The following is a 72,089-nucleotide window of genomic DNA, read 5'->3' on the forward strand; positions in this document are numbered from 1 at the left end:
ACTGTCGTAGCCGCACTGCATACCTTTGGCATCTACATTGCATTGTGGCCACAAAATACGATGCATGATTGTAGTGGACACAAAGGATGAAATAAAACACATACAATGTAATAGAAATTGAATAAGTCACCGCACAAATTGCATTAAATGAAATGTTTAGGAGATGTAACATAATATATAATAACTTTAAGATCCGTTTTACGTTAATAAGATTGTGTTGAACAGGATGCGTGACAACACGGTCTAAATATTGCAAAGAGGAAGTGAAATTTACACCGATTTTGGTTTCATGCGAATTGTTCAAAGTTTTAAAACATTCATACCTGCACGTATTCCTGTGTTAAATTCTCAGATGGTATTTAAATATAACAATGAGTGTAACAGAGAAATGAAACCCCCAGCTACAGGACATGTCTCGTGGTACAAAGACCTTGCAAGCTAGTTACATCCGGGTATGGTTTATGAACATGTATTCAACCAAACGAAAGGATAGGTAGATGTATTCCAGATTTTCAAATGATGTGTAGATAACGTGTGAAGTTGTTGGGGGTCTGGCGTTTACGGGGGTTAACTTATCAAAACAAAGTTATCTTAAATGTTGTTACTTTCCCGAAAGGAACCCTTGAAAGCTAATAAAAATGTAAAAACTCGAGTCTTCTTAATCAAAACATTAATTGCACCCACCTCATTCCATAATCAGAAATAAGCGAAAGAAAGCAAATGATTAAAACTGTTTAATGATTAAAAGTTTTAATTTCTGTAAACTGCTTTCTAAATAATGACAGTTTGTATAGGACATTTAGGAATTCCAACAGTTCACTGATCAATATCACTATTTATTTGATTTATTTGATTTTACTTAAGTGAGGTAAGACAGTATTGAATAAAAGACATTTCGAGATTTAAGGTCCCTAAGCAGCCTAATGGACACACATCTTGTCGTACTTTTAATTTTCTTGTGATAAATTTAACAAAAAAAGTAGATTTGTATCATTTTATGAGTTAATACAACATAGTTAACATTGATATCATGACCTTGGTTTATGAACACATGCGGTTTTTATCTTTGGTGTACAAACCCCAGCACACTGGATATCCCTTCACATTGAGTTATAATTATGGTTGATTCGTGTTTGGCAACACAACCTTTTGTCAGTGACACAACAGCACAAAAATTACGGCACATACCAAGATATGGTATCGTTCATGATAAGAATTTGCTTCTCCACATAAAAAATCGTCAAATATCTATATAAAACATCTATATAAAATATCCATATGTATAAAATCTACATAAAATATCTATATTAATAAAATATCTATATAAAATATCTATATAAAACGCCTTTACTTATTGCGTCACGGTGAACGTTGAGGGATTATTGTAGGAAAGTAACATCAAAATGTCTCCATTTACAACAAACAGTATTGCAGCGCCCTGGTCGATAATGTCACCACTTCAGGTGGCAATATTTGTGATTAAGTACGCGAAGAGGCATCGCAGACACCTGTTTATATCCAGGCTCACTTTCAGCGAATCACGACTTCCTGTTTGTTAGCACAATACGACTTCCTGCTGTCAGTAAAACACGACATCACCATGAATTCCTGTTTTTTTAATAAAAACATTACTTTTTATTTGGCAACACAAAACTGTTTTACTGTTAGTCAATACAACAAGTCTTCGTACCAGTCAATACTACATTGTACTATTATATCATGTTTATAATGAAGATGATAATAGAGATTTCATCACAAGATTATAATATTGTGAGGAGATCACGAACACTAATCACCATGGAGATGGTCATGATTGTAGTGTTGACACCACCAACACTAATTACCATGCAGATGGTCCTGATTGTAGTGTTGACACCACAAACACTAAACACCATGGAGATGGTCCTGATTGTAGTGTTGCCACCACCAACCCTAATTACCATGGAGATGGTCCTGATTGTAGAGTTGACACCACCAACACTAATTACCATGGTGATGGTCCTGATTGTAGTGTTGACACCACAAACACTAAACACCATGGAGATGGTCCTGATTGTAGTGTTGCCACCACCAACCCTAATTACCATGGAGATGGTCCTGATTGTCGTGTTGACACCACCAACACTAATTACCATGCAGATGGTCCTGATTGTAGTGTTGACACCACCAACCCTAATTACCATGGAGATGGTCCTGATTGTAGTGTTAACACCACCAACACTAATTACCATGGAGATCGTCCTGATTGTAGTGTTGACACCACCAACTCTAATTACCATGGAGATGGTCATGATTGTCGTGTTGACACCACCAACACTAATCACCATGGAGATGGTCATTGTGAGGAGATCACGAACACTAATCACCATGGAGATGGTCATGATTGTCGTGTTGACACCACCAACACTAATCACCATGGAGATTGACCTGATTGTAGAGTTGACACCACCAACACTAATTACCATGGAAATGGTCCTGATTGTAGTGTTGACACCACCAACCCTAATCACCATGGAGATGGTCCTGATTGTATTGTTGACACCACCAACACTAATTACCATGCAGATGGTCCTGATTGTAGTGTTGACACCACCAACACTAAACACCATGGAGATGGTCATGATTGTAGTGTTGAAACCACCAACACTAATTACCATGGAGATGGTCCTGATTGTCGTGTTGACACCACCAACACTAATTACCATGGTGATGGTCCTGATTGTAGTGTTGACACCACAAACACTAAACACCATGGAGATGGTCCTGATTGGAGTGTTGACACCACCAACACTAATTACCATGGTGATGGTCCTGATTGTAGTGTTGACACCACAAACACTAAACACCATGGAGATGGTCCTGATTGTAGTGTTGACTCCACCAACACTAATCACCATGGAGATGGTCATTGTGAGGAGATCACGAACACTAATCACCATGGAGATGGTCATGATTGTCGTGTTGACACCACCAACACTAATTACCATGGAAATGGTCCTGATTGTAGTGTTGACACCACCAACCCTAATTACCATGGAGATGGTCCTGATTGTGGTGTTGACACCACCAACACTAATTACCATGGAGATCGTCCTGATTGTAGTGTTGACACCACCAACTCTAATTACCATGGAGATGGTCATGATTGTAGTGTTGACCCCACCAACACTAATCACCATGGAGATGGTCATTGTGAGGAGATCACGAACACTAATCACCATGGAGATGGTCATGATTGTCGTGTTGACACCACCAACACTAATTACCATGGAGATGCTCCTGGTTGTAGTGTTGACACCACCAACACTAATCGCCATGGAGATGGTCCTGATTGTAGTGTTGACACCACCAACACTAATCACCATGGAGATTGACCTGATTGTAGTGTTGACACCACCAACACTAATTGCCATGGAGAATGTCTTGATTGTGGTGTTTTACAACACCCACACTTATCACCGTGGAGACTCTATGAGTTGTTGTAATCTCAAGCACTTGCACCAGCGAGACACTTCTGATCGGTGTTATGAAACCACGAAAATTCGTCACCACGGAGACAGTTGTGGGTACACTTCTGATCGTTGTGATGACACCACGAAAAAACTTTACCATGGGGACTGAAATGATCGCTGAAAAGACACAACCCGCTTAGATTTTAACTTGGAACTGTACACATTTATCATTCCATTATCAAAACCCACCCACAGGTGACCGTTGCTGTACAGAGCCAGTGACCAGGGCGTGGCCTGTTCACTGACCAGCACCCTTAGTAACTGACACGACTTGTCAAGCAGCTGGATCTCTTTCGTATAATGTTCCGCTATAATGATATTGTCGAATGGGTCGAATCTGACGTCCGTGATAAAGAACTTTTCCGTGATTTTTGGCAAATTTTGATTTACCAGAATGACCTTGTTGTGATCTATGTACCTAAGAATTAAGGTCATGTGACTATCCAGCAACACTAGATGACTCATGGACGGTGAAGTATAATTAATGACAGCCACCGTCCTGCACACTTTATTCAAACATATCCTGGAGGGTAAAAAGAACAGATCATCACCGTCCCTGTCTAACTGAGCACGAGCCATCTCCTGGCAGGTGGCGCCACTGTACTTGACGACAACGGATGTACTTCCTAGTTCTATAGACCACGATGTCTTGTCTGTTAGCGTGACAAACATCTCGTCGGTGAAGCCGCTACAGATGTAGGAAGGACAGAGAGGTGCCGTGCTGAAGAAGGTCCTTACCTGGAAGTTTTGCAATACTTGCTTGATGCACATTTCGTCACGGCAGCATACCAATAATTGGCTATCCAACATTGTCATCCCCAGGACAAGTGTGTCCAACTGAATCGTACGCTTGACCCGACCTCTCCGATTTACCAGTACGATTTCATTTTCTCTGTTGAAGGACGATAACCAGCACCGCTCTTCAGTTATGGGACAGGCAATAATCACAGGCGAGTCGATGGAGAACGTCTGTTTGAGTTTTAACCTGGCGGACGGATCCTGTTGTGGAAATGAGGGTCTACGTAGCGTAGGCAATGTACTACATTGTGGAAAATTGGGATTTGTACGGCGTAGGTCAACTGGTTTTTGTGGAGTACGATACACGACGGGCCTCTCCTCGAACAGGCAACTAGGTAGATCGCTATTGGCCTTATTGCCATTCAGCTTGTCCGTGGTTCTCCCTTCATGGATTTCTTTGCTTTTTCTTTCCATTATTGGGAATTCCTTGCTCGGAAAGAGTTCACGAGTTTTCGGTTTAGGACGAAGTACCGCCGGCTCAACGTCGATATCAGCAGAGGCGTTTGAGGAGTTTTTGAATGAGTGCAAGGTATCTGCAGTCTCTTTAACATTTGTATCGAACTCTTTGAAATTTACTGAATCAAAATAGTTCTGTTTGAAACTTTCCCCTCTCTCAATGCCCTTTCCTAACGATACTGTATCGCTTTCTTCATCATAGGAATTAAATTGTTCTTCACTTACGATATCGATAGGAGAAAGCATGTTCTCTTCAACAGGTGTTGACGAAGACGGTTCAGTATTTGGTAAAGTTTCCTGATCCACGTTTGTATTTCTATCTTGATTACCTTGTTCGGCGACCTCTTGGTGATCATTAAGGAATACTGTTAGGCTCTCTAAAGAAGACGATATTGGCGTTTGAACACATGTAGACAATTCACCCTCTGTTGTCGTTTCTGCAGGAATAAAAACTTCTTCTTCATTTGGTAGAATATCGTACTTCTTTTCGTCCAAGCGATGTTGCGTATTGTCACCAAGATCGGATGCTAGTGTAGACACACTTGACGGTATCGACTCATCACATGTAGATTCAGATTGAGAAAATTCATCCGAGAAGTGAAGGAAGTTGTCAAAGTGCTTCATGTTTTGACACGGAAGGTTGCCGTCGGGTAACTGTGTCACAGTGTTACCATCGGCTTCATCAGCATCATCACAAATTTCAGTCTCAAGAAAAGGCAAAAATGGTAAATTTGGGGCATGTTCCAAATTTTCTGAAGTGACAGAGAAATAATCTGCTTCTTCATTCTTTGTCGAATCAGGACAAACAATGTCTTGATTCTCGTTGGTAACCAAATGAACATTCTCGTTGTCTTCATCTTTAGAACATTTCGAGATATTTTCATGCTTAGACACAGGCTGTGTAACTTGATTTGACAAACATATCTCTTCCAGATCTTCCAGAACAAATGTACCATCCTCATTGAAAAATGAGGGATACGACAATTTCACATTCTCCACTACTTCCTTTCCAAACAACAGTTTGATGTCGTCCTCCGTTGAATCCTCTGTCAGAGTTGTTCTCTCTATCACAGGAAATGTTCCTCGAACAATATCAGGACGATCAATAAATCGTCCATGTGCAATTATATCCGTGGCGTTTTCACATGCCAACAGCTTGGTTACCTCGCTATCAAAGTCACTTGCAGATAAAAGAGAAGCTTGAATGTTCTTCTGTTCAGCGTCAATCTGATCCAAAACTTCAGCAGATCTTTGTGTATTTATTTGAAGAAGGTTTCCTGCCATCAAATCAACTTGACGTTTTATGCTTTCCCGTCTTCTAATGATAGTCTGCAGTCGCGACTCGGATAAATCACGTTCTTTCTGAATTATCAAGGAATACGTAACTAAATCAGATTCTAAATGTCTGCGCAATAATGCATTTGTGTCCAGCTCCTGCCTCAAGTTCTTCATAACGCATTTGGATGCGGAGTCGAATGTGAGCAGTTGGTGTCCCCGATGAGAGTCACCCTCAATACACCTGTCACACACGAACATGTACGTACAGGAAATACACGCCATCACGCACGAACGTCCATCGTGGACTGGACAGATCGAGTCCGACATGACAGGAGACAGTTTAAAAATAGTAATGTCGCCAGATATTTTGACAGTTCACTGCGAGTACATGCCAGTACCAACGTAAGTATTAACTTCAGACCACTTAGATCACTGTCTGTATGCAATAAGCGTTTATAACATCGTCGCGGACAATTCTAATGAAACATTATCCGTATATCTATACTAATAACAATGACAATATTTACCATCGATGTCCTTGTCTAGAAAATGGCGGGAAAGCAATTAAAACTTCCAATATCTGTAAATCACAACACGGGCTGGTATTTAATCGTTGTACCAGACGTTTAACCCCACATAAACCTCCAACCGGGATGTTATCAGCAGTAGAGAATGTTCCAGTCGGAGGATTGTCCGGTAGATATTGAGTGTTTTCGCTACAGTAAAGTTAATCATCAACTGTTAACTCGTACTTCCGGGTTCTCCATGTGTCTATAGATAAACAACAATTCACACGACCCACTTCGTATAGCGGGACACACATGTTTAGGAATACCCTATGTACACGTAAGCCCTGCGTGTTGCACAAAATATGTATGTAGTCAGCCGTTTCGAGCCCGTCTTACCTGTAAAAAACTAACCTATACTATTTCAATGACAATCTTGTTTGTTTCGGGTGATATTGCATACAGCAGGGTTTTTGCTTTGTCCAAGTTACACAAGACGGATAAACAAAGTTATTCTTTGATCTGTTTTTTTCTATTTAAAGTTTGTAATAGAAGTACACATTGAGGGGCACGTTTTACGCGGTGACGCTGATACCGAGCTTTAACAATATCGACAGGTATGTACAGCTTTCTGGTTTGTAGACGACAGAGGTGGCCGTACAGGTACACCTACGTTAGGGCGATATGGGTCTTAATATTAGCCTTGAGTGGATTTCTATAAAACATGCATGGCTTAAAGATTCAATCTTTATGAGATGTAGATAGGTATTACTTTTTTAAATGTTACATTCGCCCCAGTGCAGACGAGCAATCTAAATACACCCCTCGGATACCTGTACACCACGTAAGCTGCAGATATGTAAAACGTTACATTGACAACAAATGAGTCATAATGTTGTAAGAAAGTATCTGTTACGCATACTAATAAGGGAAAAAAATAGATGAATGTTGAGATAATTTGAATTTAAAGACGCGGTGAAGCTAAACGTTTAAGAGCATACGTAAAAACTCGTCAATCGGGTATGAAATGTGTGTAGGCAGTGGAGTAGGATAAGTACAGGTGATCATTAGTCAGAAGGTAATCACTATTCGAGTACGACACAATATCGTCTGAAAGAAATGACCTGGAACCACTTTCAGTAAAAATATTTTAAAATGACGTCTTTCACAACAGAGTTATTGACAAAAAATGCCTTGTTCAGGTTATGTATAAGCTATTCAGCGTCGACGAGAATATGGGAGAGCTATAACCAATTTGTGTTCTTTTATAAGCAATTTTCAGGAGCTGAAATTACATTGAGAGAAACAATTGAAGTAGTTTCGAAAGAGTATTCACATTTTGTATTATATATATAAATAACAAAAAGATCAAATGAACACAAAACAAAAATATGTGGAAGATTTATTTTTTAATATGAAACAAGTACCGATTGGGGAAAAAATGACTGCGAATAAGATACTTATCACAAAATAGAAAACAATTAAAATAGCATCTGTTGTAAATCACACTTACGACTCAGACCGGAAGTAACCCGACAATGTTGTACAATGTAGAGTAGGTTACTTGGTCCTGGTATCACAATTCGTCAGACCGGAAGTAACCCGACAGTGTTGTACAATTTAGAGTAGGGTACTTGGTCCTGGTATCACAATTCGGCAGACCGGAAGTAACCCGACAATGTTGTACAATGTAGAGTAGGGTCCTTGGTCCTGGTATCACAATTCGTCAGACCGGGAGTAACCCGACAATGTTGACCAATGTAGAATAGGTTACTTGGTCCTGGTATCACAATTCTTCAGACCGGAAGTAACCCGACAATGTTGACCAATGTATAGTAGGGTACTTGGTCCTGGTATCACAATCCGCCAGACCGGAAGTAACCCGACAATGTTGTACTATGTAGAGTAGGGTACTTGGTCCTGGTATCCCAATTCGTCAGACCGGAAGTAACCCGATAATGTTGTACAATGTAGAGTAGGGTACGTGGTCCTGGTATCACAATTCTTCAGACCGGAGTAACCCGACAATGTTGACCAATGTAGAGCAGGGTACTTGGTCCTGGTATCACAATTCTTCAGACCGGAGTAACCCGACAATGTTGACCAATGTATAGTAGGGTACTTGGTCCTGGTATCACAATACGTCAGACCGGAAGTAACCCGACAATGGTGTACAATGTAGAGTAGGGTGCTTGGTCCTGGTATAACAATTCTTCAGACCGGAAGTAACCCGACAATGTTGTCCAATGTAGAGTAGGGTACTTGGTCCTTGTATCACAATACGTCAGACCGGAAGTAACCCGACAATGTTGAACAATGTAGAGTAGGGTACTTGGTCCTGGGATCACAATTCGTCAGACCGGAAGTAACCCGAAAATGTTGTACAATGTAGAGTAGGGTACGTGGTCCTGGTATCACAATTCTTCAGACCGGAAGTAACCCGACAATGTTGACCAATGTAGAGTAGGGTACTTGGTCCTGGTATCACAATTCGTCAGCCAAAGATTAATTCATTAAAGCAATGCTTTCCCTAAGGGAAAATTTAAATTGCAGAAAATTGATAGTGCTTTGTGAAACCACAGCGAGTGTCTTTCAGAAATTCTGAAATTTCTCAATCAATGCACATTTATGATGAGGAAATACTCATTACACGTTATAGGTACCTCAGGCTATCAGGTATGAAACAAGCGTTGATATAACCTATCTTATACAACCTCTGGCTCAATCAGACGCTTGTTTCGTTATCCGTGTCCAATTGACTCTCATTTACACCTGAACTCTATAGTTAATGTCATGGTATAAACTATGTTTAAAAAATATCAACAACAAATGAACAGGCTCTAGATTCCTGGAGCAACTCTTAAACTTAAGTTGTATTCCAAAGGAAGATAATATTAGAGTAAAGTAAAATCTAAGAGTAGGTTTTGGTTTGGTTTTATTTTGTTTAATGTCCTATTAACCACGGGGACCTGATAATTTTTTACAGCTACATTTGGACCTAAACTAAGGTGTTCAGAGTAATTTTATATGTTTTAGGGGTTTTGATCGACTTTCGGTAAAAATGACACCCAATGATGATATATACGAGAAGGGCGGAAAGCTCTCGATGTCGAAAAGTCTCCACGTAACTTTCTTGCATCAAAAACAACAGTATTTCTAGTTGAAGTATGAATCAATGCTATATACCATTGGAGAGATGGGATTATTTTTTAACTCCTATATAAAATACGTGAAATGTATTTTCTTCTGCGGACATCGTCTCTCTTTCCTCCAAAAACAATCCTAAAACATGTAAAATTACTCTGAACACCTTACTTTAGGTCAAAATATAGCTGTTACAAATGCTCAGGTCCCTGTGCTATTCACAGCTAAGGACTAGGACGTGCCTCTATGTATGTGGGTATGTGGGTAGGTGGTATGTTGGGAGGGGGGGGGGGGGGGGCTCCTTGCGATAGTACAGATATGATGCCGATTTTTGAGTACTTCCTCACTGAAATACTATGCCGAAGGCACCATTTACAGTATTCCTCTCGGTCCCATTATACTGACGCAGGAAAACCAGCTGTTGTGCTTGTCCTAAATGCTGTACGTTGAGTAAAGAATAACCACTACCATTTTGAACGACTCCGGTATGTCCAGGCCTGGGGATGTGCCCCTTGCCTTCCAGACTTTTCGAATTTCCAATAACCAGGCCAAATGTGAGGCATTCCCAAGGGGGCGCTAGGAAATAAAACGCTGTTTTGTCATGGTAACTCTTCTTCAATTCTGCAGTGAGCTCCCACATTAGTTGCCTCCTACAACATGTAGTCAGTAACAGCAGGCATATGTTCTTTGAGTAGGGGGCTATCCTTATTTTCAAGTAATATTTTCCTATGGGAAAAAGATAAGGAACCCGAACAAGTTAAATAAAATCGTTCGTAAAATAGGGACAGGGTGGTGTAACCGTGTGGTCTATATTTAAAAAATCTACCGTAATGATATTTGAAATCTAATGAACATGCGTAGAAGTAATTGAACTGTTTGGGTTATGTCCCTTTTAACACCACTCTGTCAATTTAGCCACTGATCATGACCATATCTCCTGTACATACCCTTCGAGTACCGAAAATGGAATGACCCCAACATAAAATGGAATTAAATGGAATACTATATCGGCGTAACAATTAATAAACATATGTCATGAAGTTCATTATAACCTGGCAAAAACATTCATTTCACTCTCATTGTCTCACACACATCCTTGATATCCAGGGGTTACGCTCACTTTCTTCTCCACACATCCTCGATATCCAGGGGTTACGCTCACTTTCCTCTCCACACATCCTCGATATCCGGGGGTTACGCTCACTTTCCTCTCCACACCCCTGGAATATGTCATAGCAAAATTGAAGGCTCGGTGCATGTGTGCCACCTTCTTGATGAGATAAGAAGACTAGTTCGATCCTTTGATGTACATCACAAGAATATCGCGGTCACATAACGGCACACATTGACAGGCTTTGAAGTCGGGCGTCTCTCCTTTTAAGATTATCAGCCTAGTGATTGGTCATGGTTTTTTTTACCTGAGACCAATCAAACAGCTATGTTCGTGCCTTTAATTTTGCTATGACATATCCCAGGGTTGAAGAGAGCGAAAGTGACCCCTGGATATCGAGGATGCCTCACATACAGCACACGCTAACATGTCAATCACAGCTTCAAAATGACAATGATATATACATTATTATATAAAGTGAGAGAAGGAAATGTAAAAAACTGAATATCAACAAATGAGGAGAAAAACGGACCTTGGTTAGAGGAAAATGTAATCTTCCTACCGTAGCTCCATAAGACAGTGGGAATCTGACTCGATTGTAAATACTTTGTGTAGTAAAAAACTATTTATATTCATAATGAAAATCTCAGAAAAGCACAAACAATAATAACCATTTAACCTTTAGAGTATTTCGAAAAAGAAACATACTTTTGAAAATTTGAACAATGAAGTCGTAAATGACTAAATAAGCCAGCCCTTATCAGTTCTGGATTGAAAATACTCCAATCAACAATCAAGACATTCAATAGTTCGATAATATAAAACGATCACTTCTCAATCAACCTAGCGTTTCTCTTTCATAGATCCCTAGGATAAAGTCGAGCACGCATCACGTTACCCGGTATCCTTACACGATATGGCATTGTTACACATCGTGGGGTGATCACATGGTATACAATATCACGTTACTCGGTATCCTTACACGATATGTCACTGTTACACATCGTGGGGTGATCACATGGTATACAGCATCACGTTACCCGGTATCCTTACACGATATGTCACTGTTACACATCGTGGGGTGATCACATGGTATACAGCATCACGTTACTCGGTATCCTTACACTATATGTCACTGTTACACATCGTGGGGTGATCACATGGTATACAGCATCACGTTACTCGGTATCCTTACACGATATGTCACTGGTTCCACATCGTGAGGTGATCACATGGTATACAGCATCACGTTACTCGGTATCCTTACACGATATGTCACTGTTACATATCGTGAGGTGAACACATTGAATAAAATATCACATTTAATTGTATGGAATCAAATAAACTTCGTCCACACTTGGTTACTTACTTCGTGCTTCAGGTCTTGTTTCTGTTTGTTTTAAGATTTCCTGGAGTTATACCTTGTGAAATGTGTGACTGTTATTCAACCCTGGATGTCATTAGCACATCATCAGGATTCTCTTTCTAGCCTATGAGCATCGGTTACCACACAAAATGTGTCGCTCCATAATACTATTTCACATATAGTAAGTGTATTAATTTGACGCAACCTAGAATGTATAGAATGTGTACAGGGTTACTGGTTTTGTTGTTTTCATGTGTGTTAATAGATTATATTCTGTTTTTCACGCCATTGGTTTTGAAGTACAATGTGTGTTAATAGATGATTTTCCATGTTTTAGGTTATTAGTTTTGAAGCACAATGTGTGTTAATAGAGTATATTCTGTTTTTCACGCCATTGGTTTTTAAGTACAATGTGTGTTAAAAGATGATTTTCCATGGTTTACGTTATTAGTTGTGTGTAAATAGATGGTTTTCCATGTTTGACGCTATTAGTTTTGATGTTCAATGTGTGTAAATAGATGATTTTCCATGTTTTACGTTATTAGTTTTGATGTACAATGTGTGTAAATAGATGGTTTTCCATGTTTGACGTTATTAGTTTTGATGTACAATGTGTGTTAATAGATGATTTTCCATGTTTTACGTTATTAGTTTTGATGTACAATGTGTGTAAATAGATGATTTTCCATGTTTTACGTTATTAGTTTTGAAGTACAATGTGTGTAAATAGATGATTTTCCATGTTTTACGTTATTAGTTTTGAAGTACAATGTTTATTCATAGATGATTTTCCATGTTTTACGTTATTAGTTTAGATGTACAATGTGTGTAAATAGATGATTTTCCATGTTTTACGTTATTAGTTTTGAATTACACTGTGTGTTTATAGATGATTTTCCATGTTTTACGTTATTAGTTTAGATGTACAATGTGTGTAAATAGATGATTTTCCATGTTTTACGTTATTAGCTTTGATGTACAATGTGTGTTTATAGATGATTTTCCATGTTTTACGTTATTAGCTTTGATGTACAATGTGTGTTTATAGATGATTTTCCATGTTTTACGTTATTAGCTTTGATGTACAATGTGTGTTTATAGATGATTTTCCATGTTTTACGTTATTAGTTTAGATGTACAATGTGTGTAAATAGATGATTTTCCATGTTTTACGGTATTAGTTTTGAAGTACAATGTTTATTCATAGATGATTATCCATGTTTTACGTTATTAGTTTAGATGTACAATGTGTGTAAATAGATGATTTTCCATGTTTTACGGTATTAGTTTTGAAGTACAATGTTTATTCATAGATGATTATCCATGTTTTACGTTATTAGTTTAGATGTACAATGTGTGTAAATAGATGATTTTCCATGTTTTACGGTATTAGTTTTGAAGTACAATGTTTATTCATAGATGATTTTCCGTGTTTTACGTTATTAGTTTAGATGTACAATGTGTGTAAATAGATGATTTTCCATGTTTTACGTTATTAGCTTTGATGTACAATGTGTGTTTATAGATGATTTTCCATGTTTTACGTTATTAGCTTTGATGTACAATGTGTGTTTATAGATGATTTTCCATGTTTTACGTTATTAGTTTTGATGTACAATGTGTGTTAATAGATGAGTTTCCATGTTTTACGTTATTAGTTTTGATGTACAATGTGTGTTTATAGATGATTTTCCATGTTTTACGTTATTAGTTTAGATGTACAATGTGTGTAAATAGATGATTTTCCATGTTTTACGTTATTAGCTTTGATGTACAATGTGTGTTTATAGATGATTTTCCATGTTTTACGTTATTAGTTTTGAATTACACTGTGTGTTTATAGATGATTTTCCATGTTTTACGTTATTAGCTTTGATGTACAATGTGTGTTTATAGATGATTTTCCATGTTTTACGTTATTAGCTTTGATGTACAATGTGTGTTTATAGATGATTTTCCATGTTTTACGTTATTAGTTTAGATGTACAATGTGTGTAAATAGATGATTTTCCATGTTTTACGGTATTAGTTTTGAAGTACAATGTTTATTCATAGATGATTTTCCGTGTTTTACGTTATTAGTTTAGATGTACAATGTGTGTAAATAGATGATTTTCCATGTTTTACGTTATTAGCTTTGATGTACAATGTGTGTTTATAGATGATTTTCCATGTTTTACGTTATTAGCTTTGATGTACAATGTGTGTTTATAGATGATTTTCCATGTTTTACGTTATTAGCTTTGATGTACAATGTGTGTTTATAGATGATTTTCCATGTTTTACGTTATTAGCTTTGATGTACAATGTGTGTTTATAGATGATTTTCCATGTTTTACGTTATTAGTTTTGAAGTACAATGTGTGTTAATAGATGATTTTTACATGTTTTATGTTATTAGTTTTGATGTACAATTTGTGTAAATAAATGATATTCTGTTTTTAACGTCATTGTTTCTGTTGTACCATGTGTGTAAATATATGATATTCTGTTTTTCACGTCATTGATTTTGTTGTACTATGTATGCAAATATATGATATTCTGTATTTCTATGTTGTTGTACTACGTTTGTATAATTATATTCAATAACGTATGACATTCTGTATTTCTATGTTGTTGTACTACGTTTGTATGTATTCAATAACGTATGACATTCTGTATTTCTATGTTTCTGTACTATGTTTGTATATATTCAATAACGTATGACATTCTGTATTTCTGTTGTTGTACTACGTTTGTATATATTCAATATCGTATGACATTCTGTATTTCTATGTGTTGTATTACGTTTGTATATATTCAATAACGTATGACATTCTGTATTTCTATGTTGTTGTACTACGTTTGTATATATTCAATAACGTATGACATTCTGTATTTCTATGTTGTTGTACTACGTTTGTATATATTCAATAACGTATGATATTCTGTATTTCTATGTTGTTGTACTACGTTTGTATATATTCAAAAACGTATGACATTCTGTATTTCTATGTTGTTGTACTACGTTTGTATATATTCAATAACGTATGACATTCTTTATTTCTATGTTGCTGTACTACGTTTGTATATATTCAATAACGTATGATATTCTGTGTTTCTATGTTGTTGTGCTACGTTTGTATATATTCAATAACGTATGCTATTCTGTATTTCTATGTTGTTGTGCTACGTTTGTATATATTCAATAACGTATGCTATTCTGTATTTCTGTGTTGCTGTACTACGTTTGTTTATATTCAATATCGTATGATATTCTGTATTTCTATGTTGTTGTACTACGTTTGTATGTATTCAATATCGTATGATATTCTGTATTTCTATGTTGCTGTACTTCGTTTGTATATATTCAATATCGTATGATATTCTGTATTTCTATGTTGTTGTACTACGTTTGTATATATTCAATAACGTATGACATTCTGTATTTCTATGTTGCGGTACTAAGTTTGTATATATTCAATAACGTATGACATTCTGTATTTCTATGTTGCGGTACTAAGTTTGTATATATTCAATAACGTATGACATTCTGTATTTCTATGTTGTTGTACTACGTTTGTATATATTCAATAACACGTCACACGATGTTATGTCTTTCAGTAAGATTGCTATAGCGAAAAGTGTCATTCTCTCTTTACGTCGCTGGGAGAAGGAACAGGAGTACCCGCTTTACTTCCTTTATTATCATCCTCAGTGGGAGATGGAACAGGAGTACCAGACTTACTTCCTGTTTTAGTTATCATTTCTCGTTGTACATTTTCAACATTTTTCTTAACTTCCTCCGCCATTTTATCTGTGACCTCTGCGACCTTATCCGTCACCTGCGACATTTTGTCCTTGGCCTTATCCATATGTTTTCCAACCTCTGACATTTTCTCTTTGCTTATCTCCGCCATCTTATCTTTCGCCTTGTTCATTCTCTTCTTTGCTCTCTTAATTGTTTTTGTGAAGAATTCGATACCTACATTGATACACATGGAGATGAGTGAGAGACCGATAAAGAGATAGATCCCGCTGATCAGAAAGAACTTGGGATGAGCCGGCAGAATGTCACCAAACCCGATGGTCGACATCGATATAAACACGAAGTAGAATGAGTCTAAAAATGACCAGTCTTCCCAGGCAGGATACATCATACATCCAATCAAAAGGTAGATCACCATAATTGCTAAAGCAAGTGAAGGAGGTAAGTTAAACTCTTCGTCTATCTCCACCCCGAACACAATATTCACGTGTTTTTTACCCTCCACAGGTGCCTCCTCGTCGCCCTCAACCTCTTCTGCGTCCTCCGTGTTATTGCTTGCTAAAGTCTTTTGATCGATGTCTTTTCCGTTGACCACTGTGGGCTGTCCATCCGGAGATACCCGTACGAAGGTGTCTACTTTCGCTTTCTTTTCCTCTGGTGTTTGTACTACTTGTTTTTCCGTTTCTTCTTTCGGTCCATTCTTTACATCCCCTTCTTCCACATCTTTGGAGTTCTCCTTCGGACAAAACCTGCGCTGTAGAACTCTACGACAGTCGCGAAGCCTGTTAAATCTCCTGATAATCACGAGTAGAAGTTTGAGGCCAATCGTGAACTTCCGGCCAAGCTCGGCCAACACTATCATTGCAAGGGGAATCCCGGTAATGGCGTAAACGATGGCGAATATCTTTCCAATACTCGTCATAGGGACGATGTTGCCGTATCCTGAAAATACAGAAACGGATGTTAAAGTTATAAAATATCGCTTACATACACTTTAAAGCGCTATATTATCAATGCAATGAAGAAAGCATAAAAGGTAAGGAACTGATCGAGTTTTATTTACATGTTTAAATATCAAGTCATGAATATCAAATTAAATTGATGATCAATTAGAAAGTTTCCATTATATCAAAGATTTTCATCTCAAAAATACTTTTAAATGACATACGAAACTTTGTTTGAAGTCATATTGTATAAATGTTCCCATCGCATTAAGATTTGACCTCCTGGGCTAATTTTTGAACTGCGGGAAACAAAAAGAATGCTTATCGTTAACCTGAAGTAATCTGTAAGTTATTATGGAATCTATGAGAATAAAAGAGCGGACTCTGATGAAGCTAGACATTCGTTCTTTGGCAGCGGTAGCCTGAACACCACAAAATGGATTGGATTAGCTAATATAGCTGTCCATTGATAGACTAATAGTACAGTTCCCGTCGTCTTTACCCCCTACATTTCTCCTATTTGTTTTTTAGAGCATGCATGCTTCCAATATTTGTTGCTATGTAAACAATATTTTATCTCTACAAACACAGCGATTTTAGCGATAGATTTTTGGTCAAGGCAAGAGCATGGATTGGTATTATACACTGATACCCATTTTGTTATTGACGTTGAATTTGTACCATAGGTCATAACAACACGACAGTTAGGTACGTCAACATCGTGTTTGTAGTAGACAACAGCACGGCCAAACATGTCTTGTCATTGAACATCGGGTACCAGTGAGTGCCGAGGCGATGATTCGGCTTTACAAATGTCTACCTAGCTGAATGGACACGAGGGTTCGGATTCATAATTTCATGCTGAGTCCAACGCTTGGACATTTTTTATCGTTCTATCACTCGTTGTAAACATAATGAACCTGAAACGAAGTTAGTGCACTTTGTTTCCCTAACACATATTACACACATATATATAAATGCGGATCAATAGTGGGTATTTTGTGCCAATTTCCTTTGCTTTTAAGTATTAATTGATATCCATGATCTATAAGTACACGGACTGACGTTTGCTCGTTACCATAGACATGCACTAGATACGATATAAATAAAGTTAACACCGCTGTGATATTAATTACCTCTAAAGCATGCACTGCGTAGATGAAAAACACACTTAACGTATAGAATAGCAAACCATCGTGTGGAGTGTGTTCCTAAACAAAACCAAAATGAACGCGTGTATACTGACCTAGTGTGAACAGACGCTGATATCTATAGACAATTAGGCATTAGAAGATTTGATGGAGTAGAAGAAAGATTGAGTAAGAGGAGATGAAACGTGTTTATACGGTGCTTTCTGATTTTCATATCAAACGTTTTTACTTTGTAAACTCTGAATAAAGTCAAAACAGCATTCTTTTATGATTCGTTTTGTGCTTGTTCGGTTAAATATCAGATGACTGTTGTATTGATAAATCCGCTATTAACGTTAATTGCTATAATTATTAAATCGTTTCTATTCTTCGGTAAAAAGAAGTGCAGGATAACCAGGCCGAGGTAGGGGAGTCGTTCACCAAATTAATACTGCGGACATTTGTCTTCGTATAGATCTACCTTATCAAACCTGAACAAAGCAATCATGATTTTGAAATAAGTAATAACTATATTTAACGTTTTTAAAATCAAAAATCTTATTGGGATTAATGAGCTCTTCTTCAAATGAAATGGAATGAAAAATAGTAATCAAATCAAACTCACGTCATTCACATAGATTTTATAACTTTAGTTCAGCAACGAAGGTATATATAAAGATATCATCATTGAATCGTCAGCGATGCCAAAAAAGTTGTCAAAACACTTCATTTACAGTTAAGTTGGATGCTGTAAAATACCATAATACCTGCCTTATATGGAGCTACCTACTCGCACCGAGGACACAATCGCTATGTGAAGGTAATACTTTGAAGTCCTGGCTCTATTTCTCAGCCTGAAGGAAGCTGGGGTTGTATTTACTTAGTGGTAGGTTGTAGCCTGAAGGAAGCTTGGGTTGTATTTACTTAGTGGTAGGTTGTAGCCTGAAGGAGGCTGGGGTTGTATTTACTTAGTGGTAGGTTGTAGCCTGAATGAAGCTGGGGGTTGTATTTACTTAGTGGTAGGTTGTAGCCTGAAGGAAGCTGGGGGTTGTATTTACTAAGTGTTAGCTTGTTTGGAAGTTTGTTCTATGCATCTTCTGTGCCGAGGGAGAAAGATGTGCGCGTGATTTGAAATCTGTTGAATATTACTCGTTGGTAATGTCCGATGCTCAAGATCTTAATTTGTGTTATCAGCTATTGGTTTCGCAGTAGGGGTGTTTTATAGGATAGAGCATGTCCTTGGTAAATGCTATTAAAACGTGCATATCTTTTGTTTTTTCCTTGTTCTGTTCCAAAGTAATGTCAGCAATATCATAAATATTTTCTGTTTCGTGTAAATAGGAAGGTTCGGTTATCATTCTACTGGCTCCATATTGTAAGGTTTCAATGTGTTCACCACATTACAGATAACCTATTTTTTACATTTCTAATAGCGGTATAATGTTAACATCCTAGATTTTCGGGCGTTTTTGCAGGAATTTTAAATTTCTTTGGCAGTGTGTGATGTTCACTTGAGATGTTGGTGATGTCGTAAGCAAAACGGTGATTGTATTAGATTAATGTTTATTATTTGATACGATTATATATATAAACTTTATTTATTTTATAACAATTATGAAACAAGTTTTTCAACATATATTAATCACTCTTGTTGGCCCGGATGTTAGCAAGCGGATGGTCTTGTTGTGGGAGGAAACCTGAGTACCCGGAGAAAACCAAAGTGGTCGGGCAGGCGACCCAAACTTTTTCATCGAGGACATGAAACGATTAGTGTTTCTTTTTATGCTTGAATTGAAACATGTCAATCATGACTTTTGACAAAGATTTGACTGTCAAACATCATGATTTATGACGCCCTTTTGCAATGAAATAGACGACTGACCCAAAGCAAAAGTGTGGGAATGGATCATAATGTACTGGCTATAGCATTTAAAACAGTCAAAAGTGTGGGAATGGATCATAATGTAATGGTAATAGCATTTAAATCAATCAAAAGGGTAGGAATGGGTCATAATGTACTGGTAATAGAATTTAAATCAATCAAAAATGTGGGAATGGATCATAATGTAATGGTAATAGCATTTAAATCAATCAAAAGGGTAGGAATGGGTCATAATCTACTGGTAATAGCATTTAAATCAATTAAAAGTGTCGGAATGGATCATAATGTACTGGTAATAGCATTTAAATCAATCAAAAGGGTAGGAATGGATCATAATGTACTGGTTATATGCATTTAAATCAGTCAAAAATGTGGAAATGGATCATAATTTACTGGTAATAGCATTTAAATCAATTAAAAGTGTGAAAATGGATCATAATGTACTGGTAATAGCATTTAAATCAATATACTGGTAATACATTTGTAGCATTTAAATCAGTCAAAAATGTGGAAATGGATCATAATTTACTGGTAAAAGCATTTAAATCAATCAAAAGTGTGGGAATGGATCATAATGTAATGGTAATAGCATTTAAATCAATCAAAAAGCATCTTCTCGTCCTTTGATATTTAATCATGAGGATAAAGCTTTCACTTACTTTTCATATATTTCGTATTTTGCCATATTTTTCTAACTTTAAAAACAAGCCACTGTACCAAACATTATCCATTTCATTTGGTTAGATCCAAAGAATAAGATCGTACGATCAATTTTATATAAAAATGATCATGCTTATGAACTTTTACATAAAGGTTGAAAGCAAATTATTGTTGAGTTAATACAGAGTTGATTTTTTTTTTTAATTGAAACATAATATTACAAGAATTCATATCAAAACGTCCGAATGATGTAGGCATACATAGGGTAAACAGGAAGTACTCTAGGTATGATACTATCACCCGGTCTTATAACCGGATAGCAGTTTGACATGTTATAATTGTGGATAATGATTTCATATTATTAGACTTTTAAATTCTAATTAGTAAAATAACAACATCTTAAACAGTCAATGACAGGAACATTTGTATGAAGTTTGGTTTACATTGATCAGATAAACTTTAAAAGCAGAAATAAATGTCTTAGCTAGTTAACTGGTTGGCCATTTTGGATATTGATCAAGCCAAAACTAACAGCACTTGTTTAGAACCATGAAAGCATTGTTCATATAAAAAAAAAAAAAACAGTAGCATTTTGGAATCTTTCTGTCAGTCTATGTATTACTAAAAACTCACGTTACAGAGTTATGATGCATTTTATATTCATTCTTAAATCATCATAGTATTGCGTTTTCATTTTTCACATTGTGTTACGCTTGAATAAGTCTCCGTTCAGTATCGATTCTCATGACATATAACAACACTAGACACATTACAGCGACGCTTATCGGACCGGTGATAATGCTGAATAGAGATAACATGATTAAAAACTAGTATTATATTCAATGGAGCTATTTAGATTGCAGTACAAACAGTGGTATGTCAGATCAGTCAGGAAATGGAGGTATTACGCATACTTGATGTCTTTTTTTTCGCGGGTGATTGCACAAGAGAAAGATAGGAAACTACAGCAACATATTTAGCATTACTGGTACAGCTACCTCACTAATCGGGTTACCACGCGAAGATACAATCAAGAACACTTTATATCACGAGCATTAATTATGAAACCCATTCGAGCGAAATTTACCATTAATTCAGTCCGGTTATAAAACTAATTCTTCATACGAAAGTTCTGGCATATGCTGCTACGGTGAAACATTGCAAGTAATTGGAGTTAATCCAAAACATTAATATATGATTACTAAAACACGTTTCAAGTAACACAGGCAAATGTTAAAGTATTAATTGAAACCTTACTCCCTCTGAGGCCAATGGTTTGTACAGCCGGACCCAAAGTTATTAGTAATCCCTCTGGTATGAAGAAAATGCATCTCAGATGTGTTAATCCTTGCCAATTTTTATACCATAGGGTTTCGTAACTTTATCTGTGTCTTCCTATAGACCTCGGACAAGGAGAGGAGTTACATAAGACATGTTCAGATACTGTGGCATCATGTATATGTTATACGGAGTTACCAGTCGTTTAACACGCTGTCAAAATACTAGTTGCTAACTAGATATGCCGGACTACAGTGAATCGGTATAGCACGATAGACTAGAATTACATTTTCTCTCATTTCCGTGTGTGTAAGATAGGGCTGTTCAGGGTAAGAAAGGGGTGTAAGAAATGTCTATCTTACATCCCGTTCACGTGACGTGAAGTGACGTTACAATTGCACGACTTTGGAAAAGTCCGATACCGCAATGCGGAAAAGGCGACGTGATGAAAATATTTCGCTGATAGATTTATTTTCGTCAAAATAAATATGGAGAAAGTTGTTATTGTCAAAACGGTAGCGAGTTCAAACGCGTTTTCATGGTTTCTGAGCTTATACTGGTAACTGGAATAAGAGAAAAATACTCTCTCATGTCCAGGGATGTAGAATAGAGAAATGCCACCCTCGAGTTTTCCTTTCCTACACCCCTGGCCATGAAAGAGTATTATAATCCCATACACGGGCAACAGAAACATTGTTTATAAAACAAAGCTCACTCAGATAGTTTTCAAAACCTCTTTCTGTACAAAAACAAACTTAGATTAATGTCGATTGCTCTTGGACAAACTCACAACACAGGGTTTCCAAAGATGCAGGTTTTACGGTTACCATCATGATATCATTGGGATATATGTCATTCCTTCGTGTAATGTTGAGGCCGTCGTTGTTTTTTGTATTTTGCTCGTAAGTAAGTTAACATTAGTTGGGTTTGACCTAGATTTACATGGTGGGTTTGACCTAGTTTTACATGGTGGGTTTGACCTAGATTTACATGGTGGGTTTGACCTAGATTTACATGGCGGGTTTGACCTAGATTTACATGGTGGGTTTGACCTGGATTTACATGGTGGGCGTGTCGACGAAGCAGTAGGCGCTTACCCTTCCGAGACACCTAGTCTTATTCTCCGTGAATTTTTTAAATGATCTCAATGTAAATCTTTACTTTGTTCATATATGTATCCATAGTTTTATCGATTGTGAGTTTAAATTATGGTTTTGTTGACACTTAGGTATTTTCATATTGTATCATGCAATATACTCTTAATATCAAAGTGATAAATGTCATACAGAAGATTACCGCAGTTCTTAAATCTCCTATTACCGTTTCGTCTTTGAAAAAATGAGAAAATTGTATCTCAAAAGAATTTGAAAGTATTTCTCTTTTACAGAAGGAATGTGCTTATAAGTCCTGTTCCGGACGTCATTTTTATATATCATTATCGTATGTGTAAAGCACAACACCTCTAGTTATTTTGTAAATTATATAGACCGTTATATTTAAGTTGTATTTTTATCCATTGATTATTTATCGTTGATTGCGTATGCTTATCTTTCCGAATTCGGAACTGTCCCAACCCTGGTCTTTCCGTTGCATTTTTCACCCTTCTTATGAAATATCAAAAAGATGCATGCCATTCAAATTAGCTTCAGTCTGCACCTAGACAACATGAAATCACAAGAGAAATCCCGATATCGATGTCCCAACACATACTCTCCTGGTACATTACAGAGTGCAGACAATGTGACAGATTAGCCAATCTTTATGCATGACCACACAACACATTCATCAATTATTCAGGAGCTACAGTAGGACCCCGGTCTGGTAAGTATACTTGTACAATAAAACGTTACATGTGTGATGTATTGTACCGCTTAACTCCGCCACCAGACTCTGTGTACAACTCTCCAATATTGACTGGACATTTAAGTTACCGAGTAAGCATCTCGACTGATATAAAATATAATATACATTTGCCAAGATAACATTTTATGTATATTACTGATAAAAATTGCTAAAATTTGGCAAAACAAATTGTTGGCACCACGCAGAAATTTGGTTTGATGATCAAAATTGATTATACTTTCGTAAACTATATTTTAAACATACTTTAACATATTCGTCAGTGTAACAAACTAATTTCAGTACAGACGATATTATTCATTATATTTCAACATATGGTGTAAACATATTAAATGAAGAAGCTTATTTGTTTCCCGCTGACAGTGTTGATCTAGGAACTGAATAGATGTATGTACATCGCCCTCCTCATACACAGGCGCAACACACATCTTTATATAACCGCCATTACTCTGACGGGTTTTTTGACATGCCGTTCTAGAGTGGAATTCAACGCTTTTCTTTCGTCTTTTCTTCGCTTTGTACTTACTGTATAGTATAAAGTATAGGTTGAAAACTTTTTATGCATAATTCCGTCTGCGTTTATAACTTAAATAGTTTCATCTTACAGAATATATATAAAGGGTTCATAGTCTTAAGTATATGATCATAACATTAATTAATTTAATTAGAAGCAGACGTCATTGTCCCAGTTTGATATCATTAATTAGTGTATCACCTGTCAGTGTTTACTCTTTGGTGTGTTAGTATTTGTGTTTATTTGAGTGTCTTAGCGCTTCACCCCCACAGACTTCAGAAATACTCGTGTGATATACCTTGGTTATATTTGCCTTCTGTGATGTTTCTTTGTAATTTCTTAATTAGCCGTTCTATAATCAGCTGTATGTTGTGTATGCTTGTTATTGATATATCTGATGTCTGTTAGAAGAAAATCACTACGGTGCTTATGCATATAATTATAAATAAGACGTAACAAAATATCGTATATCTTGTGATCTTTACTCCATGTATAATGCGCCCTGTTTTCCAATGACTCCATTACGCATTTTTGTATTTTCGTTCTCAACACTCATAAATATTTTTAAAATACATTAATAATTTAAATAAAGAAAAAACGTTCCTCCTTCAGTAACGTTACCAGCCTAGTTTAATACACACACACGTGGGAGTCGGTGTAGACACTGGGTAAACATGGCGTGGTTAACCTGCCAAGTGATGCAGCATCTTAGCCGCCGATAAACAAAAAACTATCTTTTCTTTAGGGCCTTGTCACCGCCCGACCTGGTTATACAGGTGATTTAGGTTGCTGATGAGCACCCAGATAAACCTTTATCTTCCTTAGCTCTCTTATCACGGACTACCTAACTACATTATTGCAATGCGTCAGACTCGGCCCCCGTTATAACTCTTACTCTTCGTTCTGTTTGAAGACTGTGACGCTCTCTTTATCATCATGGTATAAAAGAAGTTTTTTAAAGCAATAATTTAAAAGATAAAACATATTGTGTAGAAATATAAACAAAATGAGTGGGTGTTCACAAAAGAGTACACCAATGACCTTGAAAGTAATGACTATGTGATACCTCATGTATACACTTCTTGTAGCGAATACAAGCAACTAGGAAGATTAATGTTAACTTCAGCGAACTCGAAACAAAGTCCTTACCAATGCAGATTAATTAGTGAATGTTCAGCGAAAAATCCAATTTTTAACCTTTATCTCATTGTTGTTACTATGCCCTATTGCTAAAGACCTGTTTAAATTACGAAATCCATCATTTGGTTTTAATACATACATTTAAAGAGTTTTGTAATGTCCAATAGTGTAAAAGTTTCGGTCCGAACAAGATTTTCATAGCTTTGACCTTTGAATCCCTGTTGTGACACTGACCTAGGGATTCAGACTTGTTAGTGGAAGGCATAACACATTTTGTCATAAAACGTATGCACCATGTTCCGTGCTATACAACGATTTGAAATATAAACCGAAGCGATGGATTTGTGTCGTTCATGCCTGTTACATTTGATTAATATCTATCAATTGTTTGATATATAAAATGTATCCAGATCAATAACTTAGAGTTTACAGTTAAGAATTTTCAGCTGGCGATTATCGTAGAGAAAGCTTATATGCATCATGACAAATTCCAGTCAGTATACGATACAGTATTCAAATACATAACTACATACAGGGGATGCATTGTTACCTCACACGTTCTCTCAAGTTTATGGATTCTGCTCAAATTAAACCACGACTGTCCCACACAATAAAGGGTAATTGTATATTCCTGACTTCAGTTATCCTGCTATCTTTCTGCATGCCTACCTTTCTGAATAACTGTGATGTTGGATTTATGTAGACGACAGTGTCCAGGCATGTGTATGCCTGTATGTTTAACACTCATCCCTCTGAAGTTGCTGTTATGCATCTCAGTAAGACTGCCTACGTGATAAACCGCTTCTGACTGTAAAATGTATCTAAAAAGCGATTTTTGAAATATCCCAACTCGACAGTATCTTTTTATTTGAATCAAACTTCACTTGGGAGAGTAATCCGAGGGTTGACGTTAATACACAAAAGAGCAATAAAAATCATCAATATAGTGACAACCATTGATATAAGGCTACAGTGTCGGTTATACCACGTCTGACAGCTTTTAATGATGATATGGTTACAATGATACTGTCACGATTTAAAATCTATATTTCAGCCGCAGTGTTTGTGTTGTAATGATTGATATCTTCAGTGAAGCTACGCTTTATGTCATGATACTGTTACGACACAAAATTTGTGATGAAGCCTCAGCGAGTGTGATGGAATGATTGATATCTTCACTTAACCTACGCTTTATGTAATGATACCGTTACGACACACAATTTATGATGAAGCCTCAGTGTGTGTGTTGTACTGATTGATATCTTCAGTGAATCTACGGTTTATGTAATGATACTGGTACGACACACAATTTGTGACGAAGCCTCAGTGTGTGTTGTAACGATTGATATCTTCAGTTGAGCTACGCTTTATGTAACGATACTGTTACGACACACTATTTGTGATGAAGCCTCATTTTGTGTTGTAATGATTGATAACTTCAGTGAAGCTTCGCTTTATGTTATGATACTATTAAGACACACAATTTGTGACGAAGCCTCAGTGTGTGTTGTATGATTGATATCTTCAGCTAAGCTACGCTTTATGTAATGATCCTGTTACGACACACAATTTATGATGAAGCCTCAGTGTGTGTGTTGTACTGATTGATATCTTCAGTGAAACTCCGCTTTATGTAATGATTCTGTTACGACACAAAATTTGTGATGAAGCCTCATTTTGTGTTGTAATGATTGATATGTTCAGTTAAGCTACGCTTCATGTAATGATACTGTTACTACACACAATTTGTGATGAATCCTCAATTTGTGTTGTAATGATTGATATCCTCAGTTAAGCTACGCTTCATGTAATGATACTGTTAAGACACACAATTTGTGACGAAGCCTCAGTGTGTGTGTTGTAATTATTGATATCTTCAGTGAAGCTTCGCTTTATGTTATGATACTGTTACGACATACAATTTGTGACGAAGCCTCAGGGTGTGTGTTGTAATGATGGATATCTTCAGTTAAGCTAGGCTTTATGTATGATAATGTTACGGCACACAATTTGTGACGAAGCCTCAGGGTGTGTGTTGTAATGATGGATATCTTCAGTTAAGCTGCGCTTTATGTAATGATAATGTTACGATACACAATTTGTGACGAAGCCTCAGGGTGTGTGTTGTAATGATGGATATCTTCAGTTAAGCCACGCTTTATGTAATGATAATGTTACGATACACAATTTGTGACGAAGCCTCAGGGTGTGTGTTGTAATGATCGATATCTTCAGTGAAGCTAAGCTTTATGTAATGATACTGTTACAACACACAATTTGTGATGAAGCTTCAATTTGTGTTGTAATGATTGATAACTTCAGTTAAGCTACGCTTTGTGTAATGATACTGTTACTACACACAATTTGTGATGACGCCACAGTGTGTGTGTTGTAATGATGGATATCTTCAGTTAAGCCACGCTTTATGTAATGATCCTGTTACGACACACAATCTGTGACGAAGCCTCAGTGTGTGTTGTAACGATTGATATCTTCAGTTGAGCTACGCTTTATGTAATGGTACTGTTACGACACACAATTTGGGATGAAGCCTCAGTGTGTGTGTTGTAATGATTGCTATCTTCAGTTAATCAACGCTTTATGTAATGATCCTGTTACGACACACAATTCGTGACGAAGCCTCAGTGTGTGTTGTAATGTTTGATATCTTCAGTTAAGCCACGCTTTATGTAATGATCCTGTTACGACACACAATCTGTGACGAAGCCTCAGTGTGTGTGTTGTACTGATTGATATCTTCAGTTAGGCTACGCTTTATGTAATGATAATGTTACGATACACAATTTGTGACGAAGCCTCAGGGTGTGTGTTGTAATGATGGATATCTTCAGTTAAGCTAGGCTTTATGTATGATAATGTTACGGCACACAATTTGTGACGAAGCCTCAGTGTGTGTTGTAATGATTGATATCTTCAGTGAAGCTACGCTTTATGTATTTGTACTGTTACCACAAACACTTTTTGATCAGGCCACAGTATGTATATTGAAGCTCTAACGATTGAGATCTTTGATGATTATTCAGTGTATGTACTGTTTCTATTGACAATCTTTTGACATTTTTTACATGGTATTTTAAGTGAAACGACTTTTCGCAAACACCATCATTGCGTTGATATATAAGCGTGACGAAATTGTCCTCAATTCCGTTACAATACATGATGTTGTTTTATATTTCTGTTATCGACACTTGGTCGTGTGTATGGATGAACGGGAACCATTTCCATGTCCTGGTTCTCCATTCACCGGTCATGTTAAAACATCTCGGATCAAAGAAGATGTTGATTAGATGCTGTAAAATCCACATATAATACGACATCTGAACATAAGTTCAAGACTCATTAGGATTTGATTCCATGACAAAAGGAAATGAAAAAAGCAGCGAAGGTATAAAACGTAGTATCAGAGCTACGATTGTTTGCGGTAGTGTTACCTTGTCACAGCTAAGGTAATGTGACGACGGTATCAACTATTGATGAGGTTAATCAGTGAACATTTCTATTGAGATGTCGTAACATAAGCATGGTAGCATGTCATCTCATTAACAGGACAACGACAGGTCGCTAAAAAGAAACAACAACCAAGTATAGGCAAGTGTGAAGCTTAATGATTCAATATTGGGTTACCTGTTGAAATGCCTTGTGCTCCGGTTTATTCAATTATAGGTGTTAACAGTTCTGATTACGCCTGCAGGATTTGAATATCAAGCTAGGCCAATATTTAATAAGTAACAAATATCCCGCTAGTCGTGAAAGGATTAAAGGAAAGTTAGAGATCACAAATATTGAAATATTGAAAGCAAAGCAATGTCTGTATGGGTCACAACATAAGTCGCCTCAAACGATCATGTATTGTATCGCAGGGGGACTACCTATTTTCTGATGATCCCGATCCTTCGGGTATAAAGTACCTACCTATCCTATAAAACATCTGCCCCATTTCTACTTACCCAGAGTCATACTCGCTACCTACCTATCGCCGTATTAACTACTTACCTGTAAGTGTACTAGCTATTTACCTATTATTGTGTTAACTACTTACCTATGGTCGTATATACAGTTCCACAAAAGAATAATGCCCCATAGAAACTCCATTTTTCCTCCGATATCGATCCATAGGCGCTGCTCCTGGCTGTCGACTCGTACCGATCTAGTAGATCACGGGTTCGATTCTCCCACACGTCCATGGATATCTTCCCTGATTGCAGTTGATATGTATTGTTTTTAACGTTTTTCAGTACTTGTTGTTTGTATGAAATAAGGTTGTTTTTCTGTTGCTGTTCGTACGGTCGTTCTACCGCCTGGAACAGAGCGGCACCAATGAGAGTGTATATGATGAGAATGATAATAAGTCCAATCAGGGATTTGATGATGGAGTACACGGTCTGCAGAAACTTCTTCAGATTCCGGAGACATTTGGTACAAAATGTTACACCTCTTGATAAGTTTTCACTGACAGCCGCAACTGCAGCTTCCGGTTTACGACGACTACTTCCGGGATTGTTCGTTTCTGTAGTTTCCATAGTTACAGTGTCATTCAGCAGTGTCTCGTGCTCTGAAACAGGAAAGAAAATTTTGTTTCAGTTGTACTTCTTATTAGAATTATAAAGTAAAGAGTTTTGGTTGACTTTGATCCATGTACTGTTATGTTCCCTATTTATGATTATCTTGTTCCATGATCACATGACCCTAGCGTTATTTAAGATTGTATAACAAACTGAAATTCAGTTAACATATTACCAAAGCGAATATAATTTTAGGGCTAATACGAAAAGTTACCATAGAGGAGAAGAAAATCACTCGATCAGAAAGGAAGCCCTCGGAGTCACTAATCAATGAATCGGCGATTACAGACCATGCAATGTAGCAAAATAATGATATTGACTAGGTAACTCCAAAGTCCTGGACAGAGAGCGCAAACAAACGGCAGATAGAAGAGACTATCTGGATACGCCGCAGTGGGCTAGTTCTTAACCGAGACGAGGGGGCTCATAGACTCTTAAATATCAATGCCCAGATATTAAACGCGTCATTTCGTACATGTATAACAGCTGAGTGTACACACGCTTAAAAAGTATCCGAATCGACGTCTGATTTTACATTGCCAACTCGTACATATTTAACACTTTTGTGTACATACGTTTCACTAGTCATTTGTCTGATGAATGTGACGGAGAACATACCGCACTAGTCATCGTAACGTCGAACATAAACACTTGTTGTGATACATAACCTTTATACAGTACAACCTATATTCAAAACATTCACGTACGTTGACAGGGTCATTTTTCTGCTTCTTTGCAAATGCAACCCAAGTTCGGTCGCTTGTAAATAATCAGCTATAAAGCGATACATCAAATGTCCAGCGTCGCGCTATCGAACCTGTTATTACCTTGAGGGACCAATGTTATCCTGATAGAATTAGGAATGTAGGCCTACCACCATGGTAGCCAACTGATCCTTTGTTCAAGTTGTCAAGATTTTGAGACATTGAGTAAGTTTGCACGAAATTACTAGACGGTAAATTTACGACACATGGACACTGTTAACGATCAATGGGGTGTTACCGTCAGAGGGATTAACCTACAGGTGATTCATTACCCCCTTGATCGACTTTGAGCGTTTTGTCTATACACAAGTCTGCTGGTAACTACTTACGACGAGCAACGTAAACTTTCATGAAAAACGAGTGCTAACACAACGTAAAATCCCAAGAGAAACGCATACTATTACAATGAAAACTCCTAAAAGAAACGCTTGCTATTATAACGTAAGCTCCCAAGAGAAACACGTGCTATTTTAACGTTAACACCAACAGAAATACGTGCTATTTTAACGTTAACACCAACAGAAACACGTGCTATTTCAACGTTAACACCAACAGAAACACGTGCTATTTTGACGTTAACACCAACAGAAACCCGTGCTATTTTGACGTTAACCCCAACAGAAACACGTGCTATGTTAACGTTAACACCAACAGAACCACGTGCTATTTTAACGTTAACCCCAACAGAAACACGTGCTATGTTAACGTTAACACCAACAGAAATACGTGCTATTTTAGCGTTAACACCAACAGAAACACGTGCTATTTTAACGTTAACACCAACAGAAACACGTGCTATTTCAACGTAAACTACTACTAAGATCCTCGTAACATTACAACGCATACTCCAAACAGAAACGCGTACTAATATAACATAGATCACCCTTATGTTCAGTAACAACACAACTCCTTGGTAACGTATCAGAAGAGGCACACGCTGCATATACCGATATCTAATCAACGCTAGCGAACGGGTCTGCTTTACTGCATACGAATATTTTTCGCTTTGATCTGCAAACCGTAATCAGCCCTAAAATCGTTTGAACATGTGTATAACACGTGCACTGGAGTTCTTATAAAACACCCTGCTGTGTTCAAATATTCTTACGAAAGGAAAACTGAGGAACTGTACTTTTAAATTTTAGCACATTGACATTATATCGGCTGGGACAGGAAAGAGGTGTTACGAATTTCCAATGAGATGTAAACTGCACTCACAGATAAAATGGAGCCAATTACTCTGGTATTACTGTTCAAGCGTAATGTTGCACGTTCAACAAATTACCACCCACTCACAAACCATCACACATGTGTTTGTTACTACTGTGGAAGGCGTCCAACAAACATTGACCACGTCCAGACGTGTACGGTGTTGGTGTAATAAATGTACACACTAATCAGTCGTTAATGTCAAACACGTGAGGGACCCTAGTTAACATTATTACCAGTCAGCTGTACTTCTCGACCTTGTAGTCAGGTTTGTTAGAAATATATATACATCAACCTGACCCTGGCTCAATTTTCGGACATCCTAGTCCACGTGTAGACGTTTTAGCTGCGATGTGCTCCCTGCAGTTGACGATAAATCAATGTGTATTGCTGTACACACACAAATGCCAACATGAAATGCACGTTCAAATTAGCCGTGTTAAACTAAACAGATATGAGATGCACTGGATGCCAGCACACAACGAGAAATGCCTGACTAGACTAGCTATTGTTCCGTGGTAACGTTTTCTTCTTAACACATGTAAATGTAGCATATCAGTATTCCGTCTTCTTATAACCTTTGGGGTCTCGATTATGTCTGTGAATGCAAATCTTTGAATCCGTTATTTAAATATATCTCAGAAGAAATCTTGAATGCTTGCAATAGAAGTTGTAGCAGACAAGCAATGCCTGAATGAAACATGCTCACATAACGGGCTCTTTGTACAAAGCTCTGTGGAGTCATCTTGGCTGCATAAACTATCAAGTATATACTTCTCTTTTGTTTTATACATTGTAAGGTTGTATGATATGCGAATACCCTATACAAACGAATTGTAGAAACGCGTTATGACACGCAGTGTTTGGCGTATATCAATGATTGTCAATGACAGGATTTAGCATTTAAAGCATATGACACTACTCCGGTGAAATGAGCATTGTATACATAGACAGACACTATATGACGTATAAGTTTAATTGGTGTTGTATTTAATCAACTAATTATAAACATTAAAATAAAGAATCCTCAGTAGGATTGTTGACACCATGTAACTCAGAACGGAAAAATATATATTAACCGCAGTTTTACAGAGAATTATAACTAGACCTACATAGAAAGACCTCTGCCTCACTTAAAGCTCACCTTACCTTACAACACAGTATCGCCAGACAAATCCCTTGGTACCTATCCGAGGGACTGAAGGCAAGTTTATCCGTATCCGAGGTTTTACTCAATTATATACCATGTTTGTTCCTATGTCAATCAGCGCCAAGTATCGCCCGCCTGGTCTAGAGCGGTGTAACACTCCACACAGTCAGTATAGCACAGCTCGATTCCAGTACGGTAACACTCTACTCGTACAAACCACAGACTGTCATTCCTCATTCCATCATTCCAGGTGATATTTTCAATAGTAATGACCAACTATTTTTGTATTTTTCATATCTATACAATATTAATTTCAATGAGATAAGGGCAACAAGGGATGCTTTGGTTCTAACTCCAATATACATTGATATGTAACTACAATGTACCTTGTTATGTAACTACAATTTACCTTGTTATGTAACTACAATGTACCTTGTTATGTAAGTACAGTGTACCTGTTCGTAGGACTACTCCCTGGCTTGGTATGTAATTACAGTGTACCTTGTTATGTAACTACAATGTACCTTGTTATGTAACTACAATGTACCTTATTATGTAATTACAGTTTACCTTGTTATGTAACTACAATTTACCTTATTATGTAAGTACAATTTACCTTGTTATGTAACTACAATGTACTTTGTTATGTAATTACAGTTTACCTTGTTATGTAACTACAATTTACCTTGTTATGTAACTACAATTTACCTTGTTATGTAAGTACAATTACCTTGTTATGTTATTACAATGTACTTCGTTATTTAACTTCAATGCACCTTGTTATGTTACTACAATTTACCTTATTATGTAACTACAATGTACCTTGTTATGAAACTACAATTTAAACTTGTTATGTAACTACAATGTACCTTGTTATGTAACTACAATTTACCTTGTTATGTAAGTACAGTGTACCTTGTTATGTTACTACAATGTACCTTGGTATGTAAGTACAGTGTACCTTGTTAAGTAACTTCAATGTACACTGTTATATTATCATTACCACTTTCGTGTTCCTGGTCTAACTACATTATACATTATTCTGTTGGTACACGTACATTGTGATGGCATTTTATCCATTATTAATTTTGCTACTTATTTGTGCTATTCGTTGCAACTATTCGTTGTAATGCCGTTTTGACAAGGTCTTTTTTCCATTTATTTATTTTGTCGTTCCTTTCGTTTTGTGTTTTAGTACTTTGCGGAACGTTTGTCCGAAGTGATTGATAGCGTGGGTTCCTGCTGTAAATAGTCCCACTTTTCCTGTATTCATTGAGCCTCTATATTTTTATGTTAAACTACTAGAATGTGTTTCCGTTGCTAATGTAACGACACCATGCACGCGAACATAGTCTAACCTTGATCGTATCTCAAGCAATTACGAAATTATACATGTATTAGTGTTGTATGATGGAAATGTGAATATATTGTATTTGTTTCCCGAGATTCCAACGGAACATGAGTGACCGACAGGGAAAACCCCCAGATTACCTTATTACAAAAATACATGGTAATTTGATTGAGATAAAAATATCAAATTAAATAAAAGAAAAAGAAGCTGTTAATATTACAAAAAAAAACACCTTGATAGCATAAGGGAATATTATCGCCCACGAGGGAAACATTTGAGCGAGGGAAACATGTTTTATTTCGACGTCATGTGATTGATCTAATGAAATCGTACAAAAATATAAATAAGGTGTAGAAACATGAATCTCAAATGTGAGCTTGACACTTTTGGGAAGTTTAGCCAGCCCTCTATTACAGTCTCTCCTGATGAATCATCACATGAAAGTCTGTACATAATGTAGCCAGGGTATCAGGTAAGACAGTATGAGGACAAGGCTAACAATCCCATTACTGATCGCCCTTACTGTCCCTTTGAAAGTGGGGCTGAATAAAAAAACCGTCAATTCAGGCATCCAAATCCCTCGAACATGAAGTGATTTGATTGATTTGTTTGTTAGGGAGTTATGCACTTTGACGACGATGTCCACGGACGATGGAGCCACTGAAGACACACTTTAATGTGCGACATCGAAAGGTTATTACTTTGACATCCAACCCAGTCATATTACTCTGATGAGATCGAACAAGATGTCTAGCGAGACACGTCAGTAAAGAAAGAATACGTAAGCAATACATATTTGTAAGGAAATAAGAGTTCCATATTTTCTAGCCGATTCTGTAGGGTATGTCATTTGGTATGCCGTCGCCTCGGACAAACATGCAATCGTACAAAGCATGTTAATTCTTTAATGACGTTCTTGAACCTTTCAGGGTTAATACACAGTGATGTAATACACCTTTTTGTGTCTGTGAAGCATCTCCCAGTGTAACCGTAAACAAACACCTTATACAGGCGTTAGGGGTTCATTAGTGCATGTTTCCCTTAGATAATGTCCATTAAGCACGATGCTTTTATTACAAAAACATAACGAACCGTCACGTTTTATTGATTTGCGCAAGGCAGTTTGAAACGTGGTCCATGAATTTATAAACTGCATGCAATGTTAATGTAGGGTACAGTTATAATGGTTTAAACGGGAATTTTATTCAAGCTAAGTGAAAAATCACGTCTCTGTTTCTGTTAAACATTTGATGTTGTAGCTTTATGTACATCAGAAATGTAAGCAAACACCATAGAGACAAACACCACAGAGACAAACGCCATACAGACAAACCTGAGAAGAATATAGTTGTACCATATGTTAATTATTTCAGCAAAGATTGATACCAAATTTAGAATATCAAAATCATTAACATAAAACGTAAACCTATTCATAAACAGGAAAGATATTTTAAAATAAATAAATATGTATAATAAGCGAATACCAATGTAAGTTGTGACGAAAACCGTAGTTAGAACTCAAAATCAATAAAACTTGAGTAAAATTTGAATTCCAGAAGGATTACCATGTCGACCATTGAAAATCAATACAAGGAGAAAAAAGAGTTCTTGAAAGGTAAACCTCTTCAACTTCATCGACAACACTCGTCATTAGAAGCATCAAACTCCTTGTCACACAAAGAAATAAATATCCAAATGTGATCCTTACGACGACCACGCGAACTTGTACCTAGCCCCCATCAACCTGCGTCTTTTGGAATCTGTGTAGTAAGTTTGTTCATCAGCAGTCGGCAACAATCACAGAAAACAAGATATTCGGAGCAAGCTAATGAATATCGAATAAACTGCAATATGTAAACTATGTAAGCGGGGGACGCAGGGATGATAATATCAAGAAAGGGAGTATACACAATCGGAAAATCGAAATGGCTCCATCTATCGTACAGATTCGTATAAGCCTTGTTAGTCATTTTGTAGACAAAGATTGAGGAAAGCGGCTGTATTAGAAGAGCGTGTATTGTCATTGATTCCAAGCCCAGGAGAGTATATATTATTGATGTGGTCAATACATTTCTTGTTATTCATAGACATAACATCGTCGATATATCTCAGTGTGAAATTTAAAGACTTGGCTAGAATTTTGTTATCAGTAATAATAAGCTTATCAATTAAAACAGCCTCATATGAAAACAAAACACAAGTCGGGCAAAAGAGGGCACAGTTTGTTGCCACAGGAATACCTAGTCTACTTTAAAAATCTTACCACCAAACTCAACAAATATATTTTTCAACCAGAAACTCGATCAGTCCCACATTTTTGCAGCATATTCTATTTCTTGTTTGATGGAGCTTTTCAATGTACAGGAAAGGTTTCCTTGGTTATAAAGCAAACTTGTGGGTTTTTTCTCTAGCAGGACATGTAATAGTGTTAGTAGACAAGTATAAAGTTACAGTAGGTAATAGGAGTGTTGCAATACGCCCCCATGAAAACATTTGCATTGTGGATAAGATTTAGACGCCAGTTGTGGATAATGTTTAGACGCCAGTTACAAAGTGCCCCTCTAGACCACTGTTGGATGGGAATGTAGAGCATGCTAAAAAAGAGGATTTATTCTAATGTCGTCTTAATTCAGTTGTTCTAGCCTTTTAAATTCAATATGCTGGAGATATTTTGGTCTAGTATAGTGTAGTAATTATCTTTCCATGGTAGAAGTATTCAATTTGAACTTACTTAATACGACACTTGCCTTATAGTCTATGCGTTAACCCCAACCCCCCNTCAATTGTCTAAATGTCAGATTAAAAATTGAAATGATAAGATTAACTTCATTGATAAGTAGTTACTCGATAGTAACAAGCATTGCGTCGCCTTAAGCAAAATGGTACAATAGATAGTGGTAATATGAAATAATTGTAAAATAGCATATCACGGCAAACTACTGTAGATATGTAGCGGAATATATTGATACTTTATAATGACTAACATATCGCAATGTCTACACATTTTTAAATCTCTACTTTATACTAAACTGCATATTTCATTTTCACTTTCTGCAGCGAAATAATGTTTATATAATCAGCATGATGTAATATCCTTCTTAAAGAATTCGTTATGGACAACTCAAAGATATTTCCTTTCCTTCATTATAGATAGTTCAAACGGCAGAGGCATGTGTAATGTCATATAGATATTTACATTTTACGTCGTAGAAAGTAGAAACATGTATAGTTTGATCAGAATATTGTAGTAAGATAGGAACGAGAACATGAAAGCTCCACCGTTTTCCTTTTCCTTACCAACACCAGAATCGAAAGTAAAACATGTTATAATTTATAAATGAATTATAACAGGCTCTGTTTTAGACAACACTTCCTGGAAAAATTAGTGACATCCTTCCTGAGCTTAAGAGGCAAAATGTCGAATTTCCACTTGTCCATTGAATTATCACATAAAATGGGCTTTAACTTAAAATAATGAAAATTGCGTATTGTTTATCAAAAAACAGCCGTTTTACAAGTCCTCGAAAGGATTTCCCAGTGGCGATTGAACGCTAATTGGTATCCCTTCTGACCCCGCGGTTATTAAATCATCTGAATGTGTGAAATGTCTCTGATGTTACGGAACTGGAAGATTGAACTGATGCCAGTTAAGAACCACGAACATCAGACTAAAACAAGTCATATTGGTAGTGTGGACTGTATTTATGTTTACACTGGTATTATTGACATTTCTTTCAGAGACTTCTGGAACAAGATTATACCATCACTTAGTAAACATTTTATTAGCATTTTTGTATCAATATTAATATTCTAAAGCAATATTTGACAATTAATTTATGTATTGTATTTATTTGAATAACAAAGTTAAAATTTTACTAGTACTTGGTGTTATATAATTATTAAAAGTATAATTTTCCGAATAATTATTTTTGCGGAGCATTTATAAATTATTTATATGCGAGGATAAACGTCACATTATGGCGATATTTTGACACTCTTCTTTTACCTTTCTAATACAGCGACGATATTCACAGTAAAATATTTTCCTTCTGATTTTAATAATAATAATAATAATTCGAGGTTCTTATATACCGCTTAATCACAACCTAGTTCGTAGGTCGTCTCAAAGCAGTTCATAAATTAGTATCCGTGGTTATAGGGCCTTCGCAACCAGCCAATATCTTTCTCAACTCCCTGGGGAGCATACAGCCAGTGCTGCCATTTCGGCGCTCACAGCTGGCATTCAACAATTCTAGTACTGCAAAACCACGTTCTCATTTCCAGCTGAGTAGACTGGAACAAGCGGAGTAAAGCATATTGCTCAAAGATACAACACAGTGCCGTGACGTGACTCAAACCCGCAACCCTTTGGTCACGAGCCCGGCGTCCTACCACTAGACTACCGTGCTATAAGATTTTGAGTTATATAAAGTCATGTGTTATGTAATTTCAACATTGAATCATGAATATTTTCCAATACAGGTGTATTAAAGTTGTATAGATATGTTCCTGGATCATATGCTAGTCACATCTTTGATTTTTATTTCATCGGTGAATATCATTTCCGATGGCCATTTCCTATTACTAACTGTTTTTGAAATCATATGTGATGCTTTCAAGTCGAGGAGACAAAAAGTGCTATACAGTTGTGACTTGATTCAGACCAAGTTGGTACAAATTTTATCTACAAGGAGCATAACGTGGCATTATAACATTGAAACGGATACAGTACAGTTAAGACGACGCTCGTCTTGTATGTAAAGTTAATTGGTGGCTCTTAACATCAGACTGTATTTGATGCTGTATAAATGATTAAGTAAGGCAGCATTGTTAGCCATTTACCGCCAATGTTGAGTAGTATCCTAAGTATGTTATCTTGTCATCGTGCTGGGGGTAAGTGCTTTCCTTTAGCGTGATGTGCATTGCATACTCAGATATCGAACATTGTTTAAATGGGATGCATTAAAATCAAGGTTGTATAGCAACAAGAATGACGTTATTCTATACATAAACATTTGCGAGTATAGCAAGGTTGCATACGGCATAGTGTATATCAATGTATTAAATATTATTGACCAAAAAACCATGTTAAGCAGTGTATTTATACCTTTCAAGTGTATAGAAATGTAATTCAAATACAAATTTCCATTACACAATGAAACATAGGTATTTTTTTTATTATCAAAGCCACATTACATGAAAATGATCGATCTAATCTCTGTGCCAAGAGACATGTGGGGAGAGTGGGGATCACAGCCAAGTTGTCACCCAAGTACACCCATTGAGACTGCGGCTAGAGGTGTGATGTCACACGAGAGACAAAACAATGCGATATAATCCACGACACAGCTATTATAACTGGTTCTAGTCTGATTTCCGAGTACTAACACGAGTTGCAACCTTACTTTGGAAGTACCTGGGAGTCATAGTAAAAAGCCTAGCCCGACGTATGGAGAGATTACAGCATTGTATGAGGTATACGGCCAAGGCGTGGAAAAAAGGCATTGTGATATGTTTTTACCCAATATCCTGTTTACAGCTTCCATTAAAACTTGTTGCTATGAGGGATTATGTCACTTCTATGCCAATGTCAATATCCGCATGTGCAGTAATTAATTATAAACTAATTACTTTTTACTGCAATTGTGGGTGAAAATGGTGATAGATTTAATTAAATCTGACAGGTTGATTGATTGCATTACACTAATGCATGCTATTGCGATAAGTAAGCTCCATATAGAATGCCAATGGTACAATATATGTACATAGGTTAAATCATTAACTCAGCATTATAGGCAAAGTTTAATCAATCAATACAATTCTAAAATTCGTAGGAAGGCAATACTTTTAATACGTTTTCATAGACATTAATAGGCTGTACATCATCAAGTAGTCTGTGTTAGTCTTCGACAGACCCCTGTTGTCTGTATTTGGGCGGGTAATAGGAAAACATTTATTCTTGTTAGGGGATGTTATTTGATGGAGAAAATTACACTACAAGTAGTATTAGCTTATAAGTAGATACACAATGTACACCTGTATTTGCTTCGTCACAGCAGCATTTAGCCATTTTCTTTAATCTGACAGCAATTTTTTTCTTAAGTACCGTATCAACTGCGACATGTTACACCCTAGGTTGGGATGTCCCCATCAAGAAACGGAAAGATCAAGATCGGAAAGTCGAAATCGTCACGCTTTTCGTACAACTTAGTAGAAAGCCATCCTTGTTGGTCATGTTGTGGGTAAAAATCGATGAAAACAGCTGAAGAAGAAGAAGAGTCTGAGGGTATATATCCGATCGATGTGGTCAACGAATTTCTTGTTATTCATGGACATCATATCGTCGATATCTCAATGTGAAATTGAAACTTTTTGTTACAAGTCCTGATACGGTCATCAATAACCTCTTTGTATGATGCTTTATATGATATCAGAAACACATCGGCCAGGATAGTGGCACAGTTTGTTTCCATAGGAATGCCTACATTCTGCTGGAAAATCTTTCCACCGAACTCAACAATGATATTGTCCTCCAGGAAATCAATCATTCTCACAATATCGTCCTCAGTATTTTCATTTTGGCTTTTGTTGTACTTTTCACAAAATATGTTCCAAAATAATTTCCAACGATATATTTATATCGATGTTCGGCTTTCTTGGAAAACGAAAGCTTTCATTACAAAAGAACAAAGGTTTTACTTCAGTTTGGTATAAGGAATGGTGAAAGGGTCGAAAAGTCAAAGTTTTTGATAGAAGAAACATTTCGAGAAGAAGATTAATAAAAACAAAAATAAAATAATGAATAAAAAGGAACCTTTTTGAAAACGATTAGCATGTAATCTACGGCCGGTTTATATTAAAGCTGCGCTGGTTCAATTTTTTCGCCGGGGATTTACTCCCTCTTAAAATGAAAAGTCACGATGTTAAGAACCTCATGAAAAAGCTGATTCAAGGTACCTAGAATCCAATAAAAGACTTCTTACATCGAAATCGAAATCCCTATATACCAAGTGTTTGTCAGAACAAACCCTGTTCAAACAATTGAAACATGCTGAAAGGGTATTCTTTATAAACCGCAAGTAATTGTAAAGTAGATGAAGGGGTTTCTCGGCATACAGCTCATAATAGTCTTGATAGGTCACTAAGAATAATGCTGTCTATCATGGGACGTTGCAAACTTCTGCGAGGCAGGCATGACTCTGGAAACATTCGAAAATAGTATATAGAAAAGCCCTAGCTTGATATATGAACTTCGATATATGTTCTAGGCTTACCTTGAATAAAATAGTAAAATCTACATTAAATCAATAACGTAAATGCCGAGTTGACTCCCTACCACACGACCGAGGAATATAGGTCGGTCCAGCAGAGGGTGGCGTGTCGTGTTAACTGTATAAATGTCAGGAGGTAAAGGTCATCGTCATAAAAAGGCCTAGGTCAGAAACTGCCAATCTCCTGGGTTTAACGCGTGTATGCGGTACGGTACGTGACTTATATTATAGGTCAGAAACTGCCAATCTTCTGTTTTAGTCCTACGGGGTTAAACGCATGTAAACGGAAACGGGGACTTATATTATAGGTCATCACTCCCAATCCCCTGTGGTGAACGCATGTATACGGTAGCGGGGACTTATATTATAGGTCATCACTCCCAATCCACTGTGGTGAACGCATGTAGACGGTAGCGGGGACTTCTATTATAGGTCATCACTCCCAATCCACTGTGGTAGTCATATGGGGTCAACGCATGTATACGGTAACGGGGACTTATATTATAGGTCATCACTCCCAATCTCCTGTGGTAGTCATATGGGGTCAACGCATGTATACGGTAGCGGGGACTTATATTATAGGTCATCACTCCCAATCTCCTGTGGTAGTCATATGGGGTTAAGTTTTATAGGTTATCATTCCCAATCTACTGTGGTAGACTTGTGGGGTTTAACGCATGTGTACGGTAGAGGGGACTAGTTTTAAAGGGTATCATTCCCAATCTACTGTGGTAGACTTGTGTGGTTTAACGCATGTGTACGGTAGAGGGGACTAGCTTTATAGGTTATCATTCCCAATCTACTGTGGTAGACTTGTGTGGTTTAACGCATGTGTACGGTAGAGGGGACTAGCTTTATAGGTTATCATTCCCAATCTACTGTGCTAGACTTGTGGGGTTTAACGCATGTGTACGGTAGAGGGGACTAGTTTTATAGGTTATCATTCCCAATCTACTGTGGCAGTCTTGTGGGGTTTAACGCATGTGTACGGTAGAGGGGACTGCCATTACAGGGCGAAGTTATGTCAGAACTGTTTGCATCAAAAGAGACATGAGTAATAAAAGATTGGATTTTTTTGTTTTTAAACGTATAACCAGATTAAAATCGATTGCGTTGCTATTGTGACAGAGCGATGCGACTGATATTGCGAATATTCACACTGATAATTAAGTAGTAGAGTTCCCACAACGGGGTTCCGTGACCACTTTTACCTGACCAAGGTTTGGAAGTTGATTTTAGTCAATATGAGTGTACTGATTAAAATGAGCTTGGGTGAACCTCGTGGAAATGTGGGCTTACTCGGTAAGACACGAACATTCAAAATGGCCGCCACCCGGCGTCGGGTATATGAATTTTTGGGTCTACATATATGTTTATAGGGTCAGGGATTTCAAAAATTAGCATAATAACTTGATAAAAGTAAGCGTTTGGACGAGAAATGATCTCTTATTATTCTGCTGTCAAAAACCAGGATAACCGCCAGCTGACTGCAAAGGAAAAGCTCAGGGAGATACCCTTAATGGTTATGAAGCAAAGGTTTCATCTTTAACCATTGTAAATTAGATCAAACAACCATTGTTTGTTCATTTTGGAATAAATGTCCTCGCGAAAGCCAGAATCATATGATTGGTTAGATTTGATTTTAATTTATTTAACGTCCTATAAACAGCTAAGATCCTCATTCGTGTTGTTTAAGCGTACATATGTGTATGTGTGACAGAGACAGGGTATGTTGGTGTTGTTGCTTCCTTGTGAAAGCATGGATCTGATGCCGACTCAATAGTGCTATCTCACTGAAAGACCATGCCAAAGGCACCAAGCACAACATTCCGTGAGATGTGAACTGTCATTCTCATATGTGACGTGAACTGACATTTTCACTAACACAGTCATGTGATGTATTTATTACTTTCTCACTAACACAGTCATGTGATGTATTTATTACTTTCTCATTAACACATGTGATTATGTTGACTTTCTCACTAACACGTGTGATTATGATGACTTTCTCACTAACACGTGTGATTATGTTGACATTCTCACAAACACAAGTGATTATGTTGACTTTCTCACTAACACATGTGATAATGTTGACTTTCTCACTAACACGTGTGATTATGTTGACTTTCTCACTAACACGTGTGATAATGTTGACATTCTCACTAACACGTGTGATTATGCTGACATTCTCACTAACACAAGTGATTATGTTGACTTTCTCACTAACAAATGTGATTATGTGGACTTTCTCACTAACACGTGTGATAATGTTGCCTTTCTCACTAACACGTGTGATTTGGTTGACTTTCTCACTAACACATGTGATAATGTTGACTTTCTCACTAACACGTGTGATTATGTTGACATTCTCACTAATACGTGTGATTAAGTTGACTTTCTCACTAACACGTGTGATAATGTTGACATTATCACTAACACAAGTGATTATGTTGACTTTCTCACTAACACGTGTGATTATGTTGACATTATCACTAACACATGTGATTATGTTGACTTTCTCACTAACACGTGTGATTATGTTGACTTTCTCACTAACACATATGATTATGTTGACTTTCTCACTAACACATGTGATAATGTTGACTTTCTCACTAACACGTGTGATTATGTTGACATTCTCACTAATACGTGTGATTAAGTTGACTTTCTCACTTATACATGCTATTTATATTTAAATTCTCATTAACCCGTTATGTATGTTGACTTTCTCACTAATACATGTAATGTATGTTTACATTCTCATTAACCCATGTGGTGTGTGCTGACTTTTTCAATGACATTCCTTCACATTATACTTGGGTCGGTATGGATTTGTAGCAGTTCACATAGCACCACCAGCAAACTGTTTGTGTGACGTTTCGACTACTAGCTCGGTATATAATCTGTCACCTTCATCAGTTTGATTTTCAAACTGACATATTTTATAGTATATCCATATAAACTCTATATATGAACTTGCATATAGAAGAATTTGTGTAGTGTTTTAAATGTTTATGACTGCTAAAACATCTCTTGAGACTACATAAATACATTTATACATCTAATTTTCGACTGCACAAATTATGTTTGATAGAACCGTGCCCAACGAAAATGCAACGATTTGGAGTTAATCCAATTTAAAGTACCGCATGAGATTGCTGCTTTAAGACGGGGAATTAGTCATAATATTTCATATATAAACATTGGCATTGGTTGTATCACTAAGGTAAATGAAGACATCTGCAGCATAACAGTCATACTACATCTCTGACATGCCATCTATTGCAATCATGACCGGGCCTGTAATTCGATTGTTTCGTGTGCAAATTGTCACGAGTAAAACTACTCCTACAGTGACTATTGGACTGATATGATCGTGTGCAGACACATAAATTACCTTGTTCAGTGTTTGTTAAAGAAAGAATAATAATAGGTTAAAGTATCATCTCGAACCGTTACGAGAAGTTTACATTTTACCCGAATACAGTAGCTGTTGTTTCACACATCACATAATGTATCTTGTAGTTTATTGGTACTGATAACAGTCGGGGCAGGTACAATGTCATGAACTGTTTACAAGTGTTCTCATTGGAATCTTAGATATGCTAAAAATGTGTATCTAATACTACAGATATACAGAAAGTGATCACACGGCACCTGACATAAATTAGGTATTTTACAGCCATCGCGATCTTATCACTTAAATGATGAGACTACTCTGGAAAACAAAAACAAGCTGATTGTACTAGGAGAATAACCTAGCTACGTGACATAAACAGCACAACACATGTTACTACTTCGTGTATTGTTTACCTGGTACCACTATCTTTTGATGTGGGAATTAACAAATGTTTCTTCATTTTCTCTTTACCTTAGTGTCTGCTGATGCTTCTGACGCAGAATCTACCGAGTTACCCTGAGGTTAGTGACATGGGCAGACACTAAATCGACTTTGAATGGTAAGACGGCACGGTAGATAATGCTCAGTCATTACAAGGTCTATGAACCTCCTCACAATGGTCCAGCTGGTGGTACAGCAGGAAAGTCTAAATGGTGGGCAGTAAGGACATGAAATATCCAGCAAATAGGTATAAAAAGTTGTAGGTCGGCAGCTTAGATGTTTTCGGACAATAAGGACACTAGGCCGTGGGTAGTGAGGTCTGGGTGTGTTTGGCCTATCACTTAAAAAGTCGAAAATAGTGAGGTTTATGTGTGTTTGGTCTATAAGAATAATAGGTCGAAAGTAGGGAGGTCTAGGTGTGTTTGTTCTATAAGAATATTAGGTTGTAAATAGGGAGGTCTAGGTGTGTTTGGTCTATAAGAAAATTAGGTTGTAAATAGGGAGGTCTAGGTGTGTTTGGTCTATAAGAATAATAGGTCGAAAATAGGGAGGTCTAGGTGCGTTTGGTCTATAAGAATAATAGGTCCAAAGTAGGGAGGTCTAGGTGTGTTTGGTCTATAAGAATAAAAGGTCGAAAGTAGGGAGGTCTAGGTGTGTTTGGTCTATAAGAATAATAGGTCCAAAGTAGGGAGGTCTAGGTGTGTTTGGTTTATAAGAATAATAGGTCGAAAATAGGGAGGTCTAGGTGTGTTTCGTCTATAAGAATAATAGGTCGAAAATAGGGAGTTCTAGGTGTGTTTCGTCTATAAGAATAATAAGTCGAAAATAGGGAGGTCTAGGTGCACGTGTGTTTCGTCTATAAGAATAATAGGTCGAAATAGGGAGGTCTAGGTGCGTTCGGCATATATGTATACTAGGTCGAAAGTAGGGAGGTCTAGATGTGTTCGGCCTATAAGTATAAAAGGTTGAAAGTAGGGAGGTCTAGGTGCGTTCGGCCTATAAGTATATTAGGTCGAAAGTAGGGAGGTCTAGATGTGTTCGGCCTATGAGTATAAAAGGTCGAAAGTAGGGAGGTCTAGATGTGTTCGGCCTATAAGTATAAAAGGTCGAAAGTAGGGAGGTCTAGGTGCGTTCGGCCTATAAGTATAATAGGTCGAAAGTAGGGAGGTCTAGATGTGTTCGGCCTATAAGTATATTAGGGCGAAAGTAGGGAGGTCTAGATGTGGTCGGCCTATAAGTATAAAAGGTCGAAAGTAGGGAGGACTAGATGTGTTCGGCCTATAAGTATAAAAGGCCGAAAGTAGGGAGGTCTAGATGTGTTCGGCCTATAAGTATAAAAGGTCGAAAATAGGGAGGTCTAGGTGTGTTTGGTCTATAAGAATAATGGGTCGAAAATAGGGAGGTATAGGTGCGTTCGGCCTATAAGTATAAAAGGTCGAAAGTAGGGAGGTCTAGATTTGTTCGGACTATAAGTATAAAAGGTCGAAAGTAGGGAGGTCTAGATGTGTTCGGTTTATAAGTATAAAAGGTCGAAAGTAGGGAGGTCTAGACTTGTTCGGCCTATAAGTATAAAAGGTCGAAAGTAGGGAGGTCTAGACTTGTTCGGCCTATAAGTATAAAAGGTCGAAAGTAGGGAGGTCTTGATTTGTTCGGCCTATAAGTATAAAAGGTCGAAAGTAGGGAGGTCTTGATTTGTTCGGCCTATAAGTATAAAAGGTCGAAAGTAGGGAGGTCTAGGTGCGTTCGGCCTATAAGTATAAAAGGCCGTGGGTAGGGAGGTCTAGATGTGTTCGGCCTATAAGGATAATAGGCCGTGGGTAGGGAGGCCTAGGTGTATCTGGGCTATAATGATAAAAGGTCATTTGTAGTAATGTCAGGTCGTAATAAGCATGTCCGGTGTGTTTGTTTAATTGAAGCTTTGGTCAACCTTACTTGTATAACGATGATGTCAACTTATAATGCCAATTTGCGATTGGGTAACTCATTGACCATTCTTCAGCGTCAATACACTGAAATGTTACCAATATTTAGATCTATAAAGCAGCGGTACATCTTTTTTTGAATGGTCGTCTGTTTTTTATACGTTTTAGTGTGAAAATTTCTGACAAATGCTAGTTCGTACTACGTTCAAGTCATTGAGTCCATCTTTGTACCTCACCCAACGTACCTAGCGTACGAGTGATATTACTTAACGTTCGGACCCATCACAGACTGTACCTGGTACACTTGTTAGACTAGGTTTACCGACTGATTAAGATTACATCTACATGGCCCTAGGAATGCTTCTCCATCCTGGTGTCATGGTAAGCGATTCCCGGGAGTCTGGCGGTTATACTTGTCATCTATTAGTAAGTATTTTCATTGTTACAAGTAGCATTGTTATAAGTTAATAGCGTGTCGGTTCCCGATAAGCTCCTCCTGTTCAGTTTTATGTGAGGACTCATTATTCTGTTGAACCTTCTACCCCCCNTACAAATGACAAGGTAACAAGATATGTGTTGATGCTGCCATCACCTCTGTAACAAACACTCACTAGATATGTGGGTGGGTTGGGAAATATTTACAACACTTAACGGACAGTCATACTGGAAAACCCAGAGCCAATGAAGGGTCAGTTAGTGCACATGCACCTACGATGACTGGTAGGGAGTCAAGCGTTCTGACACGAACATTTCGCCACATTACATTGAATTTGTACTTAAAACCGATCTCGATAATATCAAAGAAAATATGTATATGGTTTTATAATACAATAAGATATTTTACACGAAAACAGCAGGCAGGTTTGGATTTGGTTGACATCAGTTAATCAACAGCAGAGTTCTTGCTTATAGTTTCATCGTTTTACATCGATTTTGTTAATTACATATGGAACATTATACTATTATTACTACTATGTATAATCAGAACTTTGTATTTTTAAAGGTATTGCAATCACGCATATTCCATATCTCTTATTTTTCATATAGATGTGTTATGAAAACTGCCGTTTTCTGAGTTGAATGTTGAAATATTGTTCTGCTTTTGAATATGTAGCATCTTAGCAATATCAAAACCTTGACCTTAATGCAGAACAGATGTGTAGTGCCGACATCGCCTATCTGGTTTAGGCAGTCAAATTTAGGTAAATGGAGTACTTCGCATACTCATTAGTGGTATACAGTCCGGCATTATGCCTGGCTCAGGGCTAGCATCGCTCTGTCAGCATTATGTTGAACGAATGGCCAAGAGTAAGCAGGTGTTCTTACCCCTCTACCAATACCTATTGCTTTTTTCTTGCTAATGACTTTCCATTCTTGATTGTGCCCCAACACGCTTGTCCTGTGTAGTCTTTTTCTAATTTAGTTCTCGCTTGCTACTTTGCTTTGAATACCTATAGATTTCGGCAATGTTATGAAGTTCGGACAGATAGTCTTACCAAACTATATGTTAAACTTTAGTATCACAATGCTAACATTAAGTAAAATGATAACGTAAATTGGTAGTAATGGTCACTTTACCAACAAACTATACTGACAAACGTGACAACTTTAATTTAATTGTTATGAGATATATAAGCGTTAACACACAAAGAAAATGTTGTATTAAAGTGGAAAACACATGAACCAGTGTCACACCAAAACTAAAGGGAAGAAATAATTATTAACCACCTAAAAGTGGGGTCCTGGGGCATATGTATTTGACCTTGACCTTGTAACCTCAAATACACCGAGAGGAATGGTATGTTACTGCCCTACTGAAATCACCCACAAAGCATATCAGCGATATATAGTTCTCGTCTAAAATATCTTTAATAACTGTGTTTTATAATGTTGGAAAGGCTTCGCCGAGAAAGAGCCGGTCCGATGTTGCAACATAATGTTGTGTGTACAAAATCTAATCTGTATTGTGTCCTTCGCTTATGTAACGATAATATGGTAGACATATATTTAACACATAAACCTTAGCAGGAAGGTTAGGGAATATTTTTTATGTGTAAACCATCGTAATTATTAAATATTTTGTTAATGGCCCTAATTAAATTTCACAACAGTGACAATAAACGTGTCTTCTGTAGCATACCTTAGGTATAGATCGTGACGCTTGATAAACAAAGATGGTTCGAGCCTTGAGCAAGGCTGGAAATAGAAGAGGGTCTTCTTTCCGGTAATATCAGCCTCAAGACGGTAGGAGTTAAGTCCCATACCGAATTTGGAAGACAGGAAATCTGTGCTAGCCTGAAGCAGGTGCTTTCCTATTTGCTTTCCAGTTCGAATATCGGTAAGTATTGACAGGTGAAAGAAGGCGTCCTACACGCCTGTGGCTCGCTGCGTAAACTGTACCGCTGTATAGGTAAACTACACAGGGTGTCATCAATAATTCAAATTTGAGATTATCTTTGTCATTGATCTTTGTCTTTGTCGATACAAATGACAAAATAGCGTGAAGCGTGATGATACGTTTTAACACAAGCTAAGGGTATCAGAATCGGATATCCTATGGAATATGTCAGATAGACTACTTAAGTTAGTATTTATAGCCTTTCAAACGTTTTACAATTACGCTATCAACCAAAACATAAACAACATTAATTATTTATAAAAGTGGTGTTCATTATCTGTCGACTGTGCACAGGTACAGCGTTCAATATGCATTAAAATAGAATACATACTTTTCGTTAAAGTAAATGTGCAATAAACAGGAGAAAAATAAAATGTATTTTTGAGAAATAATATGTTACCAAGGATACGGTCATCTCAAATCTTGACACAATAGTTTCCATATAGGGACCTCTTCACGTTTGAAAAATGACATAAATCTATTAATACACTTTAAGTTACTAAAATAGTTTGAAACCATTATCTTTACTTTTCAAAGTTCGAGCCTAGTAAAATAAAAACACAAGAGAACTTCTAGTGTGACCAAAACAGGAATTTGAAATCAAAATAGAAGACATAAATCTGAGTATGAGCAAAAGAAATATTTATATTGATGCCCTTAAAAATACACAAAGAGAACCAGACCCACTTGTTCCGGAATGGTAAGCGTCTTCTGCTTCTTTGACGACATGTGTAGGTCAAATCAAAGGAAGGCCACGTCCTCAAACTGAGAACCGGGGTAGTGACAGCTAAACCACAATGCTCACTTATGAGCTTAATAAATAAAACATCGACCTTCACATCGCACAAGAAAATGCACTCTGTAGAATATTTCCGAATGAGTAGTTGACAGTGACACTAGACCTCACTACAACAAACAGAAACCGAGGAAGGTACTTCAATTTCGAAGAGCTAACTGGGATGACCTGCGTGACGGATGCCGTACCATCTCCAAGAGAATAGCTTCTCTTTATGAGGAGGGAAAGGACACAGAACAGCTCTGGGACTCCTTTAAACTATCCCTACAGCGCCTCATCGACAAATTCATCTCCTCAAAAACGTCCAATCGTAAGAACGCCCCACCTTGGCTGAATAGACGACTAAGGAGTATGCTCAGACGAAAGACACGACTACACCGACAAGCCCGTAGAACAGGCATCTGGTCCACTTTCGCCACCATCAAAAGGAGTGTAAGAGAGCATCTCGTCGAGCCGAGTGGTCTTACGTCAATGAGGTTATCCAAAAGGGTCTAGACAGCAACAACACAAAGCCTTTCTGGAAGTATGTCAAAAGCAAGAAGCAGGACAACATTGGAGTCTCGCCATTACGAAGCAAAGGCCAGCTACTCAGTGATGGGAAATCCAATGCGAAAGCACTCATCAACCAGTTTAGCTCGGTTTTCACCCATGATGGAGACATCCAGGACATCGAGATCAGCGAGGCAGGAGTACTGAAGTTGCTACTCAATATACAAACATCGAAAGCCCCTGGATCTGATGGACTCCCGAGATCGTCATGCACCAGAGACCTATCGTCCTGTATCGTTGACCTCTGTTCTCAGAAAGATCCTCGAACACATAGTCTGTCATCATTTGCTAAATCACTTTGACCAACACGCAATCCTGTCACCTCTCAACCATGGCTTCCGTGCTGGTTATTCATGTGAAACCCAGCTTGCTGTTACCATACACGACTTTGTTTCCAACTTTGACAGAGTATCACAGACTGACATCGCCATATTGGACTTCTCCAAGGCATTCGATACGGTGCCCCATAGGAGGTTGCTGCATAAGCTGGACTCGTACGGCGTACGTGGAAATCTATATCGATGGAACAGTTTTCTCTGCCAAAGGCACATGAAGGTAGTAGTGGAAGGTGAATCCTCAAGAGAAGTCCCTGTTGCCTCCGAGTACCCCAGGGAACAGTCCTAGGCCCTCTATTATTTTTGTGCCACATCAACGACTTGCCTGATGCCGTCAAGTCGCAAGTACGCCTATTCGCAGATGACTGCCTGCTATACAGGGTCATACGCACCCACCAGGACCACATAACCCTCCAGCAAGACCTCAATAACCTTGAATTTTGGGCCGAGCAATGGGGCATGCGATTCAACACCAGCAAGTGGTATATCCTAACATCAAGCGGGAGTCATCTTACTACTACCAACTGAACAACACTATCCTCAAAGGAGTTCCGACTAGCCCCTACCTTGGCATCACAATCTCGTCTGATCTCCGATGGGAAACCCACATCGACAATATCTGTAAAAAAGCTAGTTCTACCCTAGGCTTTATTAGGCGGAACCTCTACCACTGCCCAGCCACAACACGGAAATCGGCCTACATCTCGCTTGTCAGATCAACACTTGAATATGGAGCCATCATATGGGACCCATTCCTCCAGTCGGACATTGACAAGCTGGAGATAATTCAAAGAAAGGCTGCTCGATTTATCTCGTGCGACCACAGAACAAAAACTCCTGGATGCGTCGCCAACATGCTCAGGGACTTGGACCTGCAAACATTACAACCACGCAGAAAGGAGCTACGTCTGACCTTCCTGTTCAAGGTGGTGTAGGGGTTGGTACCAGCTATTCCGTCTCAGCCCTATCTCAAACCATTGAGAATTAACGCAAAGTGACAGCAAGGCATTTTAACAACTTAATTTTCAACGTTGAAAATAGTGTAACAAACAATAGCCGCTGTTTTCAAAACTTATTTCACCAGGACTATAATAGACTGGAACCATCTTCAGGACGAACAAATCCTTGTAAAATCTGTGGAGATTTTTAAATCTCGCCTCCACTCGGACTAAAAACCTCCATGCGCTCTCCCCTTCCGTTGATTATATGCCAGAAGTGGTCTTTCAACGTACCTATACAGATACAGATACAGATGAGATCATGAGAGCGACAAGAAACGACTTTACTTCTATGTTTAGGTATACGAAATTCATCGTTAATAGACAATCGTGTTCTTCTAGAATTAACATTTCGTATGCGTGTTGTTAATTATCAACAACCTGAACATCAAAATGTACTCCTGATACAAAAGTCTTTTACGTATGGTAGCCATTTCAGGGTTGTAGAAAATATAACTTCTGGTGGTGTATTGATATCTACAATAAGTACGACTTTCGCTTCACTTCTTTCGCAGCGTTTGGAATTATACAAATATATTTGTTATTGCAATTAACTACCAACCCATCCCCAATGTTTAAACTATGATTTAGATATGAAAAGAAAAAACATGTAGTTATAAAACAGTCAAAAATGTCTTGCATGTGCAAATACAACACTGGTCGGCAACAGAACGTTTTACGTTTCATACCTAAACCAAAGTCACTAACAGAAGATATTGGATAATTTGATCTCCCAACCGGTGACTGCCTATCTGATAATACATGACAACCTCTGTTTTATACCAGGCAATAAAAGAATGGCCTTAACCTCTCTTAGAAGAGATAAGTAATTAAAACAGACATACCTATAATCTCAGGCAAGTACTTAAAAAACAGACATACCTTCAATCTCAATATCACTAAAACTGGCGGACTCTCGGAACGACAGCACGCGTGGCGTCGCCATGGCGTAACTCGACGTCACTTATTTTTTTACCGACAGATGGATCTTCTACAACGACTGAAGGAATTTCTGAGTATGTTTACCTGAAAACAAGATGAAGTAAAATATACGATGAATTATAAATGAGTACATTGTAATTAATTCCCCCTGGCGTTGCTGACATTTCTAAATTATGTCGGCGGAAACACAATGCTGCTCAGGCATGGAATTTACACTGCCATTTTGAGATATCAGTTGAAACTATCAGAGTGACAGTGGTTGTTGTTCCGTCATACAGATCGCAATCACACTAAATTCTTTATACCAAGCCTCGTGTTGACAACATTCATTCCATAAATCTAGCATAAGTACCCCCCAAAAACGCTTCAAAAGATGTATCCTTGAAAGATGAACGTAACACAGACTTTGGTAAAAGAGAGAGTAAGCCAAAAATGAATCACACTGTATCTTACAGCTGTTTCGTCCCTCTACGACTCATTGGTGACGACAGGGGGTCCCTCTACGACTCATTGGTGACGACAGGGGCCCTGTTTCGTCCCTCTACGACTCATTGGTGACGACAGGGGCCCTGTTTCGTCCCTCTACGACTCATTGGTAACATTCGATACATTACGTTTGAAACCTTTGCCGTACATTTCCTTTACATAAAGCTTTTTAAAAACATATTTCCAATCAAACGTGTTTGGATTGAATCCATCTCTCTAAAATCATTAATTACAATAAGACTTTAGAAGATTTACTGTATATCACGAAACGATATTGTTACTTTTAACTTGACCCGAGGAAAGCATCTCCGAACAGATCAGATCAGTATGCACCGCCTCGTGGATAAGACACTTGTACCATTTTGATACTTTGATGTACATCAAAAAGAATTTCGCGGTAGCGTAGCTGGTAAAATAACTGGCTTTGGAAGTCGAGTGTTGCTCTTCTGTATTATTTAAATAGCAATAACAAGAGGATGAAAATACTGTAGGCTCTATACAAAACCTTAATTAGAACTCAATTAGACTAGCATGCACACTAAGAACATAAAAAATTGATATTCATATCGCACAAGGAAATCGATTATTTTGCAACGAGAATCAGATCATGCAAGAAAACCGTGTGTGAAGCCATTTTTTCTAATAAGAAGACTTAGATTCAATCTCAATTTAGGCGAGCACTTGCTTTTATAGATGAATTTGTCGAATTGTCCTCAAGTAGTTTTATACTGATTTTTTTTACCATGAAGAAATGGTTTTTGTAACTGAAATAAAGATTTTTAGTTAAAAGCATGTCATTGCCAGGCGCGTAACAACCTACAATGTATGTAGCAAAAAAGCCCGGGCTTACACATCATTTTAATAATAAAAAGTCGACAAAGACACTATGATACAAAATATTAAAAAGCAAAATATTTGTAAAATAATAGGGGAAAATAATATGTTCTTGCTTTAAAATGGCCATTGAAACTGACGCCAGAACACGGGAGAACGCGTCTCTGCAGGCGTTCTAGAAAACAAAAAAATCTCCTGGGGGAGACCCCCACAACCCACATCGATGGGAAGGGGTAAGACCCCCTAGCTTTTTATAATCTGTGACATTATATATATATATATAGGTCTATTGAGAATTTCACATCATAGATACACGTAGTTAGATACATTCATTTTTCCCCGTAATGAACTTATAAAGTATGTTTTTAAGAGTAGTCCTAGGTCTATCTTCAGTAGGGCTCCTGGATATATATGTAGATCTATACATATATCTAAACATCGATATAGGAGCTACCGTCATCTTATGTTCTGAGAAATGTTGATGATACAAAAAGGGTTTGGTGGACACAACAGCAAAAAATCTGAAATTAATCTGTTTATATTGGCTCCGACATTTTAAATATCTAGTTAACTTAGATTCATCAGGAAAGAGATATGACGCAACGGATATTTTCGAGGAATTCCAACAATCTACACATTTTTGGAGTAGAGAAAAAAAAGGAGAGCTGTCTTTCGCATTTGAAATACATTTGAATTTTTGCGATGCTTTCCAATAACAAAGTGAATGAATCAACCAAAAAATGTTGTCTGTAAAATAAATTAAAACACCCAAAAATGTATCTAAAAAGCCACCAGATGGCACAACAGAGCTTCTAGATCTAAAAAAAAATCCGGTAGGGCATGCCCCCCTAGAATGGATTCGCGCCTTTGGCGCTCGCATTCGCACCTTCGGTGCGACTTTCTGCATGCATATCGAAAAAGCCCAGCTACGCGCCTGCCACCCATACCCTCCCCCTCCTCGCGCTACGCGCTTCGGTGGGTTGCCTTCGGCAGCACATTTCATCATTGGGCTTACACATTGAAAACCCGTTTGTTACGCCCCTGATTGTGTTGCGTTAATTATGGAACAGTACGTAAGAACGGAAATGATTATCTTATCTTAATTAGATTGATATAATATGCACTATTTTAACCTTTTTTAGCCCATCACCATCAGTTGCATTTTTGATACTCATCATTTTGGAAGCGAAGACTAGCGGAGAGTAGAAAAACTGGCATGCAATCCATTTTCAAATCTCCCGCGAAAAATCACGTGACCAACAACGAAACAAAGATGGCGGTCTAAATAGCAACGCGTAGTTGAAACATGGCGGACGTCGTTCAGGTGCTCTGATTGTTCGCGGGTGTTTCTGCAGTTATTAAGACAATATGGATATTAGCATTCGCACTTTGCTGACGACTGCTCAAAAGTTAACAGGTAGTTAGAGTGTGTGTTGTAGATGTGAACCATGTCACCTCCTTTTCGATAATATTTCGACTTTTCTTACCCTCCCGTCAGTCTTCGTTCTTTATTCGTCTGCACAGTAGATACTGTCTCGGTATCTGACGTTCGGTTACATTGGCCTCGTTGAAACTAATATACAAATATCAAAATACGGCGGAAGTGGGGTGGGGGAGGTGTAATCGAAAAGACCCCCCCCCCCCCCCCCCCCCCCCTCCGTGTTTTTTTCCCAAAGATTATAATGCATCCCCCCTCGTTTTATCTCTCGTTTCATTCGTAATGCTATAACGGTTATAGAGAATCTCATTCTTCATCTTTATAACCTTCCTCCGTCAATATCAACGATTACAGAAGTTTCTTCCACATAGGTGCTCACAATTCTTATCGAGTATTTTCATTGATTTGTAGTTCGAATGCTATGCGTTTAAGTTGCAGAACAGCGGAAATTTACTGAATACCTCAAACACTTACACTATTATAAGTACAGTGTATACAATGATTTTATTCTAACTATAGGAATGTTTACATTTCCTCTGCTGTCAGCTAGCTCTCTTATATAAGCAGGTTGGGGAAAACCACTAACTGGCGTATATTACGCAAACTCGCCTATTATATGCCAATAGGGGTATGGATTTGTTACTAAAAAATAGCCAAAATCACTTTAATCTTAAATTGTTCACATTGTTTGTCCAAGTCGCATTTATTCAGTCATGAAACATAATACAAATGCAAAAATAAACTTTAATTGCATGTGGGAAAGTACAAAAAACAGATGCAATACTTCCGGTAAAGTTACATCAAGTTTCTAAGTAGCCAAAGCTTTCAGTAAACATCTTTTAGCAAAATATTATTTACCTTGTCGTAAATTAATGCGATTTTTAATAATATCTTGCAAAGATTACTGTTAAAGCGTTTTGGGTTATTTTTAGTAACAAATCCATACTCCGATTGGCGTATAATAGGCGAGTTTTCCCCAACCTGATAAGCTATTATAGGTTTCCCAACGAGTGATGGTTGGTCATCATGTTTATCTAACTTGAATTAGTTATTAATTTCAAATTGTAAATTAACTAACTAGAATTAGATAAACATGATCAACTACCATCACGAGTTTGGGGTACTATTTCTCCTATAATGTTCATATTCTATCTGGAAAGTCACATTGTTTCCCTTGAAAATTAACACACTTTAATGTTGGCTTCCGATGGGGGAAACAATTGCCATAAATCATGACGTCACAATGGAAGATGACAACGCAAAGCATTGTTACGTGATGTCATAAGTAAAAAAATGACCAATGAAATCACGTCCAGGGTGTTACCCACTTCAGTGTGTAATCAAAAATGTTTACCAACTCCTAGCAGGTTTATCCAATGAATCCGGAGTGAGGAAACCTTTAGTAGTTATGGGAGAAATACAAATTATAAGCTCTAGCTATTGTGTTTAAAGCCGTATTGCAGGAAATTGTATTTAAAAGTTTGACAAACTCAGGTAATTTATCAATAGCATATATATGCTCTTGAAACTGCTCATCAGGTTGGATAATATCATTATATTGGATTTGTTCTTCAGAGGACAACTTCATTTTCTTCATATGGTTCCCATCTGCCATCAAAGCTGATCATTATGGATCTGAGGTCAGCATTGAGGTAAAGCCTTCTAGATTCCATATCTAGGCATACAGTATGTTTGATTTATTTACTTAGTACAGAACATACCATATTGATTTACACACATTGTTTCATCAACAGGTCCAGATAATTCACCACTTCATCAAGCTTTTGAAACCCTTAGAAATGTGGCAGAGAACAAACCGTCTGTGGATGCCCCGGAAGCTTTTGGACAGGACCTGTACGTCATCTGTGCAGAAATCTCCTTCCAGGTAAGTCATTGTAGAGGAGCCATTCCCTAAGCTAGGTGATCATGCATTGGTCATTATGTTGGTTTGTAATGATTTTATGAAGATTTTTACTTGACAGTAATTAGATACATCATTTTCAGAATGGTCTCTACGAAATGGCGAGGGACTGTCTCAAAATGTTTTTCATGAAACCGCCACCTGGGAATCAGTTCTTGTGCAGAGCATATCTATGTCAGGCTCAGCTACTGGCCCCACAGCAAGCAAACAACCCAGTAAGTAATGCTAATAATAATTAAACTTTAAAACTAATTTAGCTTAAAAGCTTTGCTGAATTAAATCAACATGTTAGGTCACTTGTTGTAAATCTGGGATGAAATTGAAACAAATTAAATATCTGTCAATAGTACATGTATTATGTATGTAAATGACCAATTAAGGATTAATTACCAGTAATGTAAATATACTGAGAAAAATAATGCTGTCTTTGACCATCATCAAGTTTTCATACACGTGCTATCTTGAAAATCTAATGATGTCTCTTGCTCTTACTGTGATGTCATAATTGGACTAGCTGAGGCATTACTATTGCAAGTTGACATAAATTATCTGACAAAAGTAGGACATTGCGTATTTCCTGTGTAACAGGTGAGTTATGTAAAAAAGTAAACCCCATTAAGGTATAGGTAAACCCACCCTACAGTGAGGTACAAAATGTAGTAATGAAATAACAGCTTATCAATGTGTTATTTTTTTCAGGATCAGCTAGAAAAAGCAGTGGTGTATTTACTGAAAGCTATCTCATTTGCAAAGAAGAATGTGAGGTAAGTTTGTCGTAAACCCTAGTGGTTTAGATGCTGTTGATATTCCTCTATACTGCATGATGTTTCTTTCCACAGTTATTTTTCTCTATTATCAAAGAAGTTCTAAAATTCCATTACTTCCACTAACAAAAAATGTCAACAGGTAAATATGCTGGTTATATATTGGTGATACAAGTTTACATGTATGCTTGGAACTCTTGCCTCATAATGATAGTATTTTTATATGATTTTATGATAGCAACGATTTTATCTAAGCACCTTAATGTTATGATACATGTTATTTATATAGGTATCACTTCCTGGTGTATAATGCGTCTGTGATCTACTGGCAGTTCTGTCGCCCATTCCTCAAGCCTAACTACAAACAGTACCTGGCACGTGGCCTCCATCAGGTGGTCAAGGCACTCGACGACATCGAGGATAAAGACTTTGAATGGCGTGCTCAGCTCATGATGTATGTTGTACAAAATACCAAAGAAAATTATAACGATTATTTTTCTTAAATTTAACATTCCGATGGAAACATAGTTTTCATGAACTGAAAACAATTTGTGTTTGTCAGGGAATAACTATGTACATTTAACATGGTTTCGCAAATAAAAGCAATTGTAGGTTGCAAAAGATCTGCACTAAACCATTTACAACTTAGTTTTATGATATATTAAATATACATGTACAATGTTCTATGAAATATAAAACTAAATTTGATATTACTTTGTTTCGCTAACTTATGTCCAATCAGTTGACAATGATGATGATTTTGTGATTATGATGTACGGCTGATGTAATGTTTTTTTAACGGTTATAGAGCCCTGATTGAGTGTCACCTGGATGCTGGGAAGAGGAATGACGCTGCTAGTATAGCCAATCCTGCTGTCACCTTCATCAAGACTAACGTGCCTCACCTGTACAAAAAGGTGTTTGGGATCATTGTAAGTTCTATTTTTGTATTATGCTCTTCCATTGATATCACTGGTATACATTGTATACAGAAAATGATTTTCTTTGTCACGTGTGTTGTATTGAAATATGTGTCAGATTTCTGTATTACAAATGAATAATTTATTTTAAAATATAAGATTTACATGAAGAACTTTTAATTTCTCATACAAACATTGTTCAGATTTACTGGTGGGTCCAGAATTGTCAAAAGATGGTCCAAAACTTGCAGTTCTTCATTTACGCTATCCAAAAATACATCAAATATGTCTTTTTTCATGAAAGAAAGTCATTTTTTGGGGTCTGAATCTACACCTGAAATAGTACATGGATTAAGATTTTGATTGTTTTTATATGTCCAATGTTGACATGAAATGGCAGTCTGGTGCAATCCTGCTGTGAGTAACTACTGTTTACTGTCCAACTCATCAGACACATATAATTATTGTGTAAATCAGATTGTGTCCAAATCTCATCGTGTTGTATATGACCACTTAACTTGTGTTATTTCCACTCATTGACAGGTGAGAAACCAGTTGCTAGAGTCTGCCAAACTACACAAAGACGTGAAGAACTCCGCAGAACTGGCTGTGTACTACAAGATACTCAAACTCAAAGTGTAAGATCATTTAAAACGTGATCAGAGCATTGTAATGCTATAAATGTCTCACTTCTTGGCACATACCTCTAACAGATATTATATAAAAGTGTTAATCACCATTATACTGATAGGGTATTCACTTTTAAAACTTTCTGGTTGAATTAAAAAGTAATATTAAAATAAAATCTTTCTGTGAAAGTATGAGAAAGTTATTGTGTAGACAGGCAAGTATATAGTTGGACATTCGTGTAGATATGAAACGAAATAATAAAAGGTTTATTTTCAATATGCAACATGAGTCTTGGGCTTATAGGACAAATACTTGATTGAATATTGTTTTTGAATATTTAATATATCTGTCAAATTTGTTATCTAAGAGATATTTGGTTTTTGTATTGGTGGAATAAAATGTTTATACAAATGAGATCCCTCCCATCACTTTATTTTATGTTTATTTTATAGATCTGTAGACCTGAATGAACAGCGTGAGTATTACAGTGAGATCCAGAGGATCCTTAACCAGATGGGTGTATCCCAGGGCGGGGCTGATGACACCAACACCCAGAAAACAGAGAAGGGGCGTGGCAAAAAGGGAGGGAGGACTGCAGCCAGCCCCACACCTGGGGGTCGACTGGAGGAGGATAGAGAAAGGTATATAATGATACCATTATCTAATATGTTCAGGGTTTTATTACATATTATTTAAACAATTTCAGTTATTAATTTCTTTGTTGTGTTTTTAATTTTAAGAGCAGTATATTTATCATAAGACTTGTAATGTTAATTTAGAGAGTCGTCCATCAGTTTTACTATCTTATGAAGCTGACTAGTGTGATACTTAAAGATAAATCAAGCTCCAATAATAAATAATTTTAAATGTGTGCCAAGCTCAAATTTAACCATCATGATTCAGCCCTTTACAAGGCCTTTTCTTTCGAAAGTAATATTGCATTCCAAAAAAGAAGAATTCTTAAGTAAGTTACTTAATTAACTGAATATTCGTTTTAAGCTACAATATGTATATATATGACAACAGTGATATTGAGTGTAAAAGATACAACCATAAAACAGCACTGTAAATGTATTTATTATTTAGTGGCTTTTCACACTTATATAACTACCCTGTCATAAACAATATGATGTACCTGATTTTCATTTGAACTTCATGGATGGTGATGATGTATTTATGACCAAACAGTAGCTTAAGCAATAAATTTGATCACGGTAATCTGTATGATTACAGCAGTCAAGTTTTTAACATTTGGTGATGAATTTGGAAAAATTCAAATTTATTCAAAAGTTTTCTAATCTATATCAGGGAAAAAGGTCTTGTAATTGTAATAGACAAACTTGTTTAGTAGGTGTTAAGCCTATATAAGGATTGATGTATAACTACCATTTTATACATGTGACTTTAAAGTGTAAGGTCGAGCTCCTCGACCCCTGATAAACCTCGCCCTGAACTTGTACGTAAAAACTCATCACAACGGGTGTAAGTATACTCTGGGCGTGATGACCTAATCAAAGATTTCTGGTCTGGACGTGATGATCTAATCAGTAATTACTTCTTTACAGGATGTGTTTGGCTAGTTTAGTTCCAATCTAATTTTGTTCTGGTCCCAATAAAGGGATGTGTTTGGCTAGTTTAGTTTCAATCTAATTTTGTATTGATTTCAATAAAGGGAACATATCTAGATGAAGAAATTAACAGAATAATGAGTTGTTGCATAAACGTAATGAATTTTCAAAATATAATTGTGAAACAAGCATTTCTTTGCCATAGTTTTATTTCATTCTTGCAAAACAGTTGGTTGAAGCTTCTCAAATTTGTATTTCAAATATGTATGAAAATGATCTTAGATTTCAGAATAACAATAAAGACAGACATGTTTATGAACTTTATCTTCAATTTTAAATACTGATACAAACAAAAATTTGAGACCAATGTACAGTATTAATGCTACTTTACTACTCTACTATTTAAGTAACCAACTGTATTAGATATTGAGGCACATATATATGAAAACTTTCCCCTAAAATATATCTGGCCTGTCATATCATTGCCAATTAAACGTGCAAAATTACAGTTACATACTTAGTGTTACTTGCTTTTTTTAATCAATCTAGAGTTTTGCAGTCATGTTGTTTGAGTGTTTTATGTATTTACTTGAAATAAAAAAGAGCTTGTCTCAGGGAATTTCGAATGATTTCTCTTCCTCCAAATCCCTACACATTCATGTTCAGCCTGACGTTGTGATGGATTTGAAGTGGGAGACAAGGTCTCATTAATGCTGTTTTCTAACATTTTTATGGTGGTTTGGATATATAAGAAATATTCCTAAGTAATAAAAATGCTATAATAATTTTATTTGTATGATTTATCATTTTAGTTTGCACCTTTTTTTTTAGAATTTTTATTACAAAGAAATCATTACATGTTACGTATATCTATTTGCTTAATTTTCTTATCATCACTGGACCGCTAATCATCGAAAGTGATGATACTAGTTGTAGCTGTTTTATCATCTTATATATTTTATTGCAGCATACAGCCTTAATTAGCAAATACAGAAATCTACATGTTTCCTTTTCGACTCCTCTTTGACTCTCAAGGGTTCTGGTCTCATACATATACAAAGATGTAGAGAAGATGATCAAGACCTTAACCCTTGGGTTTCATGTGTTTGACAATGAAATGTATTTTAGGGACCTTATTGTGGGAGATGTAAACATATTGAATTTTATATTTAATTCAGTTTTTGCACATTTGTTGAAGTTGCTTTACTTGACTTATGTGATATTTTGTTTTTCCCAGTCCCCAGTCCCAACACTCTGAGATTTCTCAGAGTGCTTTCTCGGATTCTGAGTCGTAAGTCATTTAGCGGTACCACTCACCAACAATGCATGTCTAGATTGATCGTAGGTTTGACGTAGCTGTGAAGGAATCCGTTAGCTCTGTCAGGTTATACAGTAGGTACACCACCAACTTCTGTGTTTAACACATTAACAAGTTATATGACACAGATTTAAACTTTCTGGTGTTGTAGTTCATTCCTGTGAAATGGGTTCTATTTTTTCTGAATATACGTTTTTGTTACTATCATTGTTTCATTTTTCAAAGTGTAGGATCTAATTTCTTTGTTTCTGTTGTAAAGAATTTAGGTGAAATGTTTGAATATTTGTGTATATGGATGTGTTGTCTGGTAGACATACTTGTCTTTAATTCAGGGAGGGATTTACGGAATAAATCATGATTGTTTTTGTGTATTAAAACTGAATAAATAAATAGTTATTTAAATATTGTATCAATAATTAAAATGCAAATGGTTGTAGAGATCTGTTTTTTTACCTATTGAATGGATTAATCATTATTTTTAATATAATTCAGATTATAAGAGAAGTTATTTTCTTGGTATCAAGGAAACTTTATTGTATGACAATCTTGACAGTCTTATATAATTGTATTGCTAGTGTAGGTAATGTTGTACTTAATTTTCGTACTCGGCCACAGAGTGACAATGTCCTTAGCATGGCACTGGTATAACAATATGTATATAAGGTCACATAGATACAAGGTTTGAGGTATGCTTGCCAGCATGGTGTTCAGGAATGTAGTAGAAAATAAAAAGGCATGATGTGTGAATTCACATTATTATAATGAGAAGGCAGTAATAGTGTTCATTCCAGATGTACAGATCAGGAAATAGGGAAATTATTTTCGAATTTGATCAATTTATTAATATTTTGAAACCCTTCATTTGGTAGGATTTCTTTATTGATATGGATAGAAATGTTAAAAACACTTTAATACATGTACATATAAATTCAAAACTGGAACAGAATACCTGATTTATCAGTAAAGATTAGTAAATTCCACTGTAGCTCATGCTGGAATGACCACCATACACAGTCTATTTAATAACAAATATATATCTTCATCTTTCCAATATCACTCAACAGTGTATCCATACTGCATGACAGCATGGTTTTAGTCTGTAAGTCATTATTTTAGTCAATAAAGATATGTAACAGTAATCCACATTGTCTGGTAACACAATATCATATGAAGGTATAAGTGTTACATAGTGGATTGGCGCACAAAGTTGATCTTATGTTACTGCATTAAAACATTATGATGTGTATTATTCCAGATATCTACTGAATACCGGGAAATTATAGCCACAGTTTATTTTTCGCCCTCTGCAACGAGGGCAAGTTTCTCATTACAACGAACAGTACTGGTAATAAGCGATATAATAAACATAGTAATCAAATGTGAAGACCAAAATTTGGCAAAAGGGTATTTTATCTGTGGTGCAAATTTCCCCGTATACAGTATTACTTTAACCATTACTGTTGAAGCAAACTCAGAGGCATATATTTAAAATGAAATCGTCATGTTCATTAATCAAGATGTTCTCCAAATGCCAAACAAGTTAGTTCATGACAAAATATGCATTCCCTAAGCCCAGTTTGGCTTTTCTGAGATTCAAAATAATTTCTTTTAAGTGTAATAAAGATAGCACTCTTTGATGTTTTTGAAAATGAGGTTATGTATTCATTTGATATAATTAAATGCCTAATTTTACTGTGATGTCCTTGCTGATACAGTGTCTAGGGTTTGTATCCCCCAAGCATCCATCAACATATCCTTAATGATTATTATGGTTTCAACGAAAGAAATTTCCTTTTATTACCTTTTCAAGAAATCGCAGTGTGTCCAGTGGTGAGATGATGAGGTGAGAGTTATTCTCTGACAACTTAGGTTCTCACGCTGTCTGACCGACTTAGGTTCTCACGCAGTCTGAATGACTTAGGTTCTCACACAGTCTGATCGACTTAGGTTCTCATGCACTCTGACTGACTTAGGTTCTCACACAGTCTGACCGAATCAGGATCTCACGCAGTCTGACTGAATAATGTTTTCACGCAGTCTGAATGACTAAGGTTCTCACGGAGTCTGAATGACTTAGGTTCTCACACAGTCTGACCAACTTAGGTTCTCATGCAGTCTGACTGAATTAGGTTCTCAAGCAGTCTGACCAACTTAGGTTCTCACACAGTCTGACTGAATTAGGTTCTCACACAGTCTGACCAACTTAGGTTCTCAAGCAGTCTGACCAAAAAGGTTCTCAAGCAGTCTGACCAATTTGGTTCTCATGCAGTCTGACCAATTTAGGTTCTCACGCAGTCTGACCAACTTAGGTTCTCGAGCAGTCTGACCGAACTAGGTTCTCACAAAGTCTGACTGACTTAGGTTCTCACGCTGTCTTAATGACTTAGGTTCTCAATCAGTCTGACCAATTTAGGTTCTCAAGTAGTCTGACAGAATTAGCTTCTCACACAGTCTGAATGGCTCAGGTTCTCACCCAGTCTTAATTGCTTAGGTTTTCACGCAGTCTGACGACTCTGGTTCTCACAGTCTTAACTGACTCAGGTTGTCACAGTCACAAGCATACAATACTGTATATGTCACCTCTTTTCACAGGGTTAATGTAGCGAGAAACGTCCTGGTGATGTGGTAACTCGGGCACACTTCAGAGAGACTCACCATGAAGTCTAGGTTTTAATCTGGTACAATTTTTGGAAAAGAGTGAAAGTACATATGTTTGGCACCCTTGTGTTTTTAAGTTGAGAAAAATCTGAAGCCAACATTATGGAACTTTTTACAATTGTAATATTGTACTATAAATCTTAGACATAATGTTTAAACCTAATGGCTGATGTAAAGTACCAGCTATTTAACTAAGATATGCGGAGGGATTCTGAAGTTCGCTGAGTTAGTGTTGCCCGGTTTGCCACTGAACTCTCCATTTCTAGACACAATGTGCTCCTATTGGAACTACAGGTTTTTTTCTTAGCATTTTCTTCATTCACAAGCAACCATAATCATGACATTAATGTGCAGTTTTTGTTACTCTACTATTTTCAAATATTTCATTATCAAATCATCTTTTCATTTACTCATTTGTCAAGGTTAATATGCTTACAGCTATTTTAAACACTGAAATTATAATAAATAATTACATACAATAATTTCATTAAAAATTGTACGAAAATATATGTCTTGATTTATCTACCATAGCATTACCTTGGTCTTGAAATGAGAATTCTCTAAAAAATTAACACATGTACATATAATTTCTTATGGTTGCATAGTTGAAGAAGATCAATATATGTTCTAGGTTTCTGTTTGATATTATTACGTTCAGTAGATTGGCATTTCTTTTCCTATATTGACTAATCCAAAATTCATTACATTCATCGCGGCAAAGAATTCATGAATCCTTTCTACCAGATTGAGTCTTCAGATAAAAATATCTGTTTTGGCTTGTATTGACATTACTCACTTGGTTGAAGTGCAAAATATTGAGAAGTATAACATTAATTCATTTCAGTCAAAGCTGATCTGAATATTATACTAGATTGATAATACAAGGTTGGGTATACATTACTGATACTCCACCCAGCACTATCACCTCTGTTATATCAATATTAAATGGATATAGACTGATGAATGTGATGTTTGGATTCGACAATTAAGGGATATATTAAGTTGTAGTTGGTATCTATGTAGCTATTTCACAGGTAGTATCACTATGTGTAGATGACAATTTAGAGGATTTTATAGATGTTCAGTAGATGTTTATAGATCAGTGGCTGAATTTTTCACACAGGCGGAGTCCTTCTAAGGCGGGGAGGCGAACCCCCACTCCTACGAGTACAAAGAAATTAGCTCCAGACAGCCCCGACAAGTGAGTTCCCATGCAATACAGGCAGAACCTTATGTATTCCTACATAAACAGTGAGGGGTAGAGGAACAGATAGAACAGTTTATTTAGTTGGTTTTCTCCGGCTACAGTACTGAGTATAGTTCTGTAAGAGGATCCGCTGGTACTCCTGTTATAGATAGCTATAGTTAATTTGCTTTATAGTACAGTCCCAGGTATCAATTATGTTATATATGCAATAAAGTAATGGTATATGCATATACTAAATTTACATCTAGAACCATATGTACGTAAACATTTAGAAAACATTTTCTTCCCAACAGTATAAAAGCCTGTCATATCCTATAATGGTTGAGTTAGAAAGTGAAAACTGTCCTTTGGACTCCAAGAAATAATTACTGCTTCTATGATAAATGAAATTATTTCTGAAAGAGCATGAATGATCCTGTACTTTTGTTAATTATTTTGTTCCTTGGAGAAGGTGCTGCTATGATGGGGAACTTGGTATGGCTGATATGTAGATAGCACCCATACTAACATTGAACACACGCTTTAATTATAGTAGAAACTGTTTTATTTTTTAAGTCACCTGCTTTAGTATTATTGACCTAGTTTATGATTTAATAAGCACTGCTAAGGAAGAGGTTTTCTGTCTCCCTCGGAGATAGAACCGAGGTGTATTATTTACTGTATGTGATCAAATGTTTACTTATAAAAAATAACGTAATTTACACACCTGTTTTAGTCCACATCTTTGAAAATATACCAGTTCATCTTTTATTAAGATATTCTTATTAGATAGCCAGTAAAACAGTTATGTACTAAGTATAGTTTACAAACCAGGAACATTAGATAGCCTGTAAAATAGTTATGTACTAAGTATAGTTTATAAACCAGGAACATTAGATGTGTTCCTCTGTCAGCATCATTTAATATAGATTGGACAGTAAACAACCCAAAGAAAATTCTTTTAAATCTTTGACATCGCCAATCTCAAGTACAGAATAATTAGAATTAAAGAGATTTTCATTTAATTTGTAAACAACTATTTGGGTTTACTGTCAATAGTTTAATGAGAACAGAATTTTTAGTATTACAGTAATACAGCATAATAACGACCAAAAGATTGTATTTGTTTGCACTTCATTCTGTTAGACCGTTTTTGCTGCTGGAACTTGGCCGGTTTTGTCTCGACCTGGACTTTGCAGATCTCGCCCATGACTGTGTGAACCACATGAAGCAGTGTGTTGTCAAGGTAATTTATTACTGATGTGTAGTTGTAGGTCTGGAACCAGACAATCCCCTCTCTTCTTACTGTCTTTAGTTTTCCTTACAGATAAGGAAATAGTTCTTTCATTAAATAAATAATAATAATGATATACAACATTTGATATAACACCCTATCTAGCTAGAGTAAGCCACTCTAAAGCACTTTACAGTACAAAGATAAGCATACATTATAATCAATACAATTTTGAGGAATTCGCAGGAGCTGCCTTATTAGACACTAACTACTAGTCCTATGCCACCTGGCTAATATCTCCCTATGTGTGTATGCCTGCATGTGTGCTGGAGATGTATTGTATAATGTACAATGGGAAATGTATAGGTCCTTGTATAAATAGCATTATGAATATGACAAAGAAGCAGCCTTGTCAATTATGAAAGTCATTTCAGGGACATTCTGTTGTAGTTTATAAAAGACACATGGATTATCTTTATACAATGTACCATGAGAGTAAGCTGTATAATGTATTTGTAGGAGACTGGATTCTACCTGGAGCTTGAGTTACTGGAGTGTGACTTGATGCTGCATTCTCTGGGCGACAAACAGGAGTCCTACCAGAAGTCTGTCATTGATGTAAGTCATCATTACATAGTTTTATCTAAAACACGGATCGAGGCTGGTGTCCTGAGTGACTGAAATGTTGCTCTTCATCCCTTGTTCAACTCATACGGGTGACAAACACACGGAGAAGGCAACATAATTATTTATGATGAAGATAGAAAAGTTTCAACATGACACTGAACTTATTTTAGTTGAACCATGTTAGCATAGCTACATTGAACTGCTTATTTAATGAGGGACTTCTTTCTTTATTAAGAATATGTATGCAGCTCATACATAGCCATGTAACCTTAACCTGCAATACACTGCAGTTAGTGTGTAGTATATCAACATTTAAAGGAAATAGTACCTAGCACTCAATTAAAGATGAAATTGTTATACCTGTTATGCAAGTCATCATATCTTGCTTGTTCAGTCAATCAAATGAACAGTCTTTGACTTGTTACGACTGGTAATTGCTAATGATGCATTAATGACGTATCAATGTAAATGATGTCACAACCACTTGAAGCAAGCATAGCTCCACAATCCTGTAGTTACAATGGTATCATGTTTTAGTGGGAGGCATTCATGAGGGCAATAAAGCGTATTCACAATGAAACAGATTCATGTTACCTCAAATGATATACAGTGTAGTAATTATGAAAATGATAATCCTATTATATCTCCAGCTGAGGTTACAGGCTATCAAGCGTTGTGAGGAGACCATTATGAATGCCATTCGGCATGGTGACCCAAACGTAATCCAGGCTGCATGTGTCACCCAGTGGAACACATGTCTGCCTCTCCTTCAACTCAACCTGCGACACCATGCCCGTAAACCCCTCACCCTGGTAGCCGAGGCCTTGGAGGATATAGAGAGGTATGATTGACCATACATTTATATATATTGTCAGATGTCTGGATTCAGATGTAAAAATCTTTGCTCTTTGCCTGGTAACGGGTAGAGCTAGTACAAGGAGGTAACTGCTTCTGACTGGTACCAGTAGTCAGTGAGTCCCAGGTGACAAGTTTGTGTCAGCAGGATTTTCTCTTTTAACCTTAGCACGTGTGCTGAACAGAATATATCTGTTGTATTATCAACTTAAAATACTGACTGTTTTATAACTGACAATGTTATTTCTAATTCAGCACTAAGTTATCACCTTTCTGAGTCTAAATATGACTGTTCTGGATTAACAAGCCTAAGTCAAGAGACCATTTAATGAGCCCTAAATTGTGTGTTACAGTTTACTGATCAGCCTGCGATGTCAGGTACACACAGAACTAGCCAAGTGTGAGGAGGACCAGGAACAGATACAGGTGGCCATGGACAACCTCAAAAAGGTACACAATTAATATGGCAGTAATTACAGTTTGTCATCTGTGTCATAAAATATATCCATTCTATGGATAAGTGTACATGTTCCTCAAAAAATAACTAGCCCTCCACCACTCTGTCGTGGGTTTGAGGCCTATGTGGGGAAGTCGCCAGGTTCCGACCGGAGGTCGGTGGTTTTTCTCCAGGTACTCTGGTTTTTCTCCACCACCAAATTCTGGCACATCCTTAACTCATTCACCCCTAAAGACACATTTGAACTCTTCCAATTCAAAGATTGGAATAGTGCATTATGAAATTTCAGGGGTTAGTGAATTAATTGACCATGTCTGTTAATAGAATTTAAAACACAAACAAGCCATGCCCTTAATGTCAGTCTGGAAACTTTATGTTTCTGTGTTTCTTTGCCATTCACGTGAGTTGATTAAAAATTCAAATATGAATTTTCTGTTGGTTTATCAATTTTTGAATATAAATGCTTGAAGTTGATTTTTTTAAGTTTACATGAGAACAAATGGTAAAAATCTATTTGCTTACGTTTGCAAGACTGGCTCTGTTAGTCAATGTTAAGGGTCGGCTCCATCTAAAGCTGAAAAACTAACCAGTCACTCTTTATTTGTGTGCTGTGAGAAAATAGAGATGTTTAAAGAATGAACAGAGCTGATGTCACATTTAAATGTTATTGTATTGTGTTGATATTCTCTAGGCCTAAGCATTAGATGATGGGAATGTGTACCGTGAGAGTTGTGTTGATATTCCCTAGGCCTTAGCATAAGATGATGGGAATGTGTACTGTGAGAGACTGGAAGTGTCTTTAGGCAGACTAGAGCTGAGGTCACATTTAAATGTTACTGTAATGTGTAGATGATGGGAATGTGTACTGTGAGAGACTGGAAGTGTCTCTCGGCAGACTAGAGCTGAGGTCACATTTAAATGTTATTGTATTGTGTTGATATTCCCTAGGCCTTAGCATAAGATGATGGGAATGTGTACTGTGAGAGACTGGAAGTGTCTCTAGGCAGACTAGAGCTGAGGTCACATTTAAATGTTATTGTATTGTGTTGATATTCTCTAGGCCTTAGCATTAGATGATGGGAATGTGTACCGTGAGAGACTGGAGGTGTCTCTACACAGACTAGAGCTGAGGTCACATTTAAATGTTATTGTATTGTGTTGATATTCCCTAGGCCTTAGCATTAGATGATGGGAATGTGTACCGTGAGAGACTGGAGGTGTCTCTACACAGACTAGAGCTGAGGTCACATTTAAATGTTATTGTATTGTGTTGATATTCCCTAGGCCTTAGCATTAGATGATGGGAATGTGTACCGTGAGAGACTGGAGGTGTCTCTACACAGACTAGAGCTGAGGTCACATTTAAATGTTATTGTATTGTGTTGATATTCCCTAGGCCTTAGCATTAGATGATGGGAATGTGTACCGTGAGAGACTGGAGGTGTCTCTACACAGACTAGAGCTGAGGTCACATTTAAATGTTATTGTATTGTGTTGATATTCCCTAGGCCTTAGCATTAGATGATGGGAATGTGTACCGTGAGAGACTGGAGGTGTCTCTACACAGACTAGAGCTGAGGTCACATTTAAATGTTATTGTATTGTGTTGATATTCCCTAGGCCTTAGCATTAGATGATGGGAATGTGTACCGTGAGAGACTGGAGGTGTCTCTACACAGACTAGAGCTGAGGTCACATTTAAATGTTATTGTATTGTGTTGATATTCCCTAGGCCTTAGCATTAGATGATGGGAATG

The 72,089-nt window shown here is 37.0% G+C and overlaps 4 protein-coding genes across 6 annotated transcripts in view; 1 reads left to right on the top strand and 3 right to left on the bottom strand.

Moving 5' to 3' along the window:
• Positions 1–1,760: 1,760 nt before the first annotated feature.
• LOC110455915 lies at positions 1,761–3,413 on the bottom strand. Its single transcript, XM_021506349.1, has one exon. The coding sequence runs from the start codon at positions 3,411–3,413 to the stop codon at positions 1,761–1,763; it is 1,653 nt and encodes a 550-aa protein (XP_021362024.1).
• On the bottom strand, positions 3,210–7,184 carry LOC110455925. The gene has a single exon (XM_021506360.1). The coding sequence runs from the start codon at positions 6,369–6,371 to the stop codon at positions 3,606–3,608; it is 2,766 nt and encodes a 921-aa protein (XP_021362035.1). The 5' UTR covers positions 6,372–7,184; the 3' UTR covers positions 3,210–3,605.
• Positions 7,185–14,409: 7,225 nt separating this feature from the next.
• LOC110455911 (potassium channel subfamily K member 4-like) lies at positions 14,410–53,439 on the bottom strand. Of its 3 annotated transcripts, none has more exons than XM_021506345.1 (3): positions 53,377–53,439; positions 29,388–29,900; positions 14,410–16,861 (listed from the first exon to the last, which is right to left on the bottom strand). In XM_021506345.1, exons 2-3 carry the CDS (start codon positions 29,866–29,868, stop codon positions 15,798–15,800), a joined length of 1,545 nt encoding a protein of 514 aa, XP_021362020.1. In that variant the 5' UTR covers positions 29,869–29,900; positions 53,377–53,439; the 3' UTR covers positions 14,410–15,797. The 3 variants fall into 3 exon arrangements, with proteins under 3 accessions (XP_021362020.1, XP_021362018.1, XP_021362019.1); XM_021506343.1 differs by lacking the exon at positions 53,377–53,439 and adding an exon at positions 33,033–33,160; XM_021506344.1 differs by lacking the exon at positions 53,377–53,439 and adding an exon at positions 33,028–33,160.
• A 2,584-nt stretch (positions 53,440–56,023) lies between these two features.
• The window catches only part of LOC110455910 (cilia- and flagella-associated protein 46-like), an 85,981-nt gene continuing 69,915 nt past the window's right edge, over positions 56,024–72,089 (top strand). Inside the window, exons 1-15 of the mRNA XM_021506342.1 lie at positions 56,024–56,173; positions 57,949–58,079; positions 58,199–58,330; positions 58,815–58,879; positions 59,169–59,333; positions 59,688–59,811; positions 60,343–60,437; positions 60,882–61,070; positions 61,840–61,911; positions 65,126–65,158; positions 67,097–67,174; positions 68,306–68,405; positions 68,913–69,011; positions 69,671–69,861; positions 70,229–70,325. Coding sequence (XP_021362017.1) covers positions 56,125–56,173; positions 57,949–58,079; positions 58,199–58,330; positions 58,815–58,879; positions 59,169–59,333; positions 59,688–59,811; positions 60,343–60,437; positions 60,882–61,070; positions 61,840–61,911; positions 65,126–65,158; positions 67,097–67,174; positions 68,306–68,405; positions 68,913–69,011; positions 69,671–69,861; positions 70,229–70,325 — 1,620 coding nt within the window. The 5' untranslated portion in view covers positions 56,024–56,124. The remainder of the gene's footprint in view (positions 56,174–57,948; positions 58,080–58,198; positions 58,331–58,814; positions 58,880–59,168; positions 59,334–59,687; positions 59,812–60,342; positions 60,438–60,881; positions 61,071–61,839; positions 61,912–65,125; positions 65,159–67,096; positions 67,175–68,305; positions 68,406–68,912; positions 69,012–69,670; positions 69,862–70,228; positions 70,326–72,089) is intronic.

This window comes from Mizuhopecten yessoensis, unplaced genomic scaffold (assembly GCF_002113885.1).
Source record: "Mizuhopecten yessoensis strain PY_sf001 unplaced genomic scaffold, ASM211388v2 scaffold8421, whole genome shotgun sequence".
Lineage (NCBI taxonomy): Eukaryota > Metazoa > Mollusca > Bivalvia > Pectinida > Pectinidae > Mizuhopecten > Mizuhopecten yessoensis.

Bases quoted from the DNA above. Each gene is read 5' to 3' on its own strand.
- LOC110455915 (XM_021506349.1), bottom strand. From the start codon at position 3,413: ATGGCAATTAGTGTTGGTGGTGTCAACACTACAATCAGGTCAATCTCC.
- LOC110455925 (XM_021506360.1), bottom strand. From the start codon at position 6,371: ATGTCGGACTCGATCTGTCCAGTCCACGATGGACGTTCGTGCGTGATG.
- LOC110455911 (XM_021506345.1), bottom strand. From the start codon at position 29,868: ATGGAAACTACAGAAACGAACAATCCCGGAAGTAGTCGTCGTAAACCG. The intron at 16,862-29,387 runs GTAAGTAGTTAA...CTGTATTTTCAG, and splicing joins AACTGTATATACGACCATAG to GATACGGCAACATCGTCCCT.